General features: G+C 41.0%; 3 protein-coding genes across 3 annotated transcripts; all 3 read right to left on the minus strand.

Annotated features, from left to right (window-relative positions):
• Positions 1-4,646: 4,646 nt before the first annotated feature.
• Positions 4,647-4,958, minus strand: LOC138868830 (uncharacterized). The gene has a single exon (XM_070146401.1). It carries the CDS (start codon positions 4,956-4,958, stop codon positions 4,647-4,649), a length of 312 nt encoding a protein of 103 aa, XP_070002502.1.
• A 23,995-nt stretch (positions 4,959-28,953) lies between these two features.
• Positions 28,954-29,732, minus strand: LOC138868831 (uncharacterized). Its single transcript, XM_070146402.1, has 2 exons — positions 29,475-29,732; positions 28,954-29,325 (listed from the first exon to the last, which is right to left on the minus strand). Exons 1-2 carry the CDS (start codon positions 29,730-29,732, stop codon positions 28,954-28,956), a joined length of 630 nt encoding a protein of 209 aa, XP_070002503.1.
• Positions 29,733-30,831: 1,099 nt separating this feature from the next.
• On the minus strand, positions 30,832-31,692 carry LOC138868832 (uncharacterized). The gene has a single exon (XM_070146404.1). The coding sequence runs from the start codon at positions 31,690-31,692 to the stop codon at positions 30,832-30,834; it is 861 nt and encodes a 286-aa protein (XP_070002505.1).
• Between the last annotated feature and the right edge of the window lie 40,397 nt (positions 31,693-72,089).

A 72,089-nucleotide genomic window follows, 5' to 3' on the forward strand; every position in this document is an offset into this window, starting at 1 on the left:
TCAAAATATGCTAAGGGAACAAAGCCCACTCGAAAGAAATTAAATTACAACACAAATCCCAAAATTGGCCAAAACCGACCCCCGGGCCCACGTCTCGGATTCCGATAACATTTACATCAATAGATTCCTTATCACTTCCCGAGTTCATTCATATCAAAAGCATCAAAATCCTACCAAAAACGACCCCTCAAATCCCAAATTCTAGGTCTCCAATTACAAGCCCTAATTCTTCAATATTAGGCTTAAATTTCGTGATTAATTTGGTAGAAGATACATTGGGATCGAGTATTAAGTCCATAAATCTTACCTCCAAGTATTCCCTCTTGATTCCCCCTTCAATCCTCTTCAAAAAGCTTCAAAATCGCTCAAAAATGTTAGAAGTTAGCCCCAAAATCGCGGACAATGGCTATTTAAACATTCTGCCCAGGCATTCAACTCCTTCTTCGCGAATGCGGTCAAAGCCTCACGTTCGCGAAGCACAAACTGACGTTGACAAAAATTTCCTTCATCGCGATCGCGACTCCCAGCTCGTGAACACGAAGACTTAGCTCCCTTACTCACCCCGAACGAGACACCCCCTTCCGGGAACGCGAAGAACATACCAACCTGAACCCAGCTGCTCAACTTTCCTCTACGTGAACGCGGCATAACCTTGCGAACACGATGACCTTGAGCCTCAACCCTTCACGATCGCGGGACCTCCTTTGCGAGCGCGAAGGAAAACCTCCCAGCCTCCCAGCCTAACCCTTCGCGAACGCGAAGGCCAATTGTCTGCAACACCCAACAACAAATTTCTGCAATCTTTCACAACATGAAATGGTCCGATTGACCACCCAAAACTCACCCGAGGCCCCCAGGATCTCAACCAAACATGGAAACATATCCCATAACATCATTCAAACTTGTTCCAATCTTCAGAACGCTCAAAACAACATCAAAACACCAAATTCATATCGGATTCAAGCCTAAGAATTCCAAAATCTTCTAAATTACGCTTTTGATCAAAAAGTCTACCAAACCACGTCCGAATGACCTGAAATTTTGCACACACATCCAAAATGATAAAACGGACCTACTGCGACTTTCGGAATTCCATTCCGACCCCTATATCAAAATCTCACCTATCAACCGGAAAACGCCAAAATTCCAATTTCGCCAATTCAAGCCTAAATCAACTCCGGACCTCCAAAACACATTCTGATCACGCTCCTACTTCCCAAATCACCTCCCGAAGCTATCCGAACCATCAGGACTCATATCCGATCCCTCTAACACATAAGTCAACATCCGGTTGACTTTTCCAACTTAAGCTTCCTTAAAAGAGACTAAGTGTCTCAAACCTTACCAAAACCTTTTTGAAAGCAAGCCAACCAACCCGATCACACATAGAACTAATAAACAAAGCAATAATAAGCAAAAATGGGGGAAACAGAGCGGTAACTCATGAGACGACTGGTCGGGTCATCACACTTAGATTAGTAGAGATGTAAACTATGGGCAAGCTTATGGTACGACCACATGATGCACATAAAGTTCTTTATGAGAGTGAGTGAATTTTGTTCAACTGTGTGATGTCCTTAAATTATGTTCAAAGGCATACTTGAATGTGTGGACTACTCTATATTCACTCTTTTGTTTGTTGGTGAGGGCACAGGATCTCATGAAGGATTGGTAAAGTTGTAAATTTCTCTTGTTGGGTGAGTGCGCGAGTTGAGGGTTCTTAGTGGTAACAAGTCGGCTCTTGAGGTAGGGTGATTATAGATTGGTTGTTTGAATTGATTGAATTGAAATGTTTATACTTGGGCATGTTTAAAACGGGAAGAATGTCAAATTTGTATATTCGTGCTTGATTGATGGTATCAATCATAGTCAAGGGTAAAGTGTATGGTTAAAAATTGAAGTGCTCTTCTCTAGTTGAAATGCGTACGTTGTTGGGGTGTCATGACCCAATTCTATGACAGGCCGTGATGGCGCCCAACACTGTTGCTAGGCAAGCCAACACTGAACAATCTAGCGTGACGAGGGAGTGAGTACATAAACAACATGTACCCAATAAGTATCTAGTCTAACCTCTAAGAAGCAGTGACGAGGGATCGACTCCGACACTTACTAAGGGCCAACAATATAATAATATTAAATTTTAATTAAACATGATATATAGAGATGGCAATAAAACTCAGAATAAGAAGTAGCTGAACAATCCTTTCACCATATTTAAGAACCGAATCATTTCCTTCATTTTAAACAAGTAATCTCTCAAACAAATAAATTAATATCAAATATAAAGGGACTTCCAGTACTATTATTATGCACAAATTATGCCGAGGACGTACAACCCGATCCAAATATACATATACATAACTGTGTGCACTACCGAGGGTTGAACGACCCTAATCATAGATGCATCAATTAGCCCGCCGAGGCGAACGACCCGCTCCCATGAGAGTAGTGTAAAAGTTACCCCGCTCGCGGAATATACTTGCGATGCAGTTAAATATAGTTTATCGAGTTAATCGTAACTTCCCTCAATTCTTTTCAAAATAAAGAAATTCAACTTGAAACCTTTAAAATCTTAAAATCCTTAACTCATCCCCATTCGATACAATTAAAAAATAAAATCGGATAACGACGTCCACAAAGCATGGTGTAAACCTAAAACTACCCGGACATAAGCAAGAATAGTAGTTATGTATGGACTCTCATCACTTCGTGCGTACGTAGCCCCCACAAATAGCAACACATATTAATTAAGTTCACCTATGGGGTTAATTCCCTCTTACAAGGTTATAAAAGAGACTTACGTCGTCTCAAGGCCTACTTTTCGGTCCAAGATTGTGCCCAAACCCTCAATTTGGCGCCAAACGACGCACAACTAGTCAAATATTATTTAAAATAATTAATACTTGCTTAAAAGTTCATATCCTAACTATCAAAGTGATTTCCCAAGCCTATTTGCAAAATTCCTAAAATTCACCCCCGAGCCCACGTGCCCGGATTCCGAAAATGTTTGAAGAAAGTTGTTACCCATAACCTCATGAACTCAAATATATGATTTTCACTAAATTCCATAATCAATTTCGTGGTTAGATCTCATTTTTATCAAAAACCTAGGTTTTTACCTAAACCCATAAATTTACTAATTTATATGTTATAATCTACCCATCCATAAATTTACTAATTTATATGTTATAATATACCCATAAACTATGTATGTAACTTACAATTGATAGAAATCACTTACCTCCAAGAGCTTGGAGAAAACCCTTCTCAAGAAGCTGAAAAAATCGCCCAAAGAGAGAGAAATGTGTTAGAAATGGCTTAAGCCCCGTATTAAATGAACCCTTCTACCCAGCGATTTTCGCACCTGCGGTAAAATCCTTACAAGTGCACATTTCACTTACCTGGCCAAGCTCCGGATATGTGGACAAAAAAGGGGTCGCTTCTGCGCGCCTTCCGCTCCCGCGACCACTGTACTCGCATCTACAGATGGATGGGCTGCCCTCACTGTTTCGCTTCTACCGCTCGTGGCTCGCACCTGCGAGCTCACACCTACGGGTGGCCAAGCGCAGGTGCGATTATGACAGCACCTAGGAGCTTCAGCTATTGCTCCCAATCTCCAACATGGTCCGAGCCTTGTCCGATTTACACCCTGGGCCCCGCCCGAACATACTAACAAGTTTGGAATCATAAAACGGACTCGTTCGAACTCTTGAAACGCCCAAAACAACATTAAAACTAAGAATCGCACCCAAAAACCAATTGGATCAAATTTATAAACTTCAAGTTCTTCAATTTACTCTCAATGCGCCGTAACGTACTTAAACTACTCGAATTGACACCAAATTTTGCGTGCAAGTCTTAAATGACATTAAGGAACTATTCACGGTCTCGAAATTCCATTTGGATCTTGATATCACCAAAAGCCGCTCCAAACCAAATTTAAAGAACTTCTAAAACCTTCAAAGAACCAACTTTCACTATTAGGCGCCAAAACGCTCCTGGGTCATCCAAAACCTGATCCGAACATACGCCCAAGTCCAAAATCATCATACGAACCTATTGGAACCATCAAATCCATATTCCGAGATCGTTTACTCAAAGTATTGACCAAAGTCAAACTTAGACTTTTAAGGCCAACTAAAGGAACCAAGTGTTTCGATTTCAATCCGAATGCTTCTAAATCCCGAACTAACCATCCCTGCCAGTCATAAAACAGTAAAAGCACATACAAAAAGTCTTATTTAGGGGTACAAGGTTATAGAAAGATTGGTCAGGTCGTTACATTCTTCACCTCTTAAACAAACATTCATCCTCGAACGAGTTTAGAATCATACCTGGAGTGCTGAATAAGTGAGGATATCTGCTCGACATGTTCTCCTCAGACTCCCAGGTCGCCTCCTCGACTGGTTGGCTCCTCCACTAAACCTTTACCGTGGAAATACTCTTGGATCTCAACTGGTGATCCTGTCTAGCAACAATGGCAATTGTCTCCTCCTCATAACCCAGGCTCTCATCTAGCTGAATGGTGCTGAAGTCTAACACATGCGACAAGTCGGCGTGATACCTCCGGAGCATAGACACGTGAAAAATCAGATAAACTCCCGATAGGCTGGGGGTAAAGCAAGCTCATAAGCAACCTCCCCAACTCATCTCAACACCTCAAATGGACCTATAAACCTTAGGCTCAACTTGCCCTTCTTCCCAAATCTCATGATTCCCTTCATCGGCAAAACTTTCAGTAGAACCTTCTCGCCCACCATAAATGACAAATCACACACCTTCTGATCCGCGTAACTCTTCTGTCTGGACTGTGATGTGCGAAGTTGCTTCTGAATCAAATTCACCTTTTCCAAGGCATCCTTCACCAAATCAGTACCATATAACTTAGCCTCATCGGGCTCAAAGCACCTGATGGGAGAACGACATTGCCGACCATATAAAGCCTCAAATGGAGCCATCTCGATGCTGGAGTGATAACTATTGTTGTAAACAAACTCGGCCAAAGGTAAGAATCGATCCCACTGCCCTCCAAAGTCAATTTGAGCATATCCCCAAGGATCTGAACTGTACGCTCTGACTGGCCGTCGATTTGTGGATGAAATGCTATGCTGAGCTTTACAAGGGTTCCTAACTCACTCTGTATCGCTCTCCAAAAATGTGAAGTAAATTGAGGGCCTCTATTTGATATGATTGAAACAGGCACACCATGCAACCGAACTATCTCCTTAATATAATTCTGGGCCAACCTCTCTGAAGTATACGTAGTCACAACCGAAATGAAGTGTGCCGACTTGGTCAACCTGTCGGCAATGACCCAAACTGCATCAAACTTCTGCAAGGTCTGCAGCAACCCAACTACGAAGTCCATAGTAATGCACTCCCATTTCCACTCCGGTATAGTCATCTTCTGGAGTAGGCCACCTGGCCTCTGGTGCTCATACTTAACCTGCTGGCAATTTAGGCACCTAGATACATACTCAACTATGTCTTTCTTCATCCGTTGCCGCCAATAATGCTGCCTCAGGTCACAATACATCTTTGTAGCACATGGATGAATAGAATACCGAGAACTGTGTGCCTCCTCTTGAATATTCCCTCTCAAACCATCGATATTAGGAACACATATATGACCTTGGAGTCGCAGAACAACACCCTCGCCGATAGAAGCCTCCTTGGAACCACCCTATAGTATTGTCTCTCTGAGGACCATCAAATGCGGATCTTCAAACTGTCGAGCCTTGATCTGCTCCAATAGTGAAGACTGGGCAACGATGCATGCAAGAACTCGACTCAGCTGGGCTTTGAGATATCCAACCTCATAAGTCCGTTAGCCAAGAGCTGAATGTCCAAAGCTAGTAGACTCTCCTTTACTGAAATAAATGCCAAGCTACCCATACTTTCGGCCTTTCTGCTCAAGGCATGATTGACTATATTCGCCTTGCCTGAATGATAAAGAATGGTGATGTCATAATCCTTCAGTAACTCAAGCCATTTGTGCTGTCTCAAATTTAGATCCCTTTGCTTGAACAAATGCTGCAAGCTGCAATGATCCATGTAAACCTCACACAACACCCTATAAAGATAATTCCTCCAGATTTTAAGAGCATGAACAATCACGACTAGCTCTAGATCATGCATTGGGGTAATTCTTCTCATGAATATTCACTTGACATGAAGCATATGCAATAACTCTCCCATTTTTCATTAGAACACAACCCAAACAAATGCGTGAAGCATCACAATACATCATATACATCCCCGAACCGAAAGGAAACACTAGAACCAATGCTGTACTCAAAGCTTTCTTGAGCTTCTAAAAGCTCTCCTCACAATCATCGGACCAGCGAAACGGAGCACCCTTCTGGGTCAATCTAGTCAAAGGTGCTACAATAGATGAAAAGCTCTCCACAAACCGGCGATAATAACATGATAATCCCAAAAGCTCCTGATCTTAGTCACCGAAGTGGGACAAGGCCAACTCTGAACTGCCTCAATCTTCTTGGGATCTACCTTAATACCCTCTCCTGATACAACATGTCCCAAGAATGCCACAGAATCTAGCCATAACTCACACTTGGAGAACTTAGTAAATAGCTTCTGTTCCCGCAAGGTTTGAAGCACCACTCTCAAATGCTGCTCGTGCCCCTCCATGCTATGCGAGTAGATCAAAATGTCATCAATGAAGACAATGACAAACAAATCAATATAAGGCCTGAACACCCTGTTCATCAAGTCCATAAATGCCGCTGGGGCATTAGTCAAGCCGAAGGACATTACTAGAAACTCTTAATGGACATATCTGGTATGGAAAGCAGTCTTCGGAATATTTGAGTCCTGAATCTTCAATTGATGGTACCCTGATCTCATATTGATCTTAGAGAACATCCTAGCACCCTGCAACTGGTCAAATAAATCATCAATACGTGATAACGGGTACTTGTTCTTAATGGTAACTTTGTTCAACTGGCTGTAATCAATGCACATGAACATAATCCCATCTTCTTTTCAAATAACACTAGTGACCGCAAGGTGACACACTTGGTCTGACGAACCCCTTTGCTGGCAACTCCTTCAACTATTTCGGAGCCATACGGTACGGTGGGATAGATATAGGCTGGGTACCTAGAGCCAAGTCAATACAAAAATCAATATCATGATCTGGTGGCATGCCTGGAAGGTTAGAAAGAGACACATCGGTGAACTCCCGAACTACTGACACTGAATCAATCGCCGGAGACTCTGTGGTAGTATCCCAAACATAAGCTAGATAAGCCAAACAACCCTTCTCGACCATATGTCGAGCCTTCAGAAAAGAGATGAATCGAATAGATGTACTAACATGCGAACCCTTCCACTCCAATCTTGGTTACTCCCTCATCGCTAAAGTAACAGTCTTGGCATGGGAATCAAGGATGGGGTGATATGGGGATAACCAGTCCATGCCCAAGATGACCTCAAAGTCGGTCATATCAAGCAATAGAAGATCTGCTCTAGTCTCGTAACCACAAAATGTGACCACACATGACCAGTAGATTCAATCCACAATAATAGAATCGCCCACAAGAGTGGACATATAAACTAGAGTACCCAAGGACTCCTGAGGAATATCCAAGAAATGAGCAAACAGAGATGACACATATGAATAGGTAGACCCTGGATCAAATAAAACCAAAGCATCCCTACCACAGATATAAATAATACCCGTGATCATGGCATCTGCGACTACTACATCTGGTTTGGCCGGAAAGGCATATAACCTGGATGGAGCACCGGTTGGCCTCCACCTGACTGAACAGTAGTTGGCTGACCTCCCCCTGCCTAGCATCCACCTCTAGGACATTCTCTACCAGCCTACCCTTCGCATCTGGGTGGTCAGATGGCTGGTGCTATAATCATGGGCTGATGACCTTGCTGTACTGCCTTGCCCCGAAGTGTGGGACAAAATCTCTTTATGTGACCTAGATCCCTACACTCGTAACAACCTCTAAGTACCAGAGACTGCTGCCCTAAAGTTTGACCCTGATGGCCTGAATACCCACTAGAAGAACCCTAGATGGCTGGTGGTCAGAGTGAACTCTCTGGCATGGCACTGAAATAGGCATTGGAAGAACCCTGATGATCTGAGTACCCACTGGAAGAGCCCTGAATAGCTGGTAGGTAGTAAGGACTCTCTGGTAAGGCGCTAAAATAGGGTCGCGCTGGAGTACCCTAAGGAGGTGGTGGTGCTGGATATGTGGGCTTGCTAGGCTGACCCCTCTCAAACTGACATCTGCTCCCAGCCGGGGAACCTCTAAACTCTCCAGAAAAATGGGACCTCTTGTCCTGCTGCATCTGCTCTATACCCCTCAAGCGATAGCCCTCAATCCTCCGAGCAATCTCCACTACTATTTGATAAAAAGTCCCCATCTCAACCTGCCGGGCCATACTAGCCCGAATACCGGAGTTCAACCCTACAACAAACCTCTGCACTCTCTCTGCATTAGTAGAAAGTATCATAAGTGCATGGCGAGACAACTCAGAGAATTTCGCCTCATAATCATTCACTAACATCGGGCCCTACTAGAGCTGCTCAAACTAACACCATAACTCTTCCCTTTGGGAGGGTGGGATATACCTATCCAACAAAAGCTGTTTAAACTGGTCCCAAGTCATGGGAGGAGAACCCACTAGCCTTCCAAGAAGATAAAACTGCCACCACCTACGGGCCCTACCTTCCAACTGGAAAGTAGTGAAATCCACCCTATGAGACTCCAATATCCTCATGTTGTGCAGTCTATCCCTGCACCTATCAATAAAGTCCTGGGGATCCTCATATCGCTCACCTCCAAAGATAGAAGGATGTAGCCTAGTCCATCTGTCCAAAAGCTTCTGCGGCTCGCCAGTCGCAACTGGTCTAGGCTTAGGTACAACCATTGCAACTGGCTAGACCCCGCCCATAGGTAGTGTACTATGGGTTAGATATATGGTAGCTGCATGCCCAAGAGCCTAAGTAGTAGGGTTCTTTACTCCCCTCCCGCCTGAGATGTGGCTGGGTCTGCTGGAAATAAACCAACAGGTCATATAATCCATGAACCGGAGCATACGTCCTATGACTTCCTGAAAGCCCGGTGCTGGCATGAAATCTACTAGGGCTGGCTCTGCTGCGCACCTCACCCTGTTCCTAAACAATGGGATCCTCTGCTGGATCCGCTGGTGGTACAACTGGGACAACTTTGGGACGTCCTCGTCCCCTTTCTCGGGATGGTGCCCTCCCCGGCCTCTACCTCATCCTCTCGCAATAGGAGGAGCAGCTCCTCTTAGGTTTGGAACGTCTGCCGTGCCAGTGGCGGATGCACATGGGTACTTGTGGGTGCTTAAGCACCCATTAACTTTGACCATATATAAATTTATATAGGCAATTGTACAAATATTTAGATAAATATTGAGTGAGCACCCACAAGAAAATTCATTTTTCCTCTTCTTTTGAAGTCTTTATCGGCGAGTACCCATAACTTAAAAATTCTGGATCCGCCACTGTGCCGTGCACGTTCTCACCATCTATGAGGGAATAAAAGAAAAAACTTAGTATACCATCATCTGCACGATAATAGGTGAATAAAGAGTAGTTTCCTAACATCCTATACCCTCTCGAAGATAAGTACGGACATCTCCGCATCGATCCGTAAGACTCTGTTAGGCCTGCCCATAACTTGTGAGACCTACATGAACCTAGTGCTCTGATACCATGTTATCACGACCCAATTCTATGACAGGCCATGATGGAGCCCAACACTTTTGCTAGGCAAGCCAACCCTGAACAATCTAGAAATTTTCCGTTTTTATTAAGTTTACTAAGTAATAACTTTCCTCATTTTAAAAGATTTAGGAAATGACAGATGTAAAATACTTAAACGAAAGCAACTGAGTGCAAATCGAAATCATAAAAATGAACCCAAAATCATAAGTCTACCAGTGTGTACCAAGACCTGGTGTTACAAGTATATGAGCATTCTAGTAGAATATACAAAAGAATACCAGTCCACTGGCTGAAATGAAATAGATAGAAAAGTATAACAAAAGAAAGACTCCAGCTATTGCAGAACGGCTCGGAAGGCAGCTCACCATGAAATCTTAAAGTGTAAGTCAAGCGTGCACGCCAGACTGGTATCCAGATGCACCTGCCTCAGATCCTGCACATTTAAGCGCAGAAGTGTAGCATGAGTACATAAACAACATGTACCCAGTAAGTATCTAGTCTAACCTCGAAGAAGTAGTGACGAGGGGTTGACTCCGACACTTACTAAGGGCCAATAATATAATAATATGAAATTCTAATTAAACATGATATATAGAGATGGCAATAAAACTCAGAATACGAAATAACCGAACAATCCTTTCACCATATTTAAGAACCAAATCATTTCCTTCATTTTAAACAAGTAATCTCTCAAACAAATGAATTAATTTCAAATATAAAGGGACTTATAGTGCTATTATCATGCACGAATTATGCCGAGGACGTACGCACCGATCGAAATATACATGTACATAATTGTGTGCACTACCGAGGGTCGAACGGCCTGAACCATAGATGCATCTATTAACCTGCCGAGGCGAACAACCCACTCCCATAAGAGTATTGGAAAAGTCACCCCGCTCACGGAATATACTTGCGATGCAGTTAAATATAATTTATCGAGTTAATTGTCACATCCCTCAATTCTTTTCAGAATAAAGAAATTTAACTTGAAACCTTTGAAATTTTAAAATCCTTAAATGACGTTGTTAATACTTGTTCACATCCTACTTGATATTTTGCTCTTATGCTTTAGTTGAACTTTTTGCATGTCTTATTGTTACATGTTCTCCCTTTCCTTGTTGATTTATTATTATTTGAAATTATTGTTACATGTTATCCCTTTCCTTGTTGATTTATCATTGTTAAAGTCATTGTTACATGTTATCTCTTTCATTATTGATTATCCTTATTTGAAGTCATCGGTTCAAGTTATCTCTTCTATTGTGAGTTATTGTTATTTGGTATCGTGGTTACACATTATCTTTCTCATTGTTGAGTTGTTGGTGTTGAAGTTGTGAAAGCCTTATCACATTGAGCCGAAGTGTTAATTGTTGAGACATTTTTCTTGTTGAGGATTTTTACATTCATTGTTATTGTTGATATTCTTGTACACATTTTGGATGGGCCATAGGATATTATTGTGGGAATATTGATATTGTTGATTATTGGTAAGTTGTGGCATATGGTCACTTGTGGTGCGAGTTGTTATTATAATGTAATTGTTTACCGTAAAAATGGCAATAACAATTAAATTTGATTTAGTGGTTCAAAAAATATGTGATCTATTTTTATGCTAGTTATTAGTCAGTTGATACTATGTGAAAGACTTAGAAACGAGATAAGAGCTTGAGAGTAAGGTGATAACCAAACCGAATGATCAATAATTGGGGCCTCGATCTTGCCTATTCGAGGGTCTCGGGGTCGAGTCTGAAGCTCGGCTGTGAGCTATCGAGGGTGGTCGATGGAGACTAACAGTTATAAATAAATCAATGACGGCTCTTTATGGCCAATAATAAGAAATAAATGAAGAATAATAAATAGAACACAATAAATATGAGCAATAAATGAAGTAATAAGATCAGGAGAATGTGTTAGAGAGCGGAGAGGACGTTCTTTTGTATTTAGTATTGAGCAATAGATATCTACAAAATGACAAGGATCCCCTTTAAATATGAGGGGAAATCCTATCATAGTACAAGTGCATTTACTACAAAGATATGGAGATGGGACAACTAGTTGATGACATGATGTGGGCTCAGACTAGCCTGACAGACTTTTATCGGCTCTAGCTAAATGCCTTGGGAACTCCCCACTTTCTCCCCGTAACCGTCGGTCTATGCTGCTTCAAGGTCGAGCGTCGATGGCCCTCGAGGGATGAAACTCGACCGTGGTTTTGAGCCTTCGAGACATGCCTACAAGGTGCCATAACGATTGAAAATTAGGCCCTCTGATTTTACTGTATATAGATAGTCCCCGCGTTTCTTAGAGTAGAACGATAAGAAATGACCTTGATTACCATCTCTTCGATTTTTTCGCAATGATATCATACTGATGTCACAAGCCTTCATGATAGCCGAGACATCCCGTCGCTTCATCTTTCCTAAATCATTCAATGTACTGCCGATACTTATTCTTCTAAGTGATAATGTCGCCGCCGGTTCAGCAAAAATGCATTGAATGCGTCTGCCAGTATGTCTTTCAAAGACATTGATGGCGCCGTCAGTTACGCTGCCACTGTTTCTATAAATGGGAGCTTCCTGAAATCAATTCTTCATTCAAATGTTCTTCAATCAACCTTTCACCCCTTTCTTCTCCACATCCTCATTCACTGTCATTTCCCATGTCTGAGGCCTATGGCCTCAAAGTTGCACAACGGCGTTTTCATCAACTATGCCATGGCCCTTTTCCGGAGCTCTTCCCTACCGAGAGAGATTACACCAACTTGTTGATGTTGGGGTTGTTGTTGTTGTTGTTACTGCTGTCGTCATTGGCTCAAAATGAGGGAATGGGGGGGGGGGGGGGCGATTTCCTCCGACTCAGGAAAATGTTTGGACTCTATACCGCTACTCAGGGGTGTTCGAACTCTACACCGCTGCTCACTTCCCCTGTCTACCCGGTGCGACACCTTATTTCTTTTGCTTTCCGTGGAATGAGGTGGTACTCAAAGGTATTGCCGCCGACGATGTATCCTTGAGGAGATGGTGCTCGAAGACACTACCGCCGAGGACGTACCCCCGAGAATAGATTAGACTCTAGGCTTTTACTATTTGTATACTTTTGCTTCTTCGTTTTTGTGTAAGGACCCCTCGTGGGCTTTTGTAATCATATGTAAGGACCCCTTGTGGGCTTTTGTAATCAAATGTTTATGAATATAAAGATGTTTCTTCAATTTGTCTCTGATGTATGCTATATTTCCCCTTATCTACACTTGTGAAGAATCTAAGTGCATGACTCTACCGATTGGTACAAATATCAAGCCCGAGTGTGAGTGTTTCTTCTGACCTTTGACTGATTAACACGACTCCCTACAAAACCCTTTGCCATTCCTTGGACCGAGTCCGGATTGGACTGATAGACTCGGGTCGTCGGGACCCTAACTTCGAGTTGAATGAGAGTAGGGTTTCAAATCCTCAGGCTGAGACTTAGCCTTTAGACCTTGCGATAATCTTTGAGGGGGAATTTTCTCAGAAGCTTGAAAATAGAGACTACCTTTAGGCTTTAGGGAACAATCCCCGAGTGGGGGTTTGCTCAAACTCGGGCCACTTGGAAAATTGTTTTGAACATATTTAAGAGAGCCTTAAGGCGTTGTGGATAGATCCCGGATGAGGGTTTACTTGGGTTTATGGTACCCCGACGCCAAGCCTATATGAGTGGAGTTGTAAGTGCTTATTTTCTTCTTGAGAGGAGCCTTCGAAACCGGGTACCATATGGAGTCTTGTAATGATATCGCTGGCCCCTTGGAGAGGTCCTCGACGGGTACCATCTCGGGACGGGCGTTGATGCCAATGGCTTCCTGGAGCCTAACTTCTTTTTGATGGAGGTCCTAGAGATCGGGTACCATCTCGGGACTTGCAATGATGCAAAACATTTCCTGGTGCCAAACTTCTTTTTGATGGAGGTCCTCGAGATCGGGTACCATCTCGGGACTTGCGATGATGCCAAAGTCTTCCTGGAGTCTAACTTGTTTTTGATGGAGGTCCTCGAGATCGGGTACCATCTCGAGGCTTGGTTGGTGATGCCAAGGGCTTCCTGGAGCCTAACTTCTTTGGATGGAGGTCCTTGAGATCGGGTACCATCTCAGGACTTGTAGTGATATTAATGGCTTCTTAGAGCCTTTCTTCTTTTTGGTAGAGGTCCTCGAGATCGGGTACCATCTCAGGTCTTGTTTGGTGTGGGGGTCTTCGAACCAAAAATTTCACACGGTGTTCGTTAAATGGACGATACGGCTGCAAAGTGACCGAGGCGATCCCACCGGCACATCTCCCCAAAGTGATTTCGGCCAGCATTTTAATCGGCCTCTGATGCAGGCGGATCGTCGCCACTTTTTCCATATATAGGGTTGTTTCTGTCCTTTTGAAGATTCCACCATTCTGAGTAGTTACCCTTTTTTCCTGCGTTTAGCCTTTCATTATTTCAGTATTAACGCTCTTGCCTAAATTCCTGCTCTAGTTCTCTAATTTTGCTGCAGTCATGACTGCTACATCAGGATCTATTCTGCAAGGAGGAGAGAGTTCTGACTCCGGTTCTCGCCTTGTTGGCGGAGCATCGCTGATGCTAGGCGGGCCTGACTCGGGGCATTTTGCTTTGAGAGGGGACTTTTCGTCAGAAAAGTACCACGATGCTTAGGATCAATAGGAGCATACCTTGAAGTTTACTTCTTCGATAGGAGAGGGACACCTTGAGTTGGTGAGGAAAGACAGTGGATGGGGGGAAAAGGTAGTACTATAGGTACCTTCCCCGGATGAGAGTATTACGGACCGTGCTGAGGGTTTTTTGAATGTGTACACGTATCCTTTCACACTGGTCCCCCTTGATAGGGTTGTGCTTGACTTCTGTCGAATGTATCAGGTTACCTTGGCACAGATTCACCCGTCATTTTGGCGGATAGTGTTGATGATGAGGTTCTTTGCGGAGAAGGCATGGCTTGAATTTACGCTTAGTCATCTTATCAAGCTATACCAGCCTTTTCATCATCGAGGTATGCTAACCTTACGATGCCGGTCGACCACGCCTTTTGTTGTTGATGATGAAGAAGATGAAGGTCGGTATTGGATGAGTCGATTCGTCTAAGTACGGACTATTGATATTATCCCCGTGGAGTTTATGCCATTCCCTGAGGAATGGAATTATACACGTAAGTGCTACACTCGTGCCTTCGCAATTTTTTAATTATGGCGAAGTAGTGTTCCATAAATGTGCCTTCTTTCCCTCTTCTACAACAATTTCATGGATACCGTGTAAGGTCGCTAATCTGCCAGATTGTGCTCGGGAGTTGGCGACCCACTCGACCTGCGATGAGCGTAAGTGGCAAGCTTTGTCTAGGGGAAGATGGGAAGCAAAACATAACGGTATGCACTATGCGATCTATTCCCTTCCCTTCTTTTAGTTGAAAAACCACTTTCTCTTTCTATATACTAACCCTGTTATTGTAGGCATCGGGGAACTTTCTAAGGCGAGGCCATGCCCCCTAGAGACAGAGAAGGATTGCTAGCTTCTGGGCTAAAGAATGATAACAATAAGTAAGAGATACCTTTGCAGGGCGACGTTGCTCAAAGCAATGCGAACCTAGACCGGGGGCCCGGAGTGAAAGTATTGACTGAGCCTGCCACACCCATGATTTAGCGTTTTGGAAAGGCGGTTTCTCCTCTTCCGTTGTCTTCTCTTTCCGTTGGAGTTACTTTGAAGGATACTCAAAACCCGCGATCATATGCACCGAGCGACCGTTCCCCGACCGGGGTCAACTCTTTCGGAGCTGAGGGAGCTAGGCTAGCAGATGTGCGCTCGACCTTCAAGGAAGCCCAGTGACTTCACTGGCACATGACTTTCGAGTTTCACGGCATCCCTTCCTTATTGAGTTTCCTATTGTAGGCTTTTGACAAGATTAAGTCCGAGCTACTTCGCCGTGAATCTAGGCTGCGGAAAGCTCTGGATGAGGAGAAATCCCTTAGGCTCCTTTGCGATGAAAGGGAAGTCGAGTTACCACATTTATGGTATGAGGCGAGCCAGAGCTTGAATTATGAGAGCTATTTGAAGGACCAGGTAGTTTTTGTTCCGAGCTAGTGTGCCTTCCTCCTTCTAGATCCTGAGGATAATGTTTTATTTATTTCAGTGCAGAAAAAGACAGAGGATTTGGAGCAACTTTGGGACGAGGTTGGCCGAGCCAAGTGAGTGTATGATGAGTTAAAGGCTCATGCGGACGCTCAAGCTTCGACGGAGAAGGGTGCTCTGGCTAAAGTTTCCGCCCTTGAGGTTCAACTTTGCTTATCTCGTGATAATATCTTGGTTCGAACATATATGATTATGAAACTTGAGTTTGAGCTCTTGAAGATAAAGGTCGAGGTTGTGGATGCCCGGGCTGAAGCTGTAATGAGCCGAACTAAGGCTGATCAGAAAGTGGCGGTCTATTTGAAGGATACTGCTGATGCTCAAGCTGGCTGAGAAGGACTCTTGACCATGAGGGTAGGAGCAAGGAATATGCTCGGTGTAAGTCTCGAAGGGAAACCTTCAAGGAGATCCATGCTAGGGGCTTTGACCTCTCAAAAGAGGTAAAGCGGGCGAGGGCAGACAAACGCGGCGCTAAGTCACTTCTGTCCGACGTCGAGCATAGCGAGGATGAGGCCGACGGGCCATTGTCCCCAAGGGGGACGTAGATTTCCTTTTCTGATTCTGTACATAGTACTTTCGAAGTATGTTGTAAATGGAGCTTGTATTTTTTCGCATATATGTATAAAGAGGAAACCTCGTAGTTTTGTCTCTTCTGCATTTATTTTTGCCTTTATTTTAACAAGATGAACTAGTTTTAGAAGGAATCCTTAGATTCGTGGTATGACCCTGAGGCTCATTAAGCCAGCCTGTAGGCTCTTACGCGCTTGGTCGATACGACCTTTGGTTTTAGTGCTGGCGACAGTGGCTCTTACGCTTTTCTTTTAGGCATATTCAGTTAACTATTTTGGGTTCAGTCTCCAAATCGGGTTTTGACTCGAGCTCATTTAACCCTCAAGTTTTTGAATTTCAGGCTGGCCCTTTAGCTCTTACGCATTGGGTCAATACGACCTTTTGTGTGGGCTGGCAACAGTGGATCTTATGCCTTAGGTCAATGTGACCTTTTATGTGGGCTGGCTGGTGACAATGGCTATTACGCCTTGGGTCGATGTGACCTTGTATGTGGGCTGGCGACAATCGCTCTTACGCCTTGGGTCGACGCGACCTCTAATATAGGCTTTAATTTTCCCTCGTTAAGGACTTTTGGAAATAATGATTGCCTGACTCTTCGATGATTTAATAAAAAACCTTGATTGTATGTCGTTATATGGTGATGATCGAGCACATTGGGAGGTTGGCTCGGAGGATGAGTATCTCGAAGCCAGTGTTTAGGAGCTGACATGGTTAAAGCTCTTTTGCCTATGTCAAAGGTAGCCTGTTTAACCGGTTCTTTCCAAAGTATATTCGAAGTAATTAAAAGCCTGTGATTTTATAGCGGTGGTTGGGCGTCCCTGAGTCACGTTAGTTTGGCTGGTACAACCTTGTTACCAGAGTCATTTGTGTTTGGCCGGAGCCTTTAAGTCCTGAGTGAAGTAGTTTCAGCATCTATATCGAGGGCATGCCTTTTTAGGGGTCTTACAAGTTCGATATATAGCCTAAACTTTAAGATCAGTTTTATGCCTTTAATAAGGTCTTACAAGTTTTACATGTCTTTGAGGTCTTACAGTTTTGGATACTTGGCATAAGTATAGTTCTTGCCTTGCTTGAGGTCTTATAGATAGTGCTGTTGTCTTATGTAGGTCTTACGAGCGAGGCTGCCCGCATGTGGTCTTATGGCCTCGGGTTTTGATAAGTCGATAGAGATGGCGATTGACGGTGGTCCCCAAGTCATCAAGGATTTCTTGGCTTAGGAGCCATTACTTGTGAATTTGGTATTGCCTCATTGAGGGCTTGCAATTTTGGAGTTTCTGACCTGGAGGTCGTGTAGCCTTGAGTTTTCGATGCCAGTCCCCGAGTGTTTGGGACGTTTTTGGCTCTGGAGTTGTTTTATGATCTCGTTGTTGCCTCATTGAGGGATTACGAGTTTGAAGCTCCGACCTGGGGGTCATGCTATTTCGAGTTGTTGACGCCAGTCCCTGAGTATTCAGGACATTTTTTGGCTCTGGGGCCGCTTTTTGCAAAAAAATGTCGAGCTTCCTTGACACGCAAAATGCTTTTTGGAAGTATTCTTTGATTACTTGGTAAAAGTATACATGTGTTTGCTATTTAAAGTCCCGGTCTATATGGACACGGATCGTTTGACCGTTTGGCTCGGTACATTATTTTCCTATCGAGCCCCCGTTTGGTGTATCTTGGCTTCTCCGAGTAGGTGATCTTCCGAGGGGATGCCCCCCAGTATTTTAGGTTGATCACAAAAGAAGCCTTGAATACTTGTCGAGTTTTCCTTAGGTAGCATATGGATGTTGCCTCATTAAAAACCTTGCCGGTAAAACCCTTTTTGGGATAAAAACCCGATCGAAGAAAAAGAGTGCAACACATGCTTTTTGAAACCTAAGGCCTTCGAGTTGGAGAGTGCTTTGGCCGTTTTGATCGGATACCTGCATTCAGATCAGCGTAGAATGTAATTAAAAGAGAAAGGAGATGGTCATACCTTAGTGTAGAATATGCCATTGATGTTTCGAGCCCTGATATGTTTTAGTCGCTTGTAATAAGGACGCGGTATGGTCCCCTGCTTTATTTAGTCGGGGATAGCCGAGAGTGTAGCTTGTTATTATTATTTTACTGTTTTCTTATCCTTCGGATCCTTCGAAGGTGGAGGTACCGGTGTCGGGGCCACATCGTGCACCACGAACATTTCTCTCGCCGCATGCTATTCCCTGCAGATGGTCTTAATCCAATCCTTTGTTGGGAATTTCATCATTTGATGGAGGGTGGATGGTACTGCTCTCATGCATTGTATCCATGGCTTTCCGAGCAAGGCATTGTACTTCATGTCTCCCTCGATGACATGGAATTTGGCATTTTGGGTTGTGTCGGCCACATTGACTGGGAGGGTGATTTCCCCTTTTGTTGTTTCGCTCGCCATGTTGAATCCGTTGAGGACTCGAGAGGCGGGTACAATTTGGTCAAGCAGTCCGAGCTGCTCTACCACCCTTGACCTGATAATGTTGGCTGAGCTACCTGGATCCACAAGTACATGTTAAATTTGAAATGTATTTACAAGAAAAGAGATTACCAGTGCATCGTTGTGAGGCTGAGACAAGGTCTCGATGTCCTCGTCGCTGAATGTGAGGGCATCCTCATGTATGTAATCCCGAGTTCGATTTTATTTGGGGATGGATATTTTTGTTCTTCTCATCATGGGCTCCTGTGGGGCATCGATGCCTCCCAAGATCATGTGGATGACATGTTGTGGCTCATTCTTTTCATTCTTCTTGGCCGCCTCTCTCTCGGAGCTGATTTTTGGCCCGGTCGTCGAGGAACTCTTCGAGGTGACCTTTACTGAGTAGTCTGGCTACTTCCTCTCGGAGCTGGTGGCAATCCTTGGTCCTACGACCGTGCGTGTTGTGAATTCACACACTAAGTTATGATTTCTTTGCGAAGGATCTAATGGCACAGGCCTGGGCCACCTGGCATCTCTAATTTTACTAATGGCGAACACGACGTCTGATTCATCTATGTTGAAGTTGTACTCCAACAAGCGAGGTGCTTCTGTTGGCCCCGTGTTCCTATCGCAGCTTTATTGATGAGTCCCCGAGGGTTCTGGCCTCGGTCCATCCTTCGATTATTGCAGGGTATGTTGCGCCTCGGGGCGTTTCTCCTATCTTCGGTATATGGCTGGTATATTTCTTTGTTCGGCTTTGGCTCATTCGCCAGAAGTCTGCTTGGGTATACCGAGCCCGAAGGGGATTCTAGTTGGTGTCGTACCCCGCTTTTCCCTCAGCGGAGAGAGGTCCGGGTTTCGACATTCATGAGGGGTAATAACTCATTTCCTCTTTGGGAATTGGGTATTTGAAGAGTCTCCACCTAACGGATTATGGTGCGTTAGGGCACCTAGAGCGATTAACTCTTGGATTGGTTTGCATTACCAGAGATTAGGGTAAGGGCTCAAAATAACCTTGAGGGGAAGGTGTTAGGCACCCCTCTTGGTCCACAACTGTGGGTCCCGACCGAACTTATACTTACGAATTAGTCCATTAACAAATAAATAGTTGAATCAAATAATTTTGCAAGTAAAGCATGTTGGAACTCGAATAATTAAGACTAAGGTTTTGAACAAGTTGTATATAAAACAAAGTTTTAAACAGAAGGGATTTGGGAAAGGAGGGGTCCTAGGTTGGTTAGCCTATAGGATCACCCCACACAATGTCCTGTAAACACTCCTCAATGAGGGGCTATACGTGACATTAACGCGTAGTTATCATATCCCATATCTACCCTTCCCACCCCCTTAGTGGTTATTAATGCGAGTGTTGGTTAGCGATCTCTATTGTGTGATATAAACCGTCCCTTCTTAATGGTCCTGGAGGAGATTTAGGACCTCTACCTATAGGTGGTTCTAGACCGACCCCTAAGGTTTAAAGGAAAAATACTAAAGCGACAAGCAATAACACATAGGACTCTTAGCAAATAAGAACAGGAAGGATCAAATAAGAGGCTTAGTTTACCTCCACAGATAAAGCATGTAAACAGCACGACTCAAACACAGATAAGGGCAACAATATCCTAAGACATGACCTCTAGGTGGGTATCAGAACACAATAGATATGTAGATTCATTTTATAACTCAGAAGCAGGGTCCCTAATTAGTTTTCCTACTGATTTTAAGCCTGTTAATCATTAAGCAGTACACACAAAGGGGCAGTTTCCAATTTTATAAGAAATTCGATTACCTAAGGCTTGCTTAGGCGTAACATAATGCACAATTGTTAGTAGAACTATTAGAACAATGAAGGAGTTATTTTACCTAAAGCATACTGTTCTAAGTGTTACAAAATGCAGGGATTATTACCAGTTTATTTCAAACAGGATAATCAAATGTGAAGCTGTTTTTACATCTTCCATAATCAATGGTTTACACTAGGTGTGAGCAAGTACGAATGAGATCCTAAAGCATGGTATCTAAGATGCATGTATAAAGTTCATAATGGTTTATATGCCGAATTCCTAAAGCAGGATTTCTAAATGCACAGCAGGTTACAACATGATTTCAAAACGCATAGGTGACATTTTATCTTTAATGTCATTTATCCTACAAACATGATTTCTAAGTGATACTAGAAATGTCAAAATAAAATGCTGAAAGCAGTAGACATGGAACCTAGAAGCATGGTTTCTAATACATGATATGCTTTGAGCATGGATTCTATTGTGCATACAGGAAATATAAACCTAAAGCATGGCTTCTACCCCTTTGATATCTATAACATGTATAGCTACCCTCCCATTTTCACTATCCAAACCCCAATATTCATTTACAAATTATTACAGGCCAATATCGAATGAATTACATAAGTAGATAAGAAAAATAAGAAGTTACTCTATAGGGATCCTACCAATAGGCCAAGATTTCCAATGCCAGATTGCCTCATAGCCTTTCATATAATCCGGGTGTGTCTGCGTTCCCTAAAGACCTCAAGGGATCCCGGGCAGTGCTCACACCCAGATTTTATTGTCATAGTTAAGTAAGTGCAGTGTAGAAGGGCCAGCTTTAATGTAACAGAGTTCAGAGGGATCTCATAGGGATCCCTAAGTAGCCACACATTAGAGGGGTAGAACTTAAAACCTAAGAGTAGAGGCGAGAGTGCTTGAAAAGATTTGAGCAGGGAAACAGTTTGAAAAAGGGACTTGTTTGAAATAGTTTTGTAAAAGACAACAGAGATAGTTTTGAAAAGAGAGTGGAGTAGTAAACCACAGTCTAAACACAGCACTCCCAAAACAGGTTCATACACAGCTAGAGATCATAGAACCAAGGCAGGTTTAACAACCACAAACAGGGGTCAAGGGATTTGGGGACACATAGGTCATGTAGGTAAACACATAGTTACAGGAGCATATCAATCCTTGTGAGGGTTTATGGGATTAGGGAATAGCTAGTGATATCAACACAGTATATATCTCAGAGATAATCATGGAATCAGACATCTAAAGTGACAATTCAGTTTGCAAAGTAAGTGCATGTCAAAACTGGACAACAAGTAGACAAGTATTCAAAGCAGGATATGGTCATATTGAAACAGACTACCAGGGGAGTAAAACTAGCATGCTAGATGAAGCCATAATGAAAGCATGACAATTACACATTGAACAACATAACCATAGATAGAAACAAATCAGAAACATAATAAGCTGAAGCAGTAAATGAAGCATATTGATTTTGGAAATTGAAATGAAATCAGGACATACCAGTAAAGTGACAATAAGTAAAAAAAGTGAAGAATAGGAGAACACAATAGTTAACCTTGGCTTGCAACCGGCTAACTTAGAACAATAGTAAGTAATCACAAAAGAGGGCAGAGAGCTTTTAGTGTGTGAGAGAGAGAGTTTTGAACCAATGTGTTCCGTCTGTGTGTGTTAATGAGAGAGCATATATATAGTTTGAAACTAGGTAGAATAATAAGGTAAGAATCAAAGTCAAACAGTAATTATAGAACTAGGTATCAATTAGTATTAAATCAATATAAGTACCCCCTTAATTAAAGGAGTTAACTTCAAATGGTGCAGACAAATAACAAATAAGGAAAGAATCAATGTAAGACTAAACATGACACTTAAGGAAATAAGCTTGGTATAGAGCAGGTAATAGAGGCTAGGTTCGACAAATTCTAATTAAGGAGAATGTCTAAGAATCAATTTGATAGCATAATCAACCATAAAATAAGGCAAGAAAATATTTAGAACGAAATCAGCAGTGAATAAAGTATACCAATCACAGGGAATCAGGGATTCCATTAGAAGGTAACACTAACCAAAGGAAAGTATCACAACTGGACGAAGTAAACATAACACAAATAAGAATAGGTTAAAAGAATCACATAAATCCGGGGTTCAAAGTAAATGATGGTACTGATGAGAGGAAATAGCCACAAACTTTCTAGGAATAAACACATAACAGGCAGGCATAGTCGAAGTCATAAAACCTTACAAGAAAACATAGGGTAAAGATATCAAAATCATGGAGTGTTCATGAGAAACTTACATATTAGTTGATCATATTATCAAAAACAAACTCAGAAACCCAGGATCAGAACTAAGGAATTAGGGTTTTCAACATAATGAATCGGATAAAAGGAAAACTTAAATAAACCATTTAAACATAGTAGGAATCATAAAATAATATTGAAAATCAGAGGAGAAGTCATTTTGAAAAGGGGTTAAGAAACCCTAGTTTTAAAGATGAAGAGACGTTTTTGAAAAATCGGAAAGATCATCAAGAAAACAGTAAATATCACTTAAAATATATTCATATCTATTACAAATCTAAGAAATCGGGAGCTATTAGTTAGGGTTTCATAGATATAACCCAGAAAAAAAGAGAACCAGCCTAGAAACCACAGGCTCTAGCCAGAGATGGTAGAATCTTACTGGGACGGCCATGGACAGCCTGAGAACGACATAGAAACCATGAGAGGTGAGTGAACCGCCTTTTGGTTCCTTTGAGGGACTCAAGGTAGCAAGTATCCGGCATGTGAGGGAGCCATGGAGGCTAGGGGTGGTGGTGGAACCACCATTGATACCGGCGAGCCAACGGCTGGCGAGTAGAAGCTTAGGTTTAGCAGAGGGCTTGAGAGATAATGAGAGAGTGAACGGAGGAGTGAAAGAGAGGAAAATGAGGGTTTGGGAGGGGGTAGTCTATTAGGTTAAATTAGGAAGGAATTAACCTAGACCGTTGATAAAAAATGATCAACGACCAGGATCTGGGCGGACTTGGGTCGGGTAGAACTTAGGTTTGGGACTGGGTATTGGGATGATTTAATTGGGGTTTTGGGGCTGGTTTAGTTGGGTTAAAATTGAAATAAAATGGGGCTATTCGTTAAATACCTAATTAAATTGAATAAAACAATTTATAAAAATAGTTGATAATTGTACAAAATGAATTTTATGCATAGAAAATAGTTGAAAAAGATTACTTGGTATTTCAAAATACAAATGATTAATTTTCGGTCAAAAAATAGTATGAAATCATATGATTGGGCTATAATTGCAATTACAGCCAAAGATGCCAATTTGGCCAATTATGCAATAATTTGATTCAGATAAGACCATAAATTATAAGTTAAATCAAAAGATGCTTCTAAAATCATTTGTAATGCCATTTTTTAATATTTTATTGAAAACCAAAATGCTGGATAAATTAATAAAAATATAGGAAAATTGTGGAAAAATACCAATTGCTATTAATGCATGATTTTGAAGGTATATATATGTAATTTTAAAGTATTTTGGGAAAAATTGGGTATCAACAACTGCCCCTCTTTACCCGGGAAGGATGAAAGAGTTTTCGGGTAAAGAAATGATGGCCAATTTTGATCGAGCGAAACAGTTCGAGAGATTAGGCCGCACTCCAGTTTCTGAGCTGCCTACATATCCCTGGTCTTACAGGAATTAGGCCATGCATAGTTCCGGATTCGTCAGCAAAGTATACCGATGAAGTCATTCCAAGAACAGACGCAACATCTAGGGCTGGGTGAGTGAATGGTTTACGGGAATGGTTAGATTTGATATGGCTAATGGAACTAGAGCGGGATCGCTCCTGCTGGGATTGCCGTTGCTCGCCGAGTTACCTGCAAATAGAAGCAATACTAACGTATATTGTGCATAAATTTAAACATGATGCAGGTTCCCGTTGGACTATGAAAGTTGTCTTCGAACGGTTAGGGATGGCGTCCTTAGACCATGATGTCCTGGGCCATGAATTGTTTGATGAGAGATTCGCAGGCCATGAAATGATGTTCTCGAGCCATGAAAATGGTGCATCCGAACCATGACGCCTTTGAATAATGATATGTTAATTTGAGAGATCCTCAGGCCATGGCATGGTGTCTTTCGGCTATGAGGATGATGCCTTTTAGACTATGATGCCTTCGGATAGATTGGTGATATTTCAGCCCATGATATGCAATAATATGATGTTAACAAGACAAAGCTTAGTCTTGCGAAATGGTGGGCAAAGATTAGCCCGATTGGAAAACAAATAGATAGTGCTAGAGATAGAGCAATATTTGTGCCGAGGGGTTAGCCTCATGCAGGTAGGGAGGCAGGGATTAGCCTCATGCAAATGGGGAGGCAAGGATTAGCCTCATGCAGACATAGAGGCAGTAGCCTCATGCAGGATGGAGTCAAGGATTAGACTCATGCAAATAGGGAGACAGGGATTAGTCTCATGCAGGTATGGAGTCAATGATTAGACTCATGCAAATAAGGAGGTAGCGATTAGCCTCATGCAGGATATAGAGGTAGGTATTAGCCTCATGGAGTCAAGGATTAGACTCATGCAAATAGGGAGGCAGGGATTAGCCTCATTGTCATGCCCCAACCTCGGGAGGCCTGACCGGTGCTCAATCGAGTGAACCCAACTAAGCAAGCCTTTTTAACAATTTCTACCCAGCTCAATACGATTAAGAAACTATGCTTTCATTTATTTAGACAATAGCAAAATCGTACATTCAACATTGATAGATCATTTCATATTACAACCTTAAACCGTAGTTAAGTTCCATGATTACATACAGTCACAATTTAGAGAAACAAGAGTTTGAGATTACAACTTAGTGCATAGACCCATCCAATACCCATACATAACCCACACAAACGTCTACGGATCCTCTAAGGATACAAAAGACAATTATAACAACGCCGACGACAAGGCCCCGACTATACCTTAAAAGTGGATATCTATAACAAAAGATGTACAACATAACCCCCTTGAAGGAGAAAGGGGCTCATCAAGACTTTGAGAAGGGGATACTCCGCTACGCGCGATCGACACTATCCGCTATGGAGCAACCTACATTCATTTAAAAATGTAGCGCTCCCGGCAAAAGGGACGTTAGTACCATGGAATAGTACTAGTATGTATGACTATGCACCATCTTATTAGAAAGAACTATCATACAAGAATTCAAGGAAATCACAAGAGACAATCAAAGCTTTAACCGAACACCACGTCATCAAATAAAGAATATTTCAACTTTCACATAATTTCCATAACTTTAGTTTGGGGCATTTCATATGTTCATCATTGTTCTCAATACCACCACTATCTTGAGCGGAGTCCGATCATGACCCGATCGGCTAGGTTGCCTCATTTGAGACATATACCTCAATCACCAACTCATTTACCTTATCTGGAATTCAATATCAGCACATTACCACCATATGTGCGACATGGTGTTTGATCACAGCCCGATCAACTAGGCCACCTTACCTAGGCATTGTGCCTTTCTTATTAATCATCTCATTTGAATCTTTATTTAACATATATCATATCAATTCATTGGCGCTTAGGGCCACAATTATCACTTCACTTCCATTTTTTTAATGTTAACCTTGCAATTTATGATCATAGGCACATACAAAAGCAATTCAAGTTGTAAGCATAAGTAAGATTTCACATAATTAGCATGACAATCTCAATTTTAACTATTGGCATGAAGTCTTGGCAATTTCAACACATGGTTCATACTATTTGCACATCTTTAAATATCTAGAATAGTACTTTGCACAAATTGAGGCACACCTTTCATGTATATATATCTATAATTTCAAAACCAATTCATGTAAAATAACAATCAATACATCAATCAAGTTTTCGGTCTTTCCACATTTGCACATACACATACCAACGGAGCTCAATTTCTAATAGGAGGGGGTTTTAGCCATACATACTTCAATAAATCTTTCCTTAATTTCTTACAAAATTCCAAGACTCTTAGCAACTTCAATCTATTTTATGAAAATTACAAGTTGAACCAAGAATTAGAGACATGATTAAGATTCTAGCTCATTTGAGCAGATTATCAGGCACTAGGTGTGCATTGTGATTAGAGGACCCTTTTGTGAGAGATTTCTATCATTTTACACCCAATTGCTATCTTTTTAGTTCACAACCTCCCCATACCCTATTATCTTTTATGCGTGCAAGAAAATCCATTCTTATACCCATGAACACCCAAGCGAATTACTCATTCTAGTGCGAATTTCGAAACCAAAGGTTAGGGCTCAAGTTCTTACCACTTAGGTGAAGGTCTAGCAGCTTTACTTGATAATATTTAAGAGTTTAGGCTAGGATTGAGTGAGGACTTGATGAAGATCACCCCCTCTCTCTATTTTCACCAAAATAACATAAAAGGGGTCTAATGGGGTGTTTTTAATGGGATTGGGTCGGGTTTTAAAAGTTAGAAAATAGGAGCCCCGACACCATCTGCGTTCGCATAATGGACATGAGGCCCGCGAAATGGACCGCAAAAATGGTCCCAAAAACTTGAACAAACTGTCTGGGCATGTGACAGAAATACGGTTCGCATACCTGTTCTGCGGTCGCATAATGCACCGCAGAACTACTTCTCACAAAAATTCCAAGGGGATTATGCGATGACTATGCGGCCCGCATATCGATTATGTGATCACATAATTGGCCGCATAGTTGACCTCAAATTAACCGTCACACTGTATGACTCTGCGTGATTATGCGGTCCGCATATCTATTATGCGACTGCAGAAATGCACTTTTATGGAAAACATAATTTCTTAACTTTTTAATGCACAAATCAATCCAAGGGTCTGAACAGCGGCGAGCAAGCTTGCCGCAAAGAATTTTATGAATATCTAACACATGATCCTAACTTGGCACCACGAGATTTGGGTTTTTGAGTAGAAATTTCACGGGGCCTTACATCCTCCCCCACTTAAGGTCATTCGTCCTCGAATGAGAATCAAGGTTCACTCATCAGCAATCTTTATGCAACCTCAGCTTTTCACAACCTGAAACATATCAACAACTCCAAATATGGCTAACTCCCTAAATTTCTAAAAATTTCGCCAGAGTTTCCTTTGTATCTAGGCCTATCCACCTGTCAGAGGGCCCTAAAAACATATCCTAACAATATATACATGTCCCATAGACATAACGTAACTTGTACAACACCAACCATGTCCGCATAGGCAACATATAACCAAAATAGAACAGTCTTACATAGAACAAATCACAAGATAAGAGTTCATAGGGACCAAACGCATAAAAAGCTATTACATGGCTATACAAACAAATGTGGGTACTTCTTTCTCATTTCTTCCTCTGCTTCCCACGTGGCTTCTTCAACCTACTCATTCCGCCATAACACTTTTACGGAGGAAATTTCCTTATTTGTCAATTTTCGGACTTGCCTGTCAAGAATGGTAGCTAGAACTTCTTCATAAGACAGTCCTTCATTAACTTCAATAGTTTCAACTGGCACGATAGTGGACGGATCTCCCACCACCTTCTTCAACATAGACACATGGAAGACTGGGTGTACCAATGACATCTCGGGTGGCAGCTCGAGCTTGTACTCCACCTGACCAATCATCTGAATGATTCTGTATGGTCCGACATACCTCAGACTCAATTTTCCTTTATTTCCAAACCGCATGATACTCTTCATGGGGGAAACCTTCAAAAATACCCAATCATCTTCTTTGAATTCCAAATCTCTGCGACGACGTCCGAATAAGGCTTTTGGCAACTCTGAGCAGTTTTCAACCTTTCTTTGATAATATTAACTTTCTCCATAGCCTGATGCACAAGGTCCGGCCCTAACAATTCTTCTTCTCCAACCTCGAACCACCCAATGGGAGACCTACATCTCCTACTATACAATGCCTCGAATGGTGCCATTTGGATACTAGCAAGGAAGCTGTTGTTATAAGAAATTTCTATGAGTGGCAAATGGTCATCCCAACTACCTTTGAAATCAAGAGTACAAGCATGGAACATGTCCTCAAGTGTCTGAATAGTCCCCTCTACTTGCCTGTCGGTTTGAGGATGAAAAGCTGTGCTAAGATTTACCTGCGTGCCCAAACCTTGCTGAAATTTCTTCTAAAAGTTGGCTGTGAACTGAGCCCCTCGATCTGAAATTATTGAGGCTAGAGTGCCATGCAACTTTACTATTTCTTTGATGTACAACTGAGCATACTGTTACACTATGTCGGTAGATTTAACTTGCAAGAAGTGCACTGATTTCGTGAGTCGATCCACGATCACCCAAATTGAGTTGAACTTGCACTGAGTGCGCGGTAATCCCACCACAAAATCCATGTTGATCATCTCCCATTTCCACATTGGAATTTTCTATGCTTTGAGCCAACCCACCGGGCCTTTGATGTTCGGCCTTCACTTGCTGACAGTTCGGACATTTTTCCACAAAAACTGCCACATCCTTTTTCATGTTGTTCCACCAGTAAACTTCCTTGAGATCATGACACATCTTCATAGAACCTGGGTGCACGGAATATCTAGAATTGTGAGCTTCTGCCATAATCCTCTCCTGAAGACCGTCAATATCTGGAACGTATAGGCGTCCTTGGTACTATAGGGTACCATCACTCATGCCAAAAGAGAAAGCTGTGGTCTTGTATCTATGAATCCCCTCTTTTAGTTGTGCTAACAATGGATCGCTGAATTGCTTCTCCTTCACCTCCCCATAAGCGATGATTCAGCCCTATTCTGCACAATTACTCCTCCTTCATTAGAGTCCGCAAGGCGAACTCCCAAACTAGCCAACTGGTGAACCTCCCTGGCCAACGACCTCTGATATGCCTCCAAATGAGCCAAACATCCCATATATTTTTGACTAAGAGCATTCACCACAACATTAGCCTTTCCCGAGTGATAGAGAATATCAATGTCATAGTACTTGAGTAACTCTAGACATCTTCTTTGTCTCAGATTCAACTCCTTCTGCTTGAAAATATATTGAAGGCTCTTGTGGTCCATAAATACATCCACATGGACCCCATACAAATAATGTTGCCAAATATTTTGTGCAAACACCACTGCCGCAATCTCTAAGTCATGGGTTGGATAGTTCTTTTCATGATTCTTGAGTTGCCTAGAAGCGTAAGTTATAACCTTGCTGTGTTACATTAACACACACCCAAGCACGATCCTTGAAGTATCACAATAAACCACAAATCCCTCTATACCCTCTGGCAGGGCTAATACCGGTATTGTAGTCAATCTTGATTTCAATTATTGGAAACTCCTTTCACAAGAATCGGACCACTGGAATTTAATTGCTTTCTGCGACAATTTAGTCAATGGAGAGGCAAGAGTAGAAAACCCCTCCATAAATCTTCTGTAGTACCCAGCCAACCTAAGAAACTGCGAATCTCTGTTGGAGTGGTAGGTCTAGGCCAATTCTTTACCGCTGCAATCTTTTGAGGATCAACCATAATTCCTTCCTTATAGACAACATGACCCAAGAACGCGATAGATTCAAGCCAAAATTCACATTTTGAAAATTCTGCATACAATTGATGTTGCTAGAGAGTCTGCAGAACTGCCCTGAGATGGTCAGCATGGTCCTCCTGGCTTCGGGAATACACAAGAATATCGTCAATGAACACTATCACAAAGGAGTCTAGAAAAGGCTTGAAGACTCGATTCATAAGATCTATGAAAACTGCCAGGGCATTTGTTAGTCCAAAAGATATCACCAGAACTTCAAAGCGCCCATACCGAGTCCTGAAAGCTATTTTTGGAATATCCTGCTCCCTTATCTTCAATTGATGATACCCGGACCGCAAGTCAATTTTTGAGAAACACATAGCACCTTGCAATTGATCGAACAAGTCATCTATTCTTGGTAGAGGATATTTATTTTTGATTGTGACCTTGTTGAGTTGCCGGTAGTCAATACACATCCTTAGCGACCCATCTTTCTTCCTTACAAACAAGACCGGCGTGCCCCAAGGTGACACACTCGGCTGGATGAAATCCTTTTCTAGCAAATCGTTCAGTTGTTCCTTTAGCTCTTTCAATTCTGTCGATGCCATTCTAAAAGGTGGAATTGATATAGGCTGTGTGCCTAGCATCACATAGATCCCAAAATTGATCTTCCTATCTGGTGGAATCCCAGGGAGTTCATCTGGAAAGACATTGGAAATTCATTCACAACTGGCACGGACTTAAGGCTAGGAGCCTCGGCATTGGTGTCCTTAACCCGAACTAAATGATAGATACACCCCTTCTTGATCATCTTTGCGGTCTTAAGGTAATAAATAAGCCGACCTTTAGGCACTACATTATCTCCCTTCCATTCAATAGCAGGCTCATTAGGAAATTCAAGCCTCATGGTTCTAGTACGACAATCAAGTTTGGCAAAGCATGAATAAAGCCAATCCATTCCCATTATTACATCAAAGTCGACCATCCCTAATTCAATGAGATCAGCCATGGTATCCCTACCCCGTACCGTAACAACACAACCTCTATAAACTCGAGTAGCCGTAATAGACTCACCAATCGGAGTAGACACCGAAAATGGCTCGTGAAGTTGATCCGGTTCTATCCCAAATTCTATAGCAACAAAAGGTGTAACATAGGACAAGGTGGAACCAGGGTCAATAAGTGCATACACATCATGAGATTGGACAATCAGAATACCTGTAACAACATCTGGAGAAGTCTCTACGGTATAACGACCACTCATAGCATAGAACCGGTTGGGTCCTCCTGAAATCTGCGCACCACCCATAGCTGCACCACGCCCTGCGGGTGCTGGGGTACCTCGAGCTAAAGAGGGGGCTAAAGATGTAGCAGCTGCTGGAATGGATGACTGAGCTGTGCCCCTACCCGCTCCTTGGAGGGATACACGACAATGCCTCTGAATATGACCCCTCATCCCACATCCATAGCATATAGGTAACTCCAAATAGAAAATCCCTGAGTGCATCTTCCCGCGCCTGGGGCACGGGGACCTCTGCTGATGCTGGGATCTCTCTCCTAACCGACCTCATTGGTGGGATCCCCTATTGCCCTGACCGGGCTTGAAACGACTCCAGTGCTGCTGCTGGCTGGGCCCTGATGGCGGTGCACTGGCTGAAGACTGTGCAACAGACTGGGACGACCCTCATTATCCTCCCCTAAAAGCTGATCTTCCCCTACCTAATGACTCTCCCATGTTGCCCGTAGACCGGGCCTTACTGTTACCCTCTATCTCCATTCTGTTCTTCAATTTACGGTTCTTTGTGGCCTAAGCAAATGCTACCATATTCCCATAATTCATGTTAGAATTCAATGTAGCCGTAAAAGCCTCATTAATAGTCAAAGGATTAATGCCCTGAACAAACCGGTGCACCCTGGCCTCCATTGTGGGAAACATATGAATGGCATACTTGGACAGGCGAGCAAAATCCATGTGGTACTCCCACACACTTCTGCTACCTTGCTTCAGATTTTCAAACTCTGCTGCATGAGCTGCCCTTGCCTCAGCAGGAAGGAAATGATCTATAAAGGCATCAGCAAACTCGCTCCACCTCGCCGAAGGGCTCCCCTCCTCACGGGAATATTCCCATAACTCAAACCATGAATAGGCCACCCTTTTTAGACGGTAGGCAGCCAACTCTACTCCCTCTATCTCAGTTGCACGCATAACCCTGAGGGTCTTGTGCATCTCATCAATAAAATCCTGAGGGTCTTCTTCTGGATTGGCACCCGTAAACACTGAAGGGTCTAACTGAAGAAATCTATTCACCCTGGAATTGGTGGAATCCCCTTGCTGACTAGATGAACCGGGTGCAACATTTGACCTCTGGGCTTGAGAGTCCACTAGCTGAGTCAAGATCTGAATAGCTCCCCTAAGATCCCCATCAGAAATACCAGAATCGGAAGCTGGGGCTGGTGGTGGAAAATGAGTATCAATGGGAAGGATAGTAGTACCTTCCGCAGGTGTAGGAATTGAGGTAGTCTACTCTGGAATAGGAGAACCAGGCAGGGTGATTGCAGGGCGACTACCCTCACCCGTAGTATCAAGCAGTGATTCATCAGCCACTCCTAAGGTGGCATTGGCTCCTTGGCCAATTCTCACTTTCTTCTTAGGTGCCATTTACTGAAAGATAGAACAATGCACTAGTTAGAGGGGGAATAGTTTCGTAACAGTCTTGCCGTACGATCCAGAATATCAAAGAAGGGTATTATTCCTAAATGCCCAAGTAGCCTCCAACTTATAGATGAGGTCGACTACACACCGATAAGAAGGACTCTACTAGACACTACTCCGAGACATCCTACGACACTTCAAACCTTAGGCTCTGATACCAAGTTTGTCACGCCCCAACCTCGGGAGGCGCTACTGGCGCTCAATCGAGTGAACCAAACTTAGCAAGCATTTTTAACAATTTCTACCTAGCTCAATATGATTAAGAAACCATGCTTTCATTTATTTAGACAATAGCAAAATCGTACATTCAACATTGATAGATCATTTCATATTACAACCTTAAACTGTAGTTAAGTTCCAAGATTACATACAGTCACAATTTTAGAGAAACAAGAGTTTGAGATTACAACTTAGTGCATATACCCATCCAATACCCATACATAACCCACGCAAACATCTACGGAGACTCTAAGGATACAAAGGACAATTATAACAACGCCGACAACAAGGCCCCGGCTATACCTTAAAAGTGGATATCTATAACAAAAGATGTACAACATAACCCCCTTGAAGGAGAAAGGGTCTCACCAAGACTTTGAGAGGGGGATACTCCGCTACGAGCGATCGGCACTATCCGCTATGAAGCCACCTACATTCATTTAAAAATGTAGCGCCCCCGGCAAAAAGGGACGTTAGTACCATGGAATAGTACTTGTATGTATAACTAAGCACCATCTTATTAGAAAGAACTATCATACAAGAATTCAAGGAAATCACAAGAGACAATCGAAGCTTTAATCAAACATCACATCATCAAATAAAGAATCATACAACTTTCACATGATTTCCATAACTTTAGTTTGGGTCATTTCATATGTTCATCATTGTTCTCAATACCACCGCTATCTTGAGAGGAGTCCAATCACAACCCGATCGGCTAGGTTGCCTCATTTGAGACATATACCTCAATCACCATCTCATTTCCCTTCTCCGAAATTCAATATTAGCACATTACCACCATGTGTGCGGCATGGTGTCCGATCACTATCCAATCGGCTAGGCCGCGTTACCTAGGCATTGTTCCTTTCTTATTAATCATCTCATTTGAATCTTAATTTCACATATATTATATCAATTTATTGGCACTTAGGGCCACAATTATCACTTCACTTCAACTTTTTTAATGTCAACCCTACAATTTATGATCATAGGAACATACAAAGCAATTCAAGTATTAAGCATAGGTAAGATTTCACATAATTAGCATGACAATCTTAGTTTTAACTCTTGACATGAAGTCTAGGCAATTTCAACACATGGTTCATATTCTTTGCACATCTTTAAATATCTAGAATAGTACTTTGCACACATTGAAGCACACCTTTCATGTATATATATATATATATATATATATATATATATATATATATATTTTCAAAACTAATTCATGTAAAATAACAATCAATACATCAATCAAGTTTTCGGTCTAACCACATTTGCACATACACATACCAACGGAGCTCAATTTCTAATAGGAGGGGGTTTTAGCCATACATACCTCAATAAAGCTTTCCTTAATTTCTTACAAAATTCCAAGACTCTTAGCTACTTCAATCTATTTTATGAAAATTACAAATTGAACCAAGAATTAGAGACATGATTAAGATTCTAGCTCATTTGAGCACATTATCAAGCACTAGGTGTGCATTGTGATTATAGGACACTTTTGTGAGCGATTTATATCATTTTACACCCCAATTGCTATCTTTTTAGTTCACAACCTCCCCATACCCTATTATCTTTTATGCATGCAAGAAAATCCATTCTTATACCCATGAACCCCCAAGCTAATTACTCATTCTAGTGCGAATTTTGAAACCATGGGTTAGGGCTCAAGTTCTTACCTCTTGGGGTGAAGGTCTAGTAGCTTTACTTGATAATCTTCAAGGGTTTAGGCTAGGATTGGGTGGGGACTTGATGAAGATCACCCTCTCTCTCTATTTGCAGCAAAATAACATAAAAAGGGGTCTAATGGGGTGTTTTTAATGGGATGGGGTCGGGTTTTAAAGATTAGAAAATAGGAGCCCCGACACAATCTACGATTGCATTATGGACATGCAGCCCGCGAAATGGACCGCAAAAACTGGTCCCAAAACCTTGAACAAACTGTCTGGGTGTGCGACAGAAATATGGTCTGCATACCGATTCCGCGGTCGCATAATGCACCACAGAACTGCTTCTCACAAAAATTCCAAGGGGATTATGCGATGACTATCCGGCCCGCATATCGATTATGCGTCACATAATTGGCTGCATAGTTGACCTCAAATTAATCGTCACACTGTCTGACTCTACGGCGACTATACGGTTCGCATATCTATTATGCGATCGCATAATGGACCGCAGAAATGCACTTTTATGGAAAACATAATTTCTTTACTTTTTAATGCACAAATCAATCCAAGGGTCCAAACTGCGGTGATCCTAACATGGCACCACGAGATTCGGGTTTTTGAGTAAAAATTTCACGGCTGTTGTCATTGAGGTTTGTAGGCTGTGGAATTCTTGTGCTTTATCTTGAAAGCTTCACATATAGCTTTCATTAGATCACTATTGAGATTGGCGGCGTTGTCAGTAATAATGGACTCGGGAACTCCGAATCGGCAGATAATACAATCCTTGACAAAATATGCGATGGCTTTCTTGGTTACAGCTTTGTAAGATGCAGCCTCTACCCATTTTGTGAAGTAATCAATAGCTACCAGAATAAACCTCTATCTTTTTGAAGCAGTGGGCTCAATTGGACCAATAACATCCATTCCCCAGGCAGCGGACGTCCAAGGTGAGCTTGTTGCATTGAGCTCATTTGGTGGAACTTTTATCATATCGGCATGCACTTGACATTGAAAGCATTTGCGGACAAACTGGATGCAATCTGTCTCCATGGTCATCCAAAAGTAACCGACCCTAAGTATCTTCTTAGCCAAGATGAAACCATTCATGTGTGGGCCACAGGTCCCAGCATGCACGTCCTCAAGTAGCTTAGAAGCTTCCTTTGCATCGACACATCTTAGTAAACCCAGATCAGGAGTTCTTCTGTACAAGTTTCCTTCGCTGTGGAAAAAGTGATTGGGCAATCTCCGGAGTGTGCATTTCTGAGTGTGATTTGCTTGCTCCGGATATTCTCCTTTTGACAAATACTTCTTGATATCATGGAACCAAGGCTTTCCATCTGCTTCCTCCTTGACATGAGCACAATATGCCGGCTAATTATGGATCCTCACCGGAATGGGATCAATGTAATTCTTATCTGGATATTGTATCATAGATGACAAGGTAGCCAATATCAGCAAACTCATTCTGAATTCTAGGCACATGTCGAAATTCTATCTTCGTAAACCTCTTTCTCAATTCTTGCACATGGTGCAGATATGGCAATATCTTGGAATTCTTGGCGGCCCACTCTCCTTGTTCCTGGTGCACAAGCAAGTTTGAATCACCGATCATCAGCAGCTCTTGAATGTTCATGTCGACTGCCATATTGAGCCCTATTATGTAGGCTTCATATTCTGCCATGTTGTTGGTGCAGGGAAATCCGAGTTTAGCAGATACCAGATAATGCTGACCCGTTTCTAATACCAAAACTGCCCCAATTCCCACTCCTTTGAAATTTGCGGCTCCGTCAAAGAACATCCTCCAACCATCATATGCTTCGATTATGTCCACTCCTACGAATGATACTTCTTCATTAGGAAAATACGTTTTCAAAGGTTTGTATTCTCCTCCCACCGTATTTTCAGCAAGGTGATCTGCCAATGCTTGTCCTTTGACCACCTTTTGAGTTACGTAGACGATATCAAACTCACTTAATAGTATCTTCCACTTAACCAATTTCCCAGTAGGCATGGGTTTCTGAAATATGTACTTCAGAGGATCCATCCTGGATATGAGGTATGTAGTGTAGGCACATAAGTAATGCCTCAATTTTTGGGATGTCTAGGTCAAAGCACAACAAGTGCGTTCAAGCAGAGAATACCGTGCTTCATAAGGTGTGAACTTCTTACTCAAGTAATATATGGCTTGATCCGTTCTTCCTGTCTCGTCATGTTGTCCCAAAACACATCCGAAGGCTCAATCTATTACAGATAGCTAGAGTAGCAAAGGTCGCCCTGGCTCTAGGGGGACTAGCACTGGTGGTGTGGATAGGTACTCCTTGATTTTGTCAAAAGCTTTCTGACAATCCTCGGTCCAACTTGTTTTAGCATCTTTCCGTAGCATTTTGAAGATGGGTTCACATATGACTGCGGACGGTGCTATGAAGATATTGATGTAGTTGAGCTGTCCTAGGAATCTCATCACATCCTTTTTGCTCTTAGGCGGTGGTAACTCCTGAATAGCCTTGACTTTAGATGGATCTAGTTCGATCCCTCGACGATTGATGATGAATCCCAGTAACTTTCTTGCGGGAACCCCGAATGCACACTTTGCGAGATTCAATTTCAAATTGTACCTCCTTATCCTGTCGAAGAACTTCCTCAAGTCTTCTATGTGATCTGCGGCCTTCTTGGATTTGATAATGACATCGTCCACATACACCTCTATTTCTTTGTGTATCATATCATGGAAGATGGTGGTCATGGCTCTCGTGTAAGTGGCCCCAGCATTCTTCAGACCGAATGGCATCATCTTGTAATAGTATGCACCCCAGGGTGTAATAATAGCTGTTTTCTCTGCATCTTCTTCATCCATCCAAATCTGGTGATAACCCGCGAAACAATCGACAAAGTATTGGAGTTCATGCTTGGTGAAATAATCAATCAAGATGTGTATATTCGGTAGCGGGAAGTCATCCTTGGGACTTGCTCTATTTAAATCTCGATAGTCGATATATACCTTGACCTTCCCGTCCTTCTTCGGAACTAGCACAATGTTAGCTAATTGGGTTGGATATTCAACCACCCTGAGAACTTTGTCTTTGATCTGCTTGGTAACTTCCTCCTTAATTTTCAGGCTCATGTCTGGTTTGAATTTTCTGAGTTTCTATTTTACTGACGGGTACATGGGATTAGTAGGCAACTTGTGAGCCACTATGGAAGTGCTCAAATCGGTCATGTCATCATATGACCATGCAAAAATGTCCTTATACTCTTTTAGGAAACAGACGTACTCTTCCTTCTCTATGGGTGACAAGTGAATGCTAATGCGGGTCTCCTTGACGGTCTTGACATCTCCCAAATTTACTGCTTTGGTCTTATCGAGATTGGACTTAGGCTTATTCTCAAAATTCTCAACCTCTCAGACAATTTCTTCAGGTATCTCATCTTCTTCCTATGAATCACTATTCTCATGTTGCATTGCCTTATTACATGTCACAGTCACTGGTTTATCAGGAAAAGTAATAATAATGCTATAGAAAAGAAAAATGTAAAGATAGTAGTGAATAATAAAGAGTAAATGCATTTGATTAAAACATGAAAAATTGTCCAAATAAAGTATGGCTCGATGAATCGAGCATTTATTTTGAAACAAGTAAAACTTAAAATGAAATTATGGGAAATCTTAAATGCCTAGAATGACTTATAGAAGTAAATTCTGCTAAGCTACCCAGGGACTCGGCGGGCTCGGGATGGTGTGGCGGTCCAGTTTCTGAGAACAACTCCCTTTCTCACAGTCTGAATAGTGAGGCCTTCTTCCTCCTCCTCCTCAATTATGGCATTGCAGTCCATGTCTTCATACTCCAAGAATAGATTCTTTAACACAACTAATGCTTCCTCATCTATAGTTCCCCATATTGTATCAGCTTGGTAAAAAGCTTGATCTAGACGTGGCACTGGTTGCTCGAGAGGGTAATACGGTCCGCGCCATGGAGGCGACCAATCATTGTATTCTTGCCATGTGTTCTAATATCCGAGCCCAAAGGTAGTACCATGACCCTTCAGCCATATTGGTTTTGTGATACCCTGGAGATACTTCCCCATCCCTTTGCCGGGCTCAAACCCATACCATACCAATATGCTTTCTAATTTACTGCTCCACCATTTATCTTTCTTGATGGCATTGACACGTTCAATATGATAATAGGTTTCCCCTCCTAGCCTTCTTCGATGTCCAATAACCGGGATGGTTTGACTGGTGTAAATGGGGTTACTCCCATCTCCGTAAATGATCACCTCCTGACGGTTCCATTCGAATTTCACGGCTCGATGTAGTGTGGAAGGTACGACTCCAGCAGTATGGATCCACGGTCGTCCCAACAGAAGATTATGTGATACTGGTATGTTGAGCACCTAAAATTCGACATCAAACCAAGTTGGCTCCATCTGCAAGCAAAGGTTGATTTACCCGATTGTCGCCCTCTAGGACCCATCAAAAGCCTTCACATTCATGCTTACTACCCATATCTCGTGGAAACCTTTGTCCAACCTCTTCAGAGTGTCCAATGGACAGATATTTAGACTCGAACCTCCATCAACCAGGACCCTGGCAATGAACTTGTCTTCAAATTGCAATGTGATATACAATGCTCGATTGTGATTCAAACCCTCGGGCGGTAGCTCATCTTCGTGGAAGATAATCTTATGGCTCTCCAGCACCTGCCCAACCATATTGGCCATTTCTCCACCAGTGATGTTATTGGGTACATAAGCTTCGCTTAGTACTTTCATCAAAGCATTCTTGTGTGCCTCTGAATTCTGCAATAGTGACATGATAGATATCTGAGCAGAGACTTTGTTCAGATGATCAACAACAGAATACTCCTTTGCCTCTATTTTCCTCCACATTTCATTTATCCTGGTCTCAATGATAGGCTGCCTAGTAGTGGCCTCCTTACTTGAACCTCCCAGGTGTTCAGGTGTATAGAATCTTCCTATTCTAGTCATTCCTTGTGCATCGTCAGATTCCTCTATCTTGGACTTCCCTTTTCGCCGAGCCTCGGCAACATAATCCCAGGGTATTGCTTTTGAGTTGAATGGGGGTGTGGTTGATATTGTCACAGTAAAAGGTGTGACCACTTCTACTTCAAATGGAGCGGAGGTGGCTAAAGGCGGAGCCACTTCCATCTCGAATGGAACTGATACAGTTACCTCAACCTTGATTGGTGCTGAGTCTGAACCACAATGGGAGTAAGTGTGACTGCAATCTTAAAGTCATCGCCTTCTCGAATAAGCCCGATCGACCCTTCAGGGTCCCATTCTTCATTTGTCTCTATCACAGTACACCATCACCTTTATGATCAAAGAGGGGGTTGTTGCAGACATTAGGTGCGGCTTCCTTTGCTTGTATGACCTTGTTGTAAATTAGCGTCTGGATTTTATCCTTCAATGTTCGGCACTCAGCAGTAGTGTTCCCTTTCATACCGGAATAGTACGTACAAGTTTTGTTCGGATTGACCCATTGGGATGTGTGAGCATGTGATTTTTTCCCTATAAGAAATACTCCTACAAAATCCCAAGGAATTAGTTTTTTCTTTTAATTATTTGCCATTTTAGGAATTTTTGTGGAATTTTCTTAATTATTTGCATTTTTTTCAGTGCATGTTTAATTTTTATTTAAATCATGAAAATACAAAAATATTCTGCACTTGCATTTAGGATCTATTTTTATATTTTAGGATAATTAGTAAATTGGTCGTTTTATAAAAATGAAAAATTACAAAAAATAATAATAACTCACTTTGCATTTTAACTTTTTAATTTTATAGTTTTTCTTTTAATTTAGGAGAAAATTAATTTTTTTAAATACTATACTGAGTAATTAGCTTAATTTGGTTTAAGAGTTAATTTAGGTCTTAATTTAATTTGGAAAGAAAAGGAAAATTGAAAATTGAAAAGAAAAGGAAAAGAGTCCAAAGAAAGGCTAATTTTTGGGCTATTCCAATTGAATTTCCCCAGGCCCAATCCAATTTCCCCCAAACCCGTTTCGGATCCAGCCCAATCCATGCCCCTAACCCGGTCCAAACCCCTATCTAACCAAACGACCCTGTTTTAAACCCTTTTCATTGGAGCTGTCGATTTCATTTGATCAGACGGCCCTGAACTGGTCATCAACTTCTCATATAAGTGTCCAAACACCCCAAACAACCTAGTCCAAACACCCCTCTTCAGTCTCTCTTATCTCCTTCGTTTGAACCCTAAACGCCGCCTTCAAATTCCACCATTTTTCACCGGCAACAGGACTCCAATCAACTCCAAACTTCGACCATACAATCCCCACTCACCCCTGACTCCCAATCCATCATCACATCTCCTCAAATCCTCACCAAATCTAACCAATTTTGGATCTAAAAGGAAAGCAGAAGAAAAGAAAATCTGCCAAACTTGTCCAAGTTTCAATGAACGATTAAGGGTTGAAACTGGCTTTGTTTGTCTGTTCTTAACAAGAACACGCGAGTAAGGCCAATTTCGGCTCAAAATCGAAGGTGTTGAAGTCTGTTTAAGCCCATTTTCCACCTGTTTATTCTAGGTATTTCAGTTCTTTCTTCGTTTTCGTCTTTGTTTATTCCGGTCCTCGTCTTTTTCTAATCTTCTCTGTCTCTTTCTTGTTTCTTTTTTTTAAATTGCTCTGTTGCATGATTATGATTGAATCACGTTTGGTTTATAAGGTTAGATTAATTTCTTTGGTAAACATCTGTTGATTTTCTTTTTCTCTTAATATTCTTAGTTTGCTTCGTTAAAAAAAGAAGATTTCATGTTATTAAAGTTCAGAGTTAGATTGTTCTGTTTTTCTTATTTTTAATTGGGGATCCATTCATTTAAGTTTGAATTTGGGTTTGCTGAATGCCAAAGCCCAAAGGAAGGAGGATCAGTCCGGGTTTGGAAAGCCCAAGTTTTGTGTTTTTGGGTCAACTTGACCCACATTTGGTCTGATGGTAAATGCCAATGAGTTAATGGGTATTTGGGGGAATGTAAGTGAGGGAATCTTTAATAAATTGAATGGACAGGTTCCAGGAAAGAGAGGGTTGGGTAGTTTCATAAATTAGTTTAGAAATTCAGGGTTTAAAATGAAAGAATGAAAATTGGGGGAAAGGGTAATTAGTAAATAATAGAACCAATTCTGCTGCCCTACAGGTCCTCTATAAGAGGCCTGTTTTTCCTTCTTTGTCAGGAGATTTTTTAGAGATTACAATACTAAAAACTGAGAAAACGGCTGAGTTGAAAAAGACTGAAGATCTTTTGCATTTTTGGTAGAAATTGGCCTAGTTCTACTTTTAATCTTCTTAGCTTTGAAAACTTCAAGGGATTTCTATTTCATTTTGGATTCAAAATGGTTTAAAAGCTGGTTGTTGCTGTGTTAACTACTGGTGATAAGCTACTGCTGATCTCACCTTCTTCTCTTAAAATTCTGAGGCTGTTTTGGTTGTATCCAGGTATATTTTCAGACCTTTGGAGTGGAAATGTCGCTTATTAAATGAAAATGGTGTTCCAATGTCTCAATCTCAACCTCATTCAAAGCTTGGTCTTGGTATTCTTGTCATAGTTTAATATTTGTCAACTAGTTTGTTTACAGTTAGCTGAACTTGATATAATTTCAGTGAATGTCATGTATTTTGTTGTAATCATAAACTTGTACTCTCAGTTTAATTTCAGTAGTTTCGAACGTATTCGAGTAAACTTCTGGTTCATTATCAGTGGTCGGATGATATATTATTGCTTGATTCATTAGCCTTATGTATTGAAACTAATGTTTGAATCAGCCCTGATGTTATGTTCTTGAAGAATTAATAACTTTTGCTTAAGTTGATATTTGCTTAGAAAGCCCTGAAGTTGGTCACCTTTGAATGATGGCTGTGGTTGTGGAATTGACTACTAGTTGGTCAAGTCAGCAATCATTAAGCCTAATCAAGTCTATTGTCAATGTGGTGTAACAAATTAACAGTTTTATTGTCATGTTTAAGGTTTACTATTGTGGAGTATGTGGATTTAAGATTTAGTATATTCAACAATACAATGTTTAACATGTGCGTGCCTTTTGGGTTTTAATTCAATGGAACAAATCATGTGTGCATCATTGGGATTGATAAAAGGTTTAATAGATTGTTACATGTTGTAGTGTTAATTTTAATAATGATTCAAGGTTTGTTGTGTCATGGTTGAATGGTACACTGTCTCGTGTAAGGGATGATTGTTTATGGCCTCATATGGGTTCAGTTTAGTGTCATTAAGTTTCAAATGTTGCCCGCGCTTTGTGAGGACTCGATCTCGAGTTTCACATTCTTCAGCCCTCGCTTTTCATGAGGTTTGGCTTTCCCTTTGGGCCTGGACCTTGAGGCCACTTCGAAATGGGAAGATTTGGGGCCTGACAGCTTCTTTGGGTTTGTGTTAGAGCCCAGGTCCCTATTTAACGGGCTGCTCAGAATCATGTATACGACTGGCCTAGCCCAAATGCCTAAAGGCCCAACACACCTGTATTTAATAGTGGTGCAAACAATAGTTTCAAATCGCGTTTGTTTTAAAATTATTCTTTTACTTAAGTTGAGGTGTGCCATATTAAATAACACCAATAGTTTATGTCCCTCATAATTCTAAACTAAGAAATCATTCGAACAATTAGACTTAAGGTGTGCCATTTCAATAAATAACTCATAGCCCTCGTTAATTATTTCTTAAAATCGGGGAGCGCCATCAATTAACCTTTCCATGGCCCTCGCAAACTTAGTTATTAATTTGAACTTTCGTAGTTACTGTAGGCACGTTCTATAAATTGATTTTCTTTTATTTATCAACCTCGGGTGCACATTTTATGTGACCCAAATTCAATTCTTAACAATGTTAAGTTGAACGTGTCGCGAATCGCGGGTGCATTTCATGTGGCGTGGTTCAAAGCCTGTTTTAAATAACGTTGAATCTTCCTAAAATAAATAAAAGCGGGTTTAAAGTTAAAAATACACATAGGTTTAAGAATGTTTTAAAATTAGATAATTAGGCCAATAATAATAGTTGAGCGACCGTACTAAAACCACGGAACCCAGGAATGCCTAACACCATCTCCTGGGTTAACAGAATTTCTTACCCAGATTTCTGTGTTTGTGGACCATAAATAGAGTCAACTTTCCTCGATTGTCACTTAAATTGGAAAAAATCCCCTATACCCTTCCGGGGGTAGGAAAAAGGAGGTGTGACAGGATGGATTTTCTAATGCCACAGCGGGAACATGAGTGACATAACCTTCAACTTTCAACCTTTCATACAGTTGGTCGATGGGCTCAACAATGGCGGTGTATTGTATGGTGGCTTTCGGTCGAAGTTGGTCTAGGTCTTGGATAATTTTGGCGAGCTAGTGGTGATTGGAAGTGGGATGGGAGTTATAGGTGTGATGGACAGTGGTTGGTTGGGAATATCTGGGAGATGAAGGTTGATATGTAGGCGGTGATGCTTGGTATGTTGGTGGAGGTGCTTGATATGTGGGTGGAGGTGTTTGATATGTGGGTGGAGGTGTCTGATAAGTAAGTGGAGATTTTGGGCCCCGGGCCACCATTACTGCCCCAACATCTCTCTTCTTCGATATGCCACCTAATTGTAGAGCCTTATTCGTGGCTTGCAGTGCCTCGAAGTTTGTTACCATCCCGCTCTTGAGTCCTTCTTCGATTCTTTCTCTGAGTTTGATGATGTCAGGGAATTTGTGATTTTCGATAACCATCAACCTCTCATAATATTGTGGATCCTATGCCCTGACAAAGAATTTATTTATCTTTTCTTCGTCCAAAGAGGGCCTGACCTTGGCCGCTTCTGACCTCTAACAAGTAACGTATTCTCGGAAAGTCTCAGTAGGTTTCTTCTTAAGATTCTGAATGTAGAAGATATCTGGTGCATTCTCTGTGTTGAACCTAAACCAATTCATGAAGTCCGATGCCATGCTTACCCAATTGGACCATTTCTTGGGATTTTGGATGATATACCAAGACAAGGCGTCCCCAGTAAGGCTCTTCATAAAGAGCTTCATCCGAATCTTTTCATCTTTCCCGACCCCGACAAGATTGTCACAATAAGTCCTTAAATGAACCCTGGGATCACCTGTACCATCGAACATTTTGAACTTGGGAGGTTTGTACCCCTTTGTCAGTTCGACATCCGACTATATGCACAGATCTTCATAGTTCAAACCTTCTATTCCTCTATCTCCTTCAACACCCTGAACTCGGCTTGTTAACTTCTTGAGTTCTTCAGCCATGTTTTTAATGAGCATGTCCTTATCGGAGGATTCCAGTGTATAGGAGATTGGTTGGGTGGAATGAGGTATAGTTTCCACATATATAGGGTTACTTTCATGGGTGCCCAGAACTTGGGTATAGTGATGGTCATTGGTGGAGTTTTAGGAATCGAGAATGAGTAGTGGTGTATTTTGGGGAGTGTGGTAAGTGGTGGTTGGCAGGTAATGAATTGGTAATGATGATGTTGTGGTGGAGTTGGTATTGACAGCGGATTGATATTTCGGGGTGGAGTTGCGTATTGATTTGGTGCGGTAGGATTTTGTGGATGTTGGTCTTGTATGTTCTGAAGAGGTGTTGGGTTCTTTGTGTTTTGTTGGTGGATATCGGGGAAATTGAGGGTGAGCGACAAGTTTGCCAAGTTGTGAACCTGATCAAGTTCTCCTTGCAATTCCAGTATCTTTTTTTCCAGTCTCAAGACTAGATCATTTGGGGCCGGAGTGCTACGGCCATCTGAAGTCTCTGTGTTCTCAACATTTTCCTTTCGGATTCCACTTAAGTCATCCATCTTTGCTTTTCCTCTACCTTTTGTGTTGCTTCGAGGAGGAGGAGGTGGAGGGCCTCTAGATCTGGTGTGGTATGCTGATGAGGCCAGTATGAGTGAACCAACCTAAGGGGATGGGAATAATCGAAATAAAGAAAAACAAAAAAGGTAACAAGTCAGTGATGATCCTGAAGCCTTTGAAGTATTTAAACACATATTGCGGAAATATAAATTCGTGTCCTACTTTGGGAACCTCGTTGTGCCTGAGGTGGGCCTAGCGACAAATAAACTTGGAGAACTTTTAATGCCAATAAATGCTTTATTTCATAATATAAAAATAGACGAATCCCAAAACAATACTAAGATAATAATAAAATAAGTCACTACTGGCACTTGGCCTTATTACATTTTAGGAAAAACAAATAAATCTAGCCTATTTGGTCCTAGAAGGACCTTCCCCAGATTCGATCTTCCAGACTCCATCATATAGATCCCCTAGCTCGCGCAGCCCCAGCAGCAAGTAGGCTCTGGCCAGATGTCCTCCTTCAACTCCTTCAGCGTTCTGGCAATTTTCAATCCTCTTTATGACCTTACCTTCCAGCTCCACTATTCCTCGCTCCAGATATTCCAGTTTTCTAGTGGAAGTGACTGTCTTTTCTTTCCACTCCTCGATCAACCTCGCATTCCTCTCATGTATCTCCCGGTGCTCATTCTCAGAGTCGTGGACCTTCTTGTGCAGCCTGTTGTATTTGACATAAGCTTTAACTTCCTCATCTATGATTCTGTTCCCTACGATCGGCCCCTGGTGTCACCATTCCTTTCAAATTGTCCTCCAACCATGATGGGTAGAGAGGCTCGCATCTTGCATGATACTTGTCTGGCTCAACAATGTTCTTCTCCACAATGATTTTGTAGTGCCACATGTGCTGAGCTTGGCACTTGTAAGGGACATCGTCATCTTGAAAGTCTGCCCTGAAATGACTCATCTTGACAACCCTTGGTACAAACTATTTTCTGCCTACTTGCCTCATAACTCGCATAGGGACATATGGGTATATCCCTCTCAAACCTATCAGTACCAAGTGCGGAGCATCCCTGGACCTGATAATAAATTTGTCTATTGGAAACCATTCAAACATCCACTGCACTTGTTCCTCGGTCAGATTGTCGAAGAACTCTACCCATTATTTGGTGCTTTCCGGCTGAGCAAATCTATTTGGAATGTAAGTCATCTTCTTAGGGTGATGGAAGGCAATATGGTCGTTCCAAGCCCTTCGCGGAAATTCATGGCGATAGCGACCCTTTTGGAAATGCTCCAACAACCATAACTGCAACAACAAATTACAACCCTCGAAATGATTGACCCCTCTTTGACAATGCTCCAGAGCCCTATAAATGTCGGCTATGATCATGGGGACTATGGTATATATTTTTCCATTAATCCCTTCCATCATAGTGTTGGCGACCATGGCCAACCTAATGTGGATTCTTCCCTTTTTCATTGGGAACACTATCAGGCCCAGGAAGCGCACAATGAATACAAACACTCTGCGGTGGATGTGACCTAGAGAAGTGAGAGAGATCTCATCATGGTAAGTACAGAAAGACTTGCTATGGCCATACCTCTCGTACCGGTATTCTAAAGGCATGTAAGATTCGTTTAAGCACACCAGGTCGATATTTTTCTTCAGCCCCATCATCTGTAAAAATCCCCTGCCCGTAAGATTTTCTGGTACCAATAGCCTGGGACTGTCCGAAGTCAATCTTGCAAGCCCTCCAATTTCATCTAGAAGCGGTGTCATTTCTATGTCGCCGAAACGAAACACAACCCTTGCACTATCCCAAAATAAAGTGGCAGCTTCGCTCAATTTGTTGTTTGGCTCAATATCTAGCAAGGAAGGCAGGTTACCAAGGTACATTGTCACATGTTTCTTGTCACTTGAGAAAAGGTCCTCCCACCAATCTAGCAGTAATGGTGGGATGTTGCTAACCATACCGAATCTGGGGACCTTGTGCTTCATTTTCTGCAAAACAAAAGGGTTACACCTTACCCCTACCGGACTCGACTATTTATACATCTATGATCAACATATCGGCATTTAGTTCTCCAAATTAATGCACAGAACATGGTTGTGTCTGTTGGAATTATGGAAAACCCGATGGACTTTGGATAAGGCTTATCTTAAAGGATCATTATGTGGACAACATAACTGATCCGACTAGGTTTGACCATGATGCATGCACAATTTTAACCAAAGTAAGGTTTCTATGGGGTTTTAGAATAGTACCCTCAAGCAGAAAACTCGAGGGGGAAGGCACGGAACCGTCGACTGCACCACTGATCAACTGGTTTTACCCCAAATAAGCCTTTCCGAATTTAAGGGTAGTAAATAGGAGGAGCGCAACCATTCCTTAAAGTGTCGCTATAGGATTTGATACGCATGAGTGGAAAACGATGCAGAGCATGATTTATGTAGCAATTAATAACATGTAGTTAAATATTTGCACGCAGGAAAAATAAATACAACATTTAAATAATTGAAAGACAGTTACAGGGAAAAAGAAATAAAGAGACAACTCAGTTTCAGGGATAAAGAAACATAAACTCTTAAAAAATGGACCGTTAAATTCAAATAAGGGAGAAGGGTATGGGATAAAGCATGCTTGGACTAGTTTGTAAAAAGATAAGTTCATTATGGTAAGAGCCTAAAGGTATCCCCAGCAAAGTTTCCATGCTGTCGTGCCCCGTTTTTCCCTCCACGAAGAGAGGTCCGAGTTTCGACATTCATGGGGGGTAATAACTCATTTCCCTTTTGGGAATTGGGTATTTGAAGAGTCACCACCTAACAGATTATGGTGCATTAGGGCACCTAGAGCGATTAACTCTTAGATTGGTTTGCATTACCAGAGATTAGGGTAAGGGCTCAAAATAACCTTGAGGGGAAGGTGTTAGGCACACCTCTTGGTCCACAACTGTGGGTCCTGACCGAACTTATACTTATTAATTAGTCCATTAACAAATAAATAATTGAATCAAATAATTTTGCAAGTAAAGCATGTTGGAACTCGAATAATTAAGGCAAAGGTTTTGAACAAGTTGTATATAAAACGAAGTTTTAAATAGAAGGGATTTGGGAAAGGAGGGGTCCTAGGTTGGTTAGCCTATAGGATCACCCCACACAATGTCCGGTAAACACTCCTTAATTAGGGGCTACACGTAACATTAGCACGTAGTCATCATATCCCATATCTACCCTTCCCACCCCCTTAGTGGTTATTAATGTGAGTGTAGGTTAGCGAACTCTATTGCGTGCTATTACCCGTCCCTTCTTAATGGTCTTAGAGGAGATTTAGGACCTCTACCTATAGGCCGTTCTAGACCGACCCCTAAGGTTTAAAGGAAAAATACTAAGGCGACAAGAAATAACACATAAGACTCTTAGCAAATAAGAACAGGAAGGAGCAAATAAGAGGCTCAGTTTACCTCCATAGATAAGGCATGCAAACAACACGACTCAAATACAGATAAGGGCAACAGTATCCTAAGACATGACGTCTAGGTGAGTATCAAAACACGATAGATATACAGATTCATTTTATAACTCAGAAGTAGGGGCCCTAATTAGTTTGTCTACTAATTTTAAGCCTGTTAATCATTAAGCAGTACACACAAAGGGGCAGTTTCCAATTTTATAAGAAATTGGATTATCGAAGGCTTGCCTAGGCGTAAGATAATACACAATTATTACCAGAACTATTAGAACAATGAACGAGTTATTTTACCTAAAGTGTACTATTCTAAGTGTTACAAAATGCAGGGATTATTACCACTTATTTCAAACAGGATAATCAAATGTGAAGCTGTTTTTACATCTTCCATAATCAGTAGTTTACACTAGGTATGACTGCGCAAGTACGAATGAGATCCTAAAGTATGGTATCTAAGATGCATGTATTAAGTTCATAATGGTTTATATGCAGAATTCCTAAAACAGGATTTCTAAATGCACAGCAGGTTAAAACATGATTTCAAAACTCATAGGTGACAGTTTATCTTTAATGTCATTTATCCTAGAAACAGGATTTCTAAGTGATAATAGAGATGTCAAAATAAAATGCTAAAAGTAGTAGACATGGAACCTAGGAGAATGGTTTCTAATACATGATATGCTTTGAGCATGGATTCTATTGCGCATACAGGAAATATAAACCTAAAGCATGGCTTCTACCCCTTTGATATCTATAACATGCATAGCTACCCTCCCATTTTCACTATCCAAACCCCAATGTTCGTTTACAAATTATTACAAGCCAATATCGAATGAATTACATAAGTAGATAAGAAAAATAAGAAATTACTCTATAGGGAGCCTACCAATAGGCCCAGATTTCCAAATTTTCCAATGCTAGATTGCCTTATAGCCTTTCATATAATTCGGGTGTGTCAGAGTTCCCTAAGGACCTCAAGGGATCCCGGGCAGTGCTCACACCTAGATTTCATGAGTAAGTGCATGGACGGGCCAACTTTAATGTATCAGAGTTCATAGGGATCTCATAGGGATCCCTAAGCAGTCACACATTAGAGGGGCAGAACTTAAAACCTAAGAGTAGAGGTGAGAGTGCTTGAAAAGATTTGAGTAGGGAAACAATTTGAAAAAGGGACTTGTTTGAAATAGTTTTGTAAAAGACAACAAAGACAATTTTGAAAAGAGAGTGGAGTAGTAAACAATAGTCGAAACACAACACTCCCAAAACAGGTTCATACACAGCCAGAGATCATAGAACCAAGGTAGGTTCAACAGCCACAAACATGGGTCAAGGGATTTGGGGACACATAAGTCATGTAGGTAAACACATAGTTACAGGAGCATAGCAATCCTTGTAAGGGTTTATGGGATTAGGAAATAGCTAGTGATATCAACACAATATAGATTTCAGAGACAATCATTGAATCAGACATCTAAAGTGACAATTCAGTTTGCAAAGTAAATGCATGTCAAAACTGGACAATAAGTAGACAAGTATTCAAAGCAGGACAGGGTCATATTAAAACAGACTACCAGGAGAGTATACCTAGCATGCTAGATGAAGCCATAATGCAAGCATGTCAATTACACATTGAAAAACATAACCATAGATATAAACAAATCAGAAAGATGATAAGCTGAAGCAGTAAATGAAGCATATTGGTTTTGGAACTTGAATTGAAATCAGGACATACCAGTAAAGTGACAGTAAGCAAAAAAAGTGAAGAATATGAGAGTACAATAGTTAGCCTTGGCTTGCAGCCGACTAACTTAGAACAATAGTAAGTAATCACAAAAGAGGGTAGAGAGATTTTAGTGTGAGAGAGAGAGTTTTGAACCAATGTGTTCCGTCTATGTGTGTTAATGAGAGAGCGTATATATAGCTTGAAACTATGGAACTAGGTATCAATTATTATAAAATCAGCATAAGTACTCCCTTAATTAAGGGAGTTAACTTCAAACTGTGCAAAAAAATAAAAAATAAGGAAAGAATCAATGTGAGATTAAACATGAAACATAAGGAAATAAGCATAGTATAGAGCATGTAATAGAGGCTAGGTTCGACAAATTCAGAGCAGGTAATAGAGGCTAGGTTCGACAAATTCTAATTAAGGAGAATGTCTAAGAATCAATTTGATAACATAATCCAAAACAAAATAAGGCAAGAAAATATTTAGATTGAAATCAGTAGGGAATAAAGTATACCAATCACAGGGAATCAGGGATTCCATTAGAAGGTAACACTGACCAAAGGAAAGTATCACAACTGAACGAAGCAAACATAACACACATAAGAATAGTGTAAAAGAATCACATAAATCCGGGGTTTAAAGTAAATGATGGAATTGATGAGATGAAATAGCCACAAATTTTATGGGAATAAACACATAAAAGGCAGGCATAGTCGAAGTCAAAAAACCTAACAAGAAAACATAGGGTAAAGATCTCAGAATCATGGAGTGTTCATGAGAAACTTACAGATTAGTTGAACATATTATCAAAAACAAACTTAGAAACCCAGGATCAAAACTAAGAAATTAGGGTTTTCGACATAATGAATTGGATAAAAGGAAAACTTAAACAAAATTTTTAAACATAGTAGAAATTATAGAATAATACTAAAAATCAGAGGAGAAGTCATGTTGAAAAGGGGTTAAGAAACCCTAGTTTTGAAGATGAAGAGACGTTTTTGAAAAATCGGAAAGATTATCAAGAAAATAGTAAAGATCACTCAAAATATACTCAGATTTGTTACATATCTAAGAAATCGTGAGCTAGTAGTTAGGGCTCCATAGAGACAACCCAGACAGAAAGAGAACCGGCGTAGAAAGCACAGGCTCTAGCCGAAGACGGTAGAATCTTACTCGGGCGGCCATGGACGGCCTGAGAACGACATAGAAACCATGGGAGGTGAGTGAACCGCCTTCTAGTTCCTTTGAGAGCCTCAATGTAGAAAGTATCCGGCATGTGAGGGAGCCAGGAAGTCTAGGGGTGGTGGTGGAACCACCATTGATACCGGCGAGCTAACGATAGTAGAAGCTTAGGTTTAGCAGAGGGCTTGAGAGAGAATGAATGAGTGAACAACAGAGTGAAAGAGAGGAAAATGAGGGTTTTGGGGGTGGGGTGTAGTCGACTAGGTTAAATTACGAAGGAATTAACCTCGACCGTTGATAAAAAATGATCAACGGCCAGGATCTGGGCGGACTTGGGTCGGGTAGAATTTAGGTTTGGGCCTGGGGTATTGGGCTGATTTAATTGGGGTTTTGGGGCTGGCTTAGTTGGGTTAAAATTGAAATAAAATGAAGCTATTTGTTAAATACCCAATTAATTGAATAAAATAATTTATAAAAATAGCTAATAATTGTACAAAATGATTTTTATGCATAGAAAATAGTTGAAAAAGATTACTTGGTATTTCAAAATACAAACGATTAATTTTCGGTCAAAAAATAGTATGAAATCATATGATTGGGCTATAATTGCAAAGTTATTGCAATTATAGCCAAAAGATGCCAATTTGGCCAATTATGCAATAATTTGTTTCAAATAAGACCATAAATAATAAGTTAAATCAAAAGATGCTTCTGAAATCATTTGTAATGCCATTTTGTAATTATTTATTGGAAACCAAAATGCTGGATAAATTAATAAAAATATAGAAAAATTGTAAAAAAATACTAATTGCTATTAATACATGGTTTTGAAGGTATATATGCAATTTTAAATATTTTGGGAAAAATTGGATAACAACAGTTGGTCGTCCTCGACCCTGAATTTTGATTGATATCAGTTGTGAACGTCCGACCAGGTCACAACGGGATATTCAACCAAATTCTGTTTTAGCTGCTTCGAAGCCACAGAGCTTCTTTCATTCAGACCTTGCGTGAAGGCCTGTACTTTCCAGTAGTCTGAGACTGGTGGTAGTTCCATTCGTTCCATCTGAAAGCGAGATATGAATTCTCGCAGCATGCCATTCTCTCTCTGCTTGATCTTGAAGACGTCGGATTTCCTTGTTGCTACTTTGATGGCACTGGCATGTGCCTTTATGAAATAATCTGCCAGCATGGTAAATGAGTCTATAGAGTTAGGAGCTAGGTTGTGATACCACATCATGGCCCCTTTCGAGAGTGTTTCCCCGAACTTCTTTAGTAAGACAGACTCGATCTCGTCGTCCTTTAGGTCGTTGCCCTTCTCTGCACAAGTGTAAGCATTAACGTGCTCATTGGGTCTGAGATTCCATTGTATTTTTGAAGGTATGGCATTATGAACTTCTTTGGAATGGGTTTCGGAGCCACTTCCTCTGAGAACGACCTTTGTATGAACTTTTTCGAATCCACACCTTTTAGGATCGGGGGTGCGCCCGAAATTTGGTCGACCTTGGAGTTATAGGTCTGACCTTTTTGTCATTGGCTTCTATCTTCTTCTTGCCCAATTCGATCCTCTTTGTGAGGTCCTCAAGCATATTTATGATGGCGGGATCGTCTATCGACCCGTTGTTGCTTGATCTCTCCAGTACCTGCTCGGCTGTGGGAGCCGTCCCCGGCGCTACCTTGCTGGGAGGTTTTTGGTGACTTTGCAGCTGAGAAATCACTAGCTGTTGTGCCTGCATTATTTCAAAAATAACGTGAAGGCTAACCTCCCGTTCTTCCCTAGCCAGGGTTTCTTGAGCTTATTGCTGGTCTCCTTGGTGCACGCTTCTGTTAGTGTGGGAGCTTACATTGACGTGTTTAGCATCACGTGAGACCGCGTCCACGGGAATCGGTTCTGGTGCGTTCTCAGGGTTTCGCGGTGGTACACCAACACCTGGAACATCCACACCATTTTCTCCATGATTCTCAAGATTGTTGTTTACTGAGTTAGACATTTTGACCTGAAATCAAAGATCATGGGCAAGAAAAAGTGTGAAAGATAACTTGCGTTATGTAGTTAAACCAACAAGAAAACAATCACTATTATTTTTATCCCCACGGTGGGCGCCATACTGTTTACCGTGAAAATGTAATAATAATTAAATTTGATTTAATGGTTCTAAAAATACATGATCTATTTTTATGCTAGTTGTTAGGCAGTTGATGCTATATGAAAGACTTATAAACGAGATAAGAGCTTTAGAGTAAGGCGATAACCAAACTGAATGATCAATAATCGGGGCCTCGAGCTTGCCTATTCGAGGGTCTTATGGTCGAGGCTGATGCTCAGTTATGAGCTATCGAGGGTGGTCTATGGAGACTAATAGTTTCAAATAAATCAATAACGGCTCTTTATGGCCAATAATAATCAATAAATGAAGAACAATAAATAGAACACAATAAATATGAGCAATAAATGAATTAATGAGATCAAGAGAATGTGTTAGAGAGCAGAGAGGACGTTCTTGTGTATTTAGTATTGAGAAACAGATATCTATAAAATGACAAGGATCCCTTTTATATATGAGGGGAAATCCCAACATAGTACAAGTGCATTTATTACAAAGATATGGAGATGGTACAACTAGTTGATGCCATGATGCGGGCTCAGACTAGCCTGACAGACTTTATCGGCTCTAGCTACATGCCTTGGGAACTTCCCACTTTCTCCCCCTAATAGTCAGTCCGTGCTGCTCCGAGGTCGAGCGTCGATGGACCTCGAGGGATGAAATTTGACCATGGTCTTGAGCCTTTGAGACGTGCCTACGAGGCATTGTAACGAAGGAAAATTGGACCCTCCAATTTTACCATACACAGTAATATTGACGCATATGCGACAGTATAAGGCTATGGTTTAATGTGCATTCGGTGGCATAAGGTGAGACTTATGCGCGTGTTGCTTGTAGGGGAACTACGTGCAGCCACGCGACATCGTAAAGTGGGCTAAAGTGCGTGTAGCTATTTTGGTAAAAATATTTTAAAAGCCTATTTAAATATAAGGCTTACGCAGCGGTATAAGGAAATATTATGATTGAGATTGTGAATTGTGATACGAGGCGGTACCTCCGTTGAGAATCTTATTGTACATGAGGCGGTACCTCGTTGTGATTCTTGTTTTTTATATCATGTTAAAAAGGGTTTCTTAGTGGGAATACTTCTTGTTGTTTTGTTCTTTCTTGTTCTATCAATCATTGTCCGTATATGATCATTGTGGTTTTCTTTAATTGATTTATTCATGTTATTTCCATTCTTAAATTCTAGTATTGTTCATGCTATTAACTTGCTTCGTATCAGTTATTTCTCCGCCTTCCATTATTTATCCTTATTATATTTCCATAAATAATAAGTTACCGCCGTATCAGTTATTTACTCTACCAAGGTTAGGCTTGATACTTACTAGTTACCATTGTTGTGTACTCATACTACGCTTCTGCACATCTTTTTGTGCAGATCCAGGTACGGCTGCTCATGCCGGACCTTAGTGATCGACTGTCACCTGCTTCCGGAGACTTCAAGATATATCTGCTCGGTGCCCGCAGGCCTCGGAGTAAACTTCCTTTACCTTTACTCATGTTGTATTTTTCATTCAGGCAGTGATGTAGTAGACATTTTAGCGTACTATGTAGAGCTTATGACCCAGTTCCACCGGTTTTGGGGAGTGTATTGTTGAGATTCTGTTTCAGGAGATGTTATGAGTTTATTTGACTTGTTTTAGTGTTTCTGTTAATTATTTCTTTCAAGCTATTTTTGAATCTTAGGCTTACCTAGTCGAGGACTCGGTGCCATCACGACATCCCACAGAAGGTAATTGGGGCCGTGATATATCTCCTTCATTTGGGCAGTTTACTGAGACTACCACTGGGCCTGAGGGTTCTTCCAGAGCTGCATCAGGGCCATATGACTTCATTAGACCACTTCCATTCGAACCTCCCACTATGTGCCACCTCTCCAGTCAAATCTACAGCCTCGATGCACATATTCGCTGATTTGTAGTTGGCCTTCCTCCTTGTCAGTGTAGGGAGGACACTTCTACTAGGACCGAGGACACACCATATCTAGGTGATTTAGTTAAAGAGCAAAAATCGATCAAAAGCAGGTTGGAGGACATAAGCCAGAGGCATTGAAATATTGAGAGGCAACATCTAAAGTTCAAAGAGCATGAGAAAAAAGAGAACAAATTTCAGACCAAAACGATGAAAAATCTGAGTTCATTCTGTGGTACACATGACTCAGATGATGATGAGAAGGAGGTTTTGGAGCTCAAATTTTCCTCCACATCCATCTCCGAGTGATACCGATTTCAGGGAGCACCTCCCACCATTTTACCATATTTTGTTTTGTTGCATTGAGGACAGTGCAACACGTTTTGTTAGGGGTGGCTGATTTATATGCAACGGATGTATGTGGAGCATGGCTATTTTTTGAACTTAATAGATTAGTTAAATTTTGTAGTTTATTGGTAATATTTTGTAGTTTATTTCTAGCATGTTAGTATAGTTTTTTGTAGCATGTTAACTCTAGTTTTTCACTTTTTCTTACATTCTTTACTTGTTAGTAATATTAATGAAACTCCTTAGTTTTTCTTTATGTTGCGGTTCTTTTCCAAGAAAATAATTTACTTTAAACCGGGTGACTTTCCTTATAATGGATGGCATGACAACTTTCTTAAGGGAATTAGTCTTGTTTATTTTTTATCTCTTAAGAATTATTTTTAGTTAGTGTAGTAGCTAGTAGTGAATAAAATCATTATTGGGTGTGATCTTTTTGTCCACAAACTAATGTTTGACTTGTTTGGTACCGACATATTTACACTTTAGCATATGAATTTTTGGTGGTTTGAAATGAAAAATGATTAAAGTGATAATCCTTTTTGTGACTATTAGGTTCTATTTTTGGCTCCTTGATTCATTGAATAGTCTTTTAGGCTATATGTGAATTTTTTGCATTCGTTTGTTTCAATTGGACCTTGAATAAGTATTTTACTTGAGCTTTAGATGTGCCATGAGTGGTGTGAATTTTTGTGAGTTCATTTTCTTCTTTTGTGGTATAGAACTTGCCCTAAGTATGTTTTCAAGCAAAATCCTAGTTTGCACTTGGTTTAAAAAATGATATTAGGATTTCCTTTGATCGTTTGAGCTTTTTAATTGCCTACCCTTATACATGTTCCCTAGTCAACCCCTTTGAACCTTTAGTCCTTTTATTTGACAACCATATTACAAGCTCTTTCCCATTTGTTTTTATCCTCGTTCCATGCCTCAACCTTCTCAAGCAACTTGAAGTTACAACCTAAGCTAAGAGCATAAGTTTGGGGGAAGAGATGAGAATATTGTGATGTGGAAGTTAAAGGATAGTGATGCAACAAGGTGATGTTAAAAAAAGATGTATATATACTTCTAAAAACAAATATTGGTGTTTCAATGTTTGCATTGTAAGAATGAGTATCCCCCATGATTCTTTTGGTGGGAATCGTTTTGGTGTAAAATAAAGGGAAGACTAGAAGCAGAATTAATGGAGACTAATAGCATCAACGACAAGGATAGAGTTTTGGAAGCTCCAAGAAGGCCAGTTACGAGGTATTAAGTTAAAGAATTGCAGACTATGGTTGCTGGACTTCAATCGCAAATAAAGAAGCTTTTAATTGTATAGGAAGAGCTCAAGCCCCAAAAAGATAAATTGTTCAAGTTTTTTATTTATTTGGTGGCCAAATTAAAGTCAGAGAGGAGGACGATCTGGGTCTCAAAATTAACCTTTGTAGTCCACCAAAAGGACACCCAGGAGAGCTCAAAATGAAATTTAAAGAGGTCCAAAAGAGGTTGTTTCAAAAGGAGCCCAATTAGAGTCCTAACTAATATCCCAAACTAGTGGGTTTAAGGCTCAAACCAGCCAAAGAGATTTGGCTGCACACCCTCTTATTTTTATTAGTTTTTATTATGTTTTCTAATCTTTAGCTTAGCGTCCAAGTTTGGGGTTTTATTCTAGAATAATCTTTTAGGGTTTCTTTTATACCTTGGCATCCAACCTTCTTATTTTTAAGGAATTTTTGCTCCTATAAATAGGAGTTCTTTTCATTCATTGTGTATTGCACTATTGATTAATAATATTATACTTTGAGAGTTCTTTTGAACCTGTGTTACTTATGCTTTGAGATTTATCTTTCAACCTTTACCAGTTCCTAGTTCAAGGTAATAAGATAACTTCTTTGTTGTGATATCATTATAACTTCTTTATTGTTATATTATTGATTCCTTTGTGGTATTCTTAGAAGGCGATTAATACTAGTTATTAATTGTTGTCTCATGTTATTCGTGAAGCGGTCAAGATCTGAATCTATTATTTTGATTAGTTTTTAAGTAAAGGCGTTTGATTTCTTCAATAAATCAAAAACGCTTGTTTACCGTGAAAATGGTAATAACAATTAAATTTGTTGATGGGACTCTAAAAATACGTGATCTAATTTTATGCTAGTTTGTTAAGCAGTTGATGCTAGATATGTGAGACTTAGAGACGAAATAAATTAAAGAAGAGAGCTATAATAAAATCGATAGGTCAGTTACTTTGGGTCTCGGGCTTGTCGATTCCGGGCCTCGAGATCGATCCCGGAGCTTGATTATGAGCTATCGAAGGCAATTGCTATGTGACTAACAGTTATAATAAAATCAATGGAGGCTCTTTATGGCCAATGATATGCAATAAATGATGAACAAACATGGAGATAATAAATGAAAGCAATAATATCAAGAGAGTGTATGAGAGCAAAGAAAAGATTCTTGTATATTTCGTGTGGAGTAGCTGAAGCAACCAGAGAGATTACAAAATGCCAAAGATCCCCTTTATATAGGAGGGGAATCCCAACATAGTACAAAAACATTAATTACAAAAATAGGGGGATGGAACAACTAGATGGCGCCAGGCTCTGCCAGTACTAGCTGCATGCCTAGGGAACTCCCCATTCCCGTCATGACCGTGGCCAACATTGTCCTTAGGTCGGGCGTCAACAAACCTCGAGGGAGGGAGCTCGACCACAGCCTCGCAGCGTCAAGTTCTCGAGATGATTTCTTGAAATGCCTTAATAATGAGAAATTGGACCCTTCGATTTCTCGGTATACAACGTTGTTTCTTGGATCTTGTCAAAGCTATAGATCTTGAGTTCTTGGAATTCCTTCCCTGAATTTTCCGATATCCTTTATTTTCTGTACTTAAATTCTAGTCATTGAATTACTTATTGTTATTCCTTCCACATATACTTTTCAAATTCTAAATCTTGTTTGAATTCCCGACCCTGTTATTATCAAGTGGTATTAGAGCAGTTATGTCAAGATTTTATTTTTGATAATTCTTGAGATTTCTTGAACATTAAGAGCAAAAGAAAAGAAAAAAATGTTACTGTTGCATCATGAATAGTAACTTGAACAAAAAAGTAAAAAAAAAAAATGAAAATTAGTTTAAAAAAAAGATTGTTTGCTCTCCAAGAAATTTCTTTTGTATATAATTTATTTCTAAAAATTAACTAAGGAAACAAGAGGGGGATCCTAGATTTCAAAGATAAGAAAAAATTTAATTTTTCTTACTTTTTCTGATATAAATATATAATCCTTTTCTCTTTGTTCGTGTCTTGTTTCAAACGAGCCTACTAATGCCAGGATTTGGTTCTTCTTTCATTCATTCCCTAAAAATCTATATTTTACAACTAAGAGCTTCATACGAGTTGGGTTTAACTATAAATCTACAATGTCTTTTGTTGAAACCAACTTGTCACGATCCAATTTTTCCTCTATTAGGTATCATGATGGCACCTAGCCTTAAGGACTAGGTAAGCCTAATATTTACTGATTATCAACAATAATAAAGAAAATCTAACAATCTTGATATAGAAATCTTTACAGAATTTACAATATCACAAAACTAGTAGTACAAGTTATAAGCTCTACAAAGTTTACTACAACTTCTAAATACAACTGTTTGGAATTAAGTAAAACAGTGTGAATGCCAAAAATAGGAAGGTGACTCCGAAGCCTGCGAACATCGCAACAGGTTTACCTCGAGTATCCACAACAACGATCCGCACATCTACTAACGAGCCAAAACCTGGATCTGTACAAAAATGTACAAAAGTATAACATGAGCACACCACAACGGTGCCCGGTAAGTACCAAGACTAACCTCAGTAGAGTGGTGATGAGGAAAAGTCAAGACACCTACTTGTCTAATAAACGGAACAAGTATGAGTATAGAACAACAATTTATGATTTCTACATAAAGGCTACACAATATGACTAACGATACAGTTATTGCAATAGAAAGGAAACAACAAGTAACAACGGAACACTATAATAATAATACAAAAGAGTGAGCGAAAATGCAACCTAAATTCGAAATCACAGATACAACAAGGACAAGTAATAACTCTGCAAGTACGACAGTTTTCACATCAGGTCTTATTCAACAAACTCCACGAATTAACGAACCTCGGACAAATCATAACTTATGGGTCTCAATACCTGAACCCTAACACTTGGCATCATGTGCCCTCATCACACCTCATAATCATGCTGACAACTCACATGCCAAATAGAACCGATCTCACATAGAGGTCAAGTAAACAAGGGTGTACATCTATACTCAACAATATCAACAAAACTTCTTATTCGGTAAGAGTGTTAACTACGTGTATGATTGTGCAAGTGTCCTAACATGATTCATACCAGCTGGTAAGCATAAGGAAAAGAATGGACAACACGTAGGGTGTTTTCTCACAACTTCCAAAAAATAAAGCTCACATAGGTACGTACCACTACACAGATATCAAAAACAAGAATGCCCCCAGGCTATCACAAATCATCACAAATCAATCCCTGACATAGCCCATGTCACGACCCTAAACCTGGACCCGGTCATGATGGCGCCTCTCGTGAAGACAAGGCCAGCCGACACTTCCCCATTCCAGTTTTAAACGATTAACAATAAGAATTAAGTCTAAAACGTCATAAATAATCCAAAAGGAAGAAGTTAACAAAATAGTTTGCGAAAAATAAACCCAACACAGCCCGATACCGGGGTGTCACCAGTCATGAGCAACTATCAATACACTACAAGTCTGAAATGCCTACCAAACTATTACAGAATAACTGAAAAGAGATACAAATGAGATAAAAAGGGGAGAAACACGGGAGTGCGGACGCCAATCAGCTACCTTGTGGACTCCGAAGTCTGCTGGGAGCTCTCAACTCTCGCTAGCAGGATCAATAACGCCTAAATCTGCACACAAGGTGCAGGGAGTAAAGTGAGTACTCCAACTCAGTGAGTAATAATCATAAATAAAGACTGAGAGCAAGAAATCATGTAAGGCACATTACAGGCTATAATGAAGCAGTAAAAAACCAGTAAAATAGTGAATCAGTAAAGATATGTAAAAATCACTTCAGTTCAGTTTAAACTTCATAAAAGGCCTTTTTAACAATTAAGCAGGTAAATGACATGCAACAAGGAAGATAAGCACATAAGGTTCGCCCCTCGGGCTCAATGTCAACAAATCCGCCCCTCGGGCAATATCTCAAAACAATACCAGCCCCTCGGGCTATATCTTACATCACAATGGGTAACCGCGCTCAATGGGGGTGTGTAGACTCCTAGAGGGGCCCCTTACGGCCCAAGTGCAATATTAAGCCATCTCGTGGCATCATCACTAGGCTCTCGGCCTTATATCAACAAACCACCTCATGGCGTACAAATCTCAGGCCCTCGGCCTCTTAATCATAATCAGGTGCTTCCTCACAACGTAGGCCCTCGGCCTTACTCAGTCAAAATCCTCACAAGCCACTCGGGTAATAATAAAACATGACTTTCAGCCCAAAATATCATTTAAAGATCATTTAAGTGTTAAAATATAGTAAACATGGCTGAGTTATGAAAACAGTAGAATACAACATGATTGAGTTCAAGTATAAAGTTAAAACAGTGAGGAAATATCAATAAAAATCCCCTAAGGGTTCAAATAGTTGGCACGAGGCCCAAATATGACATTCAACCCAAAACATGACGATGACAAATATTTTTCAGTCAAATACGCGGTAAAATAGTCATTCAGGACGGACTAAGTCACAATCTCAATAGTGCACGACCCTACACTCGTCATCTAGCGTGTGTGTCAGCTCAATATAGCACAACGATGTGCAATCCAGAGTTTCATACCCTCAGGACATTATTTACAATCATTACTCACCTCAATCTGGTCAAATCTCTAGCCCGCGACATCTTTGCCCCTCGAATTGGCCTCCACTCGCGTTGAATCTATCCAAAATCAGAATCACGACGTCAAAATATGCTAAGGGAACGAAGCCCAAGCGAAAACAATCAATTTACAACTTAAATCCCAAAATTACCAAAACCCGACCCCCGGGACCACATCCCGGAAGTCGATAAAATTCACATCAATGGATTTCTTATCATTCCCCGAGTTCATTCATACCAAAAGCACCAAAATCCAACCACAAACGACCCCTCAAATCCCAATTTCTTGGTTTCCAATTTCAAACCCTAGTTCTTCAATCCTCGGCTTAATTTCCATGATTAATTAGGTACATTTCACATTAGAATCGAGTATTAAGTTCATGAATCTTACCTCCAAGTGATTCCCCTTGAATCCCTCTTCAAGCCTCTTCAAAAAGCTCCAAAAATGCTCAAAAATGATAGAAATAAACCCCAAAATTGCGGACAAGACGACTATTTAAACATTCTGCCCAGGCCTCATTTCCTTCTTCGCGAACGCGGTCAACGCCTCGCGTTCGCAAAGTACAAAATAACTTTGACCAAAAAATCTTCTTCGCGATCGCGACCTGCACATTGCGAACGTGATGGCTCCTCAGCTTGATCCTTCACGACTGTGTTACCTCTCTCGTGAATGCGATGAATAAAATACCTCAAGCCTAACTGACCAAATTCCTCTACGCGAACACGGAGCTTTCCCCGCGAACGCAATGCATAAACATCCAGCCCTTTGCGAACGCGGATCCTTCCTCGTGAACGCAAAGGCCAAAATCTCAGCCTTCTCCAGCTAACCCTTCGTGAACGCGAGGACCTACTCGCGAACGCGAAGGTCAAATTCTGTGCAACACTTCAGCAGTTTTTCTGCAATTCCAAACATCATGAAATGGTCCGATTGACCACCCGAGACTCACCCGAGGCCCCTGAGACCTCAACCAAACATACCAACATATCCCATAACATCATTCAAACTTGTTCCAACCTTCAGAACTCTCAAAACAAGATCAAAACACCAAATTCGCATCGGATTCAAGCATAAGAATTCCAAAATCTTCTAAATTACGCTTTTGATAAAAAACCCAACCAAACGACATCCGAATGACCTGAAATTTTGCACACATATCCCAAATGACACAACGGAACGACTACAACTCTCGAAATTCCATTCCGACTCCTATATTAGAATCTCACCTATCAACCAAAAATTGCCAAAAATCCAATTTCGCCAATTCAAGCCTAAATCTACTCCAGACCTCCAAAACTCATTTCGATCATGCTCCTAAGTCTCAAATCACCTCACGAAGCTATCCAAACTATCAGACAGGTGCAATAATAGTACTGGTACACACAGTCTGCCATAATAGTACCGGGGTAGATACATGAACAGGTGAAGCAAGAAACTCACAAGGCATACCCAAATAACGAGTAAAGTATGATGACACATAAGAAAAGGTGGAACCGGGATCAAATAATACAGAGGCATCTCTGTGGTAGACTGAAACAATACCTGTGATAACAACATCAGCAGCAATAGCATCAGGTCTAGCTAGAAGTGCATAGAAACGGGCATGACCGCCACCTGATCAACCTTCTCCTCTAGGGCGACCCTAGATGACTGACCTCCACCCCTAACTAGCTGGGCGGGTGGTGGTGAAGTAACTGGCGCTGAAGCCAATGACTGACCCCTCTACTAAGATGAACCTGCAAGACGACGAGGACACTGCCTCCACATATGGCCCACTCTCTACACTCATAACAACTCCAGGTGCTGGAGAAGGGGACTGAAGGGGACCCCTAGCACCAGAATGATTAGCAGATGCACTCAGCATAGAAGAGCCCGAAACTGATGGACCATGGGACGAACTCTGATCTGGAAGGGCACTAAGTGATGACTGACCCTGATGAAAACTGTGAGAACCATGACCCGATGACGCCCCACGATAACCTGGGCGAGCTGGATGAGCATGCCTGAATGGATGGCCTTTGGCATGCTGAAACTGACCTCTCAAAGGAGCACCACTATAACTACTAGATCCTCAAGGCCTCTTGGCCTCCCTCTCCTTTCGCTCCTGGATACGAACAGACTCAATCTCACGAGCAATGTCTACAACCTCCTCAAAGGTAGCACCAATCACCCTCTCCCTGGTCATGAGAATACGAAGCTGATAGGTAAGGCCATCAACAAACCTCCTAATCCTCTCTCTATCTATCGGAACCAACCAAATAGCATGATGAGCTAACTCGGAGAACCTTATCTCATACTGCGTCATAGTCTTCTCTTCCTAACGCAACCACTCAAACTGCCTGCGAAGCTCCTCTCTGCAAGACTACGACACATACTTCTCCAGAAAGAGAATGGAGAACTGCTGCCAGGTAAGGGGTGCTGCACCAACAGGCCTACGCCTCTCAAAAGTCTCCCACCAAGTGAAGGCAGCTTCCGAAAACTGATAAGTAGTGAAAGCGACCCCACTGGTCTCTAGAATACCCACTGTACGAAGCATCCTCTAACACTTATACAAGAAACTCTGGGCATCTTCGCCCTCTGCACCACTAAAGGTCAGAGGCTGAAGTCTATCAAACCTCTCCAACCTCCGCTTCTCGTCCTCTGGATCAGGAACTACATAGTCTTGAGCAGCTGCAACCGGTTGGGCTGGATGTGCCCCCGACATCTGAAGTCCCTGCACAACCTGCTCAAATGTGCGAGCGGCGGGAGTCTGAATGCCTCCGCTGGTCTGAGAAGTAGCTGCGGTTGTAGTAACTGAGACCGCCTGAGCTAGGCTAGTGCAAACTGATAGGATCTGAGCCAAGGCCTCCTGAAGACCCGGAATCACAACGGACACAACTGGTGCCTGAGCTGGTGCTGTTGGAGCATCCACAACTGGGACCTGATCCTGAATTGGGGAGGCTGGTAGATTTGTAGGTGCTGCCCTAGCTGCTATGCGAGCCACACCTCTGCCCCTACCGCGACCACGACCGCATCCTCGGACTCTAGTGGCCATAGCTGGTGGCATTGGTGGTCATCCATCCTGATCGGTAGCGCATGACCTCACCATCTGTGAGAGAATAGAATAGCAAAAGTTTAATACTCGGATCAATAAAGTCGCACGACAAGAATTTCAAGAATATGAAGTTTTTTCCTAAAGGTTCTATAGCCTCTTAAAGATAAATACAGACTTCTCTGTAGCGATCCACGAAACTCTACTAAACCTACTCATGACTCGTGAGACCTATGTAACCTAGGCTCTAATACCAACTTGTCACGACCCTAAACCCGGACCCGATCGTGATGGCGCCACTCGTGAAGACAAGGCCAACCGACACTTCCCCATTCCAGTTTTAAACAACTAACAATAAGAATTAAGTCTAAGATGTAATAAATAATCCAAAAGTAAGTAGTTAACAAAACAGTTTGCGGAAAATAAACCCAACACAACCCGATACCGGGGTTTCACTAGTCATGAGCATCTATCAATATACTACAAGTCTGAAATGCCTACCAAGCTATTATAGAGTAACTGAAAAGAGATAGAAATGAGATAAAGGGGGAGAAACATGGGACTGCAGATGCCAAGAAGCTACCTCGTGAACTCCGTAGTCTGCCGGGAGCTCTCAACTCTCGCTAGCAGGATCAACAACGCCTGAATCTACACACAAGGTGCAGGGAGTAAAGTGAGTACTCCAACTCAGTGAGTAATAATTATAAATAAAGACTAAGAGCAAGAAATCATGTAAGGCACATTACAGGCTATAATGAAGCAGTAAAAAGTCAGTTTAAACTTCATAAAAGACCTTTTAACAATAAAGCAGGCAAATGATAGGCAATAAGAAAGATAAACACATAATGGTTCATCACTCGGGTTCAATGTCAACAAATCCGCTCCTCGGGCAATATCTCATAACAATACCAGCCCCTCGGGCTATATCTCACATCACAATGGGTACCCGCGCTCATTGGGGGTGTGCAAACTCCTGGAGGGGCCCCTTACGGCCCAAGCGCAATATCAAGCCATCTCGTGGCATCATCACTAGGCTCTTGGCCTTATATCAACAAGCCACCTCGTGGCATACAAATCTCAGGTCATCAGCCTCTTAATCATAATCAGGTGCTTCCTCACAACATTGCCCCTCGGCCTTACTCAGTCAAAATCCTCACAAGCCACTTGGGCAATAGTAAAACATGATTTTCAACCCAAAATATCATTTAAAAGATCATTTAAGTGTTAAAATAGAGTAAACATGGCTGAGTTATGAAAACAGTGGACTATAGCATGACTGAGTTCAAGTATAAAGTCAAAACAATGAGGAAATATCAATAAAAATCCTCTAAGGGTTCAAATAGTTGGCACGAGGCCCAAATATGGTATTCAGCCCAAAACATGACGATAACAAATAGTTTTCAGTCAAATACGTAGTAAAATATTCATTCGGGACAGACTAAGTCATAATCCCCAATAGTGCACGACCCCACGCTCGTCATCTAGCGTGTGCGTCATCTCAATATAGCACAACGATGTGCAATCCGGGGTTTCATGCCCTCAGGACATCATTTACAATCATTACTCACCTCAATCCGGTCAAATCTCTAGCCCACGACATCTTTGCCCCTCGAATCGGCCTCCACTCACATCGAATCAAACCAAAATCAGAATCATGACATCAAAATATGCTAAGAGAACGAAGCCAAGGAGAAAATAATCAATTTACAACTTAAATCCTGAAATTACCAAAACCCGACCTGCGGGCCCACGTCTCGGAAGTCGATAAATTCACATCAATGGATTCCTTATCACTCCACGAGTTCATTCATACCAAAAGCACCAAAATCCAACAACAAATGACCCCTGAAATCCCAATTTCTAGGTTTCCAATTTCAAGCCCTAGTTTTTCAATTTTAGGCTTAATTTACATGATTAATTAGATATATTTCACATTAGATTCGAGTATTAAGTCCATGAATCTTAGCACCAAGTGATTCCCCTTGAATCCCTCTTCAATCCTCTTAAAAAAGCTCCAAAAACGCTTAAAAATGGTAGAAATAAACCCCAAAATTGCGGACAAGACGACTATTTAAACATTCTGCCCAGTCCTCATTTCCTTCTTCGTGAACGCGGTCAACGCCTTGCGTTCGTGAAGCACAAAATAACTTTGACAAAAAATTCTTCTTCGCGATCATGACCTGCCCATCGCAAATGCGATGAATAAAACACCTCAAGCCCAGTTGACCAAATTCCTCTATGCGAACACGGAGCTTTCCTCGCGAACGCGATGCATAAATATCCAGCCCTTCGCGAATGCAGAGCCTTCCTCATGAATGCGAAGGCCAAAATCCCAGCCTTCTCCAGCTAACCCTTTGCGAACGCGAGGACCTACTCGCAAACACGATGGTCTAATTCTCTGCAACACTTCAACAGTTCTTTTGCAATTCCAAACATCATGAAATGGTATGATTGACCACCCGAAACTCACCCGAGGCCCCCAAGACCTCAACCAAATATACCAAAATATCCCATAACCTCATTCAAACTTGTTCCAACCTTCAGAACGCTCAAAACAAGATCAAAACACCAAATTTGCATCGGATTCAAGCCTAAGAATTCCAAAATCTTCTAAATTAAGCTTTTGATAAAAAACCCAACCCAACTACATTTGAATGACCTGAAATATTTAACACACATCACAAATGACACAACGGAACTACTGCAACTCTCGAAATTCCATTCTGACCCCTATTTAAAAATCTCACCTATCAACCGGAAATCGCCAAAAATCCAATTTCGCCAATTGAAGCCTAAATCCACTCCAGACCTCCAAAACTCATTCTGATCACGCTCCTAAGTCCCAAATCACCTCCCGAAGCTATCAAAACTATCAGAAATCACTTCCGAGCCCTCTAATACGTAAGTCAATATCCGGTTAGCTTTTTCCAACTTAAGTTTCCTCAAAAGTGAGTAAGTGTCTTAAACCTTACCAAATCCTTTCCAAACTCGAGCCAACTAACCCGATAAGATATAAAATCGATAAACAAAGTAAATAAGAAGAAAAAATGGAGGAAACAGAGTGGCAACTCATGAGACAACTGGCCAGGTCATCACAATCCACCTTGTCTCGCCATGTGTGCAATAATAATGTCGTAAGTGCCTGCCTTGTCTCGCCACATGTGCATTTTAATGTTCCCACCTTGTCTCACCACATGCACAACCCACACACACACACACACACACACACACACACACACACATATATATATATATATATCCCGCCTTGTCACGACGCATGTGCAAATATCAATAGAAACAAGGGCACGATAGAAACCTCGTGCAACCCCAATAATACTTGTACAATACAACAACAACAATGACAATAAATACAAGAGTGCGGCAATTAAATCAACTCGACAACTTTAGATCACAAGAAATGGTAGAACTAGCTCACAAGGAATAGCCACACTAGATAATGCTAGGCGTAATCAGAACAACTCAATAAGGAAGAGAATAATATGTAACCATGATCCCACAATATACAATTCAACAATAATAAGGGAGCTAACACGAATCGAACAATTCCAAATAAGGACATGTGAACTAAATATAGGATATCTAAACTTCTTTTAAGATTGGTTGAATTCAGTAAATATACAATAATTTCAAATAAGGATAGGCAGAGGAAAGATAATTATAACTTCAATTAAGACTAAACAATTTTAGGAGAGATAATAATGATTCCCAAATAAGACAAACAATTATGAAAAGATAGCATGACAATAGGATAGGTAAAAATCTTCAGTTAAGTCAAATAAGAGTCAAATGAGCAATAAGAGTGAATCATAAAGGAATTAATTCCAATTAAAGCATGTAGAGGTGAATCCAGTAGATAAAAACTCAATCATATCAAGAACAACTTCATACTTAATGAATATAAGGATCTAAGAATGCTAAAAGGCCAACTTTCCACAGATAAGTCCGAGCACGCACTTGTCACCCCGCGTACACGGACAACAATCAACATAGAAGACTCAAATTCTAAGGAGAAATCCCCCACACAAGTTTAAGCAAGAGACTTACCTTAAAGAAGATAAACCGATACTCTAAAATGAACTTCTCAAATGAAAAGACCTCCAGACGACTCAAATCTAACCAAAATAACTTTAAACTATAAATAAAACTCATAAGAAACTATTCTGGATCATGAAGTCTCAATCTTTAATAAAATTCAAAATCGGTTCAAAAGTCGACCCCCGGGCCCGCACCTCAGAACCCGATAAATTTTACAAAATCCGAACACCCTTTCCGATACGAGTTCAACCATACAAAAATTATGAAATTCCAATACCATTTCGTTCCTCAAATCATGATTTTTCATTTGGAAAACTTATATTATGCCTAGATGTTAAAGCATCACGAACCAAAAAAGGAAAGTGTGTGTGAGAACAATTGAGGGAAAAGCCAATTTTTTTGATACATTTTAATTATTTTATTTAAGATGTCATGTACAGGTAGTGATGATGAACAAAGGGTTCTCCAAGAGGCCGAAATCAAATCAAGAAATGATTTTACCTTGCAAGCTATTCATCAACAATTCAAAAGGTGAAATTTGCAATTCCAAGTGATGAGGGACACCATTGCTGAACAAAATGATACAATAGCTTGGCTTACGAGGGGAAATAATGTTAGGCCCCAAAGCTAGGAGAAATGTACCCCTTATTCCATTGTAAATCAAGAAAACCCTATAGATGATTTTAGTGATATTGATTTTGATAGGGTGGGAAGAGATAGGAAGGGACAAAAAGGTAGCCTAGAAGATTATAATATAAGTAGTATAAAGATGAAGATGCCATCTTTCAAGGGAACAAGGGATATAGACTTGTACGTTGATTGAGAGAGAAAGGTTGAAGCCATCTTTGACTGCCACAACTACTTTGAGGGTAAGAAGGTTAAACTTGTTGTAAAGTTTTCTGACTATGCTATTATTTGGTGAAAAAAGCTTACCAGGAACAAATTGCAAGAAGGACAAGCACCAATTGCTACTTGGGCTGAGATGAAGAGGGTTATGAGGAAGAGATTTGTGCCATCACACTTTCAATGAGGATACAATAACATCTTCAAACATTGAAGCAAAGGTTCATGTCTGTGGATGAATAATTTATATCTATGGATATGGCTATGATCCAAACTAATTGTATGGAGGAAGAGAAGGCTGCAATGTATAGGTTTTTAAATGGTTTAAATAAGAAAATAGCCGACGTAGTAGAATTACAACAATATGTAACAATAGATGAGTTAGTTGACTTGTCTGTAAAGGTAGAAAAGAAAAATAAAAGAAAACAAACTATCTCGTGGAAAGGTCAGTCAAACACCATCTCCCAGAAGCCATGGCCGAATCAAGAGATGAATAGTTCTTCTAGACCTTAAGAAGACAAGGGTAAAGGTAAATTTAAGAACAAAGAGGGAGGTAAAACCTTTAACCCTTAACCTTCTACACCTTCTAGTTCTATTCATTGTCATAAATATAAAGGAAGGGTACACTTGATGCATGAATGTCCAAGTAAAAGAAATATCATTCTTAGAGAAGATGGATGATATTAGAGTGAAAAAAGTGAGGGAGATGTGAGTGATCAAGGCGATATAGAGATACCTCATACTGGTATGATTGGGTGGATAGGAAGATTATGAGCGGAGAATACGAGAGTAAAAAAATGAGGAAGATGAGAGAAGTGTGAGTGATGATGAAGATGAAGTAGAACTACCTTTTAATGATGTCATGATTGGCGTAGCTAGGAGGATTATGACTATCAACTTGGGAAGCAATAGTGAAGAAAAAAAGGAGAATATGTTTCATACTAGGTGTGGGATAAAGGAAAAAACTTGTTCTATGATCATTAATAGTGGTAGTTGTCCTAATGTTGTGAGTTCATACTTCATGAAAAAAATTGGGACTTGCATGCATGAAGTACCATACTCCATATAGACTCCAATGGTTAAATAATAGCAGTGAACTAAAGGTGAAGAAACAATGCATGATTTCATTCAATGTTGGTAGATATAAGGATGACATTCTTTTGGGACATAATCCCTATGCAAGATTGTCATATCTTATTGGGTTGTCCTTGGCAGTATGATAGGAATATTTTTCATGATAGAAGGAAGAATAGATATTCTCTTGAGCTTAATGGCATGAAATATTCTCTTGCACCTTTATCTCCTTCTCAAGTATTTTAAGATCAAAAGAGATTATGGGAATGAATGGGAAAACCAAGGGGAGGGATAAAAGTGAGCTTGAAAGAAAAGAAAGGAAATGATATCAAGAGTTAGAAAAACAAGAGATGGCTAAGAGAAATAGAGAGAGAGAGAGAGAGAGAGAGAGAGAGAGAGGGCAACAATTTGAGAAAAGAGATAAAAAAGGGTTTGAGTAAAAAAATAGAAAGTCCTGGTGAGAGGAAAGAAGCTAAGGAAAGGGAAAAGAGAGTTTCTATATAAAAGCCAAAGAGTGTTTAAATGAAAGAAAGAGGGGTTGCCCATAATACTACTTACTTACGAAGAAGTTTTGGTTAATTCTGAGTTACTAACTTCTTCTCTACCAAGTAGTATTTCTTCTCTTTTGCAGGATTTTGAAGATGTCTTTCCTAAAGATATTCTTAATGTATTGACACATTTATGTGGAATTAAGCATCAAATTGATTTTGTACCTGGATCACAAATCCCAAGTAGGCTTGCTTATATGAGTAATCTAGAAAAGATAAAAGAGCTTCAAAGGCAAGTTGAGGAGTTGCTCGAGAAAGGATTTGTGATAGAGAGCATGAGCTTTTGCAC

The sequence above is a fragment of the Nicotiana sylvestris genome, chromosome 5 (assembly GCF_000393655.2).
Source record: "Nicotiana sylvestris chromosome 5, ASM39365v2, whole genome shotgun sequence".
Taxonomy (NCBI): Eukaryota; Viridiplantae; Streptophyta; class Magnoliopsida; order Solanales; family Solanaceae; genus Nicotiana; species Nicotiana sylvestris.

Coding starts and splice junctions, on each gene's coding strand:
- LOC138868830 (XM_070146401.1), bottom strand. CDS start 4,958: ATGGCTCCATTTGAGGCTTTATATGGTCGGCAATGTCGTTCTCCCATC.
- LOC138868831 (XM_070146402.1), bottom strand. CDS start 29,732: ATGGACCACAAGAGCCTTCAATATATTTTCAAGCAGAAGGAGTTGAAT. Junction 29,326..29,474: donor CGGACTCTAATGAAGGAGGA/GTAATTGTGCAG, acceptor GGTACCCTATAG/TACCAAGGACGCCTATACGT.
- LOC138868832 (XM_070146404.1), bottom strand. CDS start 31,692: ATGCACTCAGGGATTTTCTATTTGGAGTTACCTATATGCTATGGATGT.